The sequence below is a fragment of the Pempheris klunzingeri genome, chromosome 11 (assembly GCF_042242105.1).
Source record: "Pempheris klunzingeri isolate RE-2024b chromosome 11, fPemKlu1.hap1, whole genome shotgun sequence".
Classification (NCBI taxonomy): domain Eukaryota; kingdom Metazoa; phylum Chordata; class Actinopteri; order Acropomatiformes; family Pempheridae; genus Pempheris; species Pempheris klunzingeri.
In genome coordinates this window covers 1,776,722-1,847,893 of record NC_092022.1, presented here as the reverse complement: position 1 = coordinate 1,847,893, position 71,172 = coordinate 1,776,722, and the positions used below count along the sequence as shown (strand labels likewise).

The window sequence follows — 71,172 nt, the reverse complement described above, 5'->3', positions numbered from 1 at the left end:
TTCTGCAAATCGTTACTGACGCCACTCTCATATCTGTCAGTTAGCTTAGCTCAGTCTAGCTTAGCACAAAGACAAGAAATAGTTAGGCTGACTCTGCCCACCGCCTCTGGTCCGTGTTTTAAAGCCAATATGTGGAACATGAAGGAAAATATATATGAGCATCACCTTTTCCATTGTTGTCTATACTGTAGCTTTAATGAGGATGTTTGACCAGGCGTCGCCTTTTCAGTGACTTACATCCAAAACGTTCTGGTTTGTAAAACACAGTAGAAACAAGGCAGAACCTTGAAAGTTGTGTCTTGTGTTTCCTATAAATAAAAAAAAGCAGTTTTAAGTAATTTAAATAAAACATGAAAGGCATTGTCTCAGATTCAAGAGTTTAAGAAACCAACTCACACATCTGCAGTAACTAAGGGAGTTAAACACACATTATACAGATTGACTCTGCATCCACATTAGCTGAATTTAGACCTGAAGGTGCTCAGGACGGCAAATCCAGGATATTTTTCCATTTAATAAACAGCATTGATCTTTTACTCTACATCATTCACTGCCTTCATTTGCAGCCGGCCTGTCAGCCGTAAATCATCACGGGTTTAATTAAAACTTGTTCACTGCTGTGTTGGTGTGTGCCCCCCTGTGTTACAATGAGGGGTTGGTGGGTGTTTGACCCACTGACACTGGAGAAAATGCACAAATTAAAAAAGAGGAAATGTGAGGAGAAAGGGGAGACAAGGGAAGAGAGAAAGGTGTGAACATAAAGGAGGAGGAGAGGGGATAGAGAGGAAACAGGAGGCAGCACACTGGTTGTAGTAAATCTCTCTCTGGCAGTGGGGAGAGGAGCGGACCATGTCCCGATTTATGGCTGCCTGCTGGGGCAATAAGAGAATGGATTGGATCCCTTTCAATCGCCCCATTCAAAGCCTTGTAGTGCCTGCAGGCAATATCACAGCAACCTCTCTGCTGCTGCTATATGATGATCTATACACTGTATGATCTGCTACAATATGCAGACCATTTAATCCAATGTAATTTACAGTGGATATACCGTGTCTTGTCACATGTAGGTCAGGGGCTCCTGTCTGGTCCTGCCAACTGTATCAGGTGATTGTCTGCTGCCATGGAGATAGAAATAGAGCTGGCTCTGGTGTTGGTTGATTTTTTGGAGGGGCAGACAGACACACAGGCAGACAGACAGTTTTCAAGTGTGTGCACGTGCAGGGAAGCGCCTATTGACATGCAGGCAAAACCAATAGACTAGCTAAACAGTATAATGGCTGCAGAGATGATGAGCCCCTTCCTCTTTCCTTCTTCCTGTTGATACCAGGCTGTTTCTCTTCCTCACACTGTGCAGCCTCATGGGCTAAAGCAAAACACGAGAAAGACATGATAATGTCTGGGTATCCACCCTGCCCTGTGAAGCTCAAGGGAAAACTCACAGTGATGTTTGAAAATGGAGATATCATTTACCTACAGCAGCGTTGTTATTTCTCTGTAAGATTCTGTCAGTGGAAAATAATCAGTACATTTAATCAAAGTACTTTTGGCCACTCGGGGTCTACTTTTAAATGGATATGGAAACTTGTGAGCTAACAGCTACCAATTATAAATCTAGCAGGCACAGATCAGTGTTAAAACTTGTGTGAAGATGAATGTGAGTCCAATATTTGCTCTCCTTTTAGCTCTGTTTTTGTTCTCCACCAACTCCTGCAGGAAATATCTGGTCCTTTATCAGCTAAATGCTCAGCTATATGTTCATTAGCTTGTCGCTAACTTTATCTGTCTGTTTGGTTTATGCACAGTGGGGTTTTTGTGTTTCTCTGAAAACTGCTGCCTACTGCGTCTGGAAACAACGCTGATGAGAGCCATGAGAGTGAACTAAAACAGTAAAGTTGCAGCCTGAAAAAGACATTAACGTAAGAAATGAATGAACTGTAAAAGGGCAAAAGAAGAGGTCCATTATCTTCACAGAATATGATGCTTTTTTGCCTTTTTTGCTTGACAAACGAGACTGTGAAGAATCCAAAAATCCTGGTCTCTGCAGCCATGCTAAGCAGCACAGTCATGCTTTGAGCTAAATGCTAATGTTGGCATGTTAACATGCAGATAACGTTAGATGTTCATCATCTCAGTTTAGCATGTTAGCATGCTATTATTTGCTAATTATGGTTAGGGTTGATAAATGGCTCATAGACTACAACTACTCCAACAGTATTAAAACTAGACCACGTGAGTTAAATTGCTCCTTGCATGTTCATCAGTGATGAAAACATACTTTAAATACATTTAGCTGTTAATACTTTTGTACTGTTACTACCCTGAGGAGGTTTTGACCACTAAGAGGACTATGGAGCAACGCTTCATGAGACTAACAATGCAATTTACAGTATTAGAACAGTTGGCGTTAGAGGTGTTTCATGAGGAGGACACTGCTCTCAGTGCATTAGTTTGACCTCGAGGATACAGTCATGTAGGACTTAAATCGCAGGACTTTCACACTGCAGATAAAGGATCTGAGTACTTCTTCTATGTTGCTGTCATCTTATTTTGAGATAAAGCAAATAGCAACTGCTCCACTAGTCAGCTGTGTGCATCAGAAATTAATCATAGTTAATTAATCATCATGAGCTGCAGCTCTTTGGTTCTCTCATCCTGTTTCTAGTCTGTTTTCTAGTCTCAGTTTCATGGCAGTACTTTTGCTACTACAGACATGATTGGTTTCCTTCTATGGCCCCTTAGTCACTAATACTTAGTTACACTCCACATGTTTAACATGTTACAGGATGATATAAGGTACGTCCCAGTGGTATTATGTCCACCAGATCCCATGAAAAAGGCCTGACAGTTTGTAATTATGGTCAGGCTGTTGATGGGTGGGAACAAAGCCCCACGCTGACAGTGACCCCCGGGGTAGCCATTGTTGGAGTCGCCTTCACCTGGACTTCTATGATGGCGTCTGTCTGGTGATCTAAGAAGTTCTCCCAAAGGGAAAATACCAACGTAACGTTGTGAATGCACCAGAGGTTTCAACAGACTAAACCACCGTTGGTGATGACATCGATACAAGCAGAGCGAGTATCATAGCACAGGGGCCCGAAAATCCTCTGGCTCCTTGTGACAAAATATAACAAAGAGACCATAACAGCCTGCTGGCTACAAATTCTGTGGTGCGCCGACAGAGTGAATACGATGATCTACTTATGGAGAAAGCGCCACAATGCCGCGTGTTGGAAGGCAGCTCAAACTGCAGACTGCAGCTCAAGAGGCAGCACAGATAACCAAGCGGATAATGAGTTATTGGGACACATGTTTTTCTATCATACGTAGAGGCCAGCATCAGCCATGTCTGTTGCCCATACATCATGTGCAGTTTCGTCCTGGGAATCCTCCTCAAAGAGCCAATGGTTAGTGACACTTTGACCTTTAGCAGAGTAGTTAAGTTAACACAAGGCCTTGACCCCCCTCAGACAGCATTGCCACTATTAGCTACTGCCTGTCTGCAGGCGAGGGAGATATATTGTTCATGCTTGACACTCCTGCAGCAGGAGGACGGCGGACAGGAGGAGGAGGATGACACATTATACTAATGTAGTTAGATGTGTACGTCTAACGGCTAGATCCAAATGAGAAGTACATATGAAGGAACTACTTTTAGTGAGCACTCTTTCAAGTCAGCATCAATCAAGAGCTGTAGTGTTGCATGCTCACACCGGGACAAAAAGTCCACACGGTTCGTTTTATTAGCTAGAGATAAGATTGTTGTATTTTAATGAGGCTTCGCTTCCCCTTTGCTTTCAGTAAAGTCTTATTCTAAAGTGCCCTCGGTCAAAAGGTTAGGCGCTTTCCTGAGACTGACAAGCTGCGATCGGAGTGGGGTGAGACCCAGCTTTCACTAACTAACTGTCAGGAGTCATAAACGATGCTGCGGTTCTCTTTATGACATCGTGCCAACGCCTGAGGGAGGAGAGGAGGGCAAGGTAATTACACAACTTGTGTGTATGTGATGGCAGGGAGGTCGAAGGAGTCTCCAGGTTTATGGATGCTTGTCCTAATCAACCTCCTCCAACAGCTTCACTTTTCACAAGCCGTCATTTCACCTGACTTTCACGACGCTCTGCTGGCTGTTGACCTCCTGCAGGTTCCTCAAGGCTGAATTACAGCCCAGAGCGGAACGGTGGTTTTCTTCCAATGGCAAAGTGCAAGAGGTCAAGAGACCCGAACCATGTGCAGTCTTATGTTACATTACAAGTTGGCTTTTCAGATAAACTGTAGCCACAATAATGAGGTAACTGCACTGCAATGGAGATATTAAACAGACCTGCTGGCAGAAAATCTCTAATGTTTTCACATTCATCTGGAAATAATCAGAAAATTTGAGGATTCAGGAACATTTAAAAACACAACACACTATGATGTCTACACTATAATCCAAGTCAAACCCGTGGAATTGAACAGCTGAACTCTTTTGTACAAAAGGTCAGATTTCACTTCCACTGAAGCTGCATTCAGATGACAGTCAAGAGAATTTGATTGATTGATTTCATTTGATAGATTAAAATATAACAGACAAATGTTCATACAGTTCTGAAATTCATCAGGATAAATAAATAAATAAAAAATAAAAGTCACATGACTTATTTCTATTGCGATCGAGTCTAAAGGGAGCTACTCATATCCCACTGTTACACTAATACACCTAATAAAAACACCAGTATTAGACAGTAAAATAATAAGAACACAAGGGTTCAGAAACCAGTCCAAACCAGAAAAGATGTTTCCTATACAGACTTATTCAGCATCCGTTGTTTTCACTGTTTTTTCAGACTATTTGGAGAAATGTGTTTCCTCCCACTTTCCCTTTTAGATTAGGTTGTTTCACTGGCCCTCGTATTGAGGCCCTGAGCATCCTGAAGTTTCTGAAAATACTGTTGTCGGCGTCTGACCTCCTGTGACGCCCCCTGGTGGTAACATCACACAACAACGACGCCACGCAGCCTCAAGTCTCTTTGGAAGACAAAGCACACATGCACACAAACTTCAGAGTTTCCCGAGGCGACAGTGGCTGCTGTCAAGCCGTCACCCGTGTTATGATTTATCTGTTATTTTTCCAGTATGTCACTGTTGACTTTCGTGCGTTATTTGTCTTGTTTCTTTCTCAGTTTCTCTCACATACACACCTTCTCTTGCTCTTAATGCACCAGTCTGTAGGGTTTAAACATCTTCCCTCTCTTCTTGCCATTGTCGTCTTTGTGTCTGTCTCTCTCTTGCCCTGTATTTGGGTGCTCTTGCCTCATCACACAGGCCCCAAAGCTAAAAGCATCCAAAAAGGGGCAACAGTATCGTATCACCGCCGCTTAAACCTCCTCAGTGTAATGCACTTGTTTTTTTTTCTGTTTTTATCTGGTTCTTTGTGTGCGTCTGAGTGAGGAGAGGTGGGGGTTGTGCTTCACGAGGTGAGGTGACAACATGGTTTTCTCACTTTGCTACAGATTAATTAGCCTTGAAGATCAAACAACCAACAGCGAACGCACGAAAAACCTCATCAAGCCTTCCTCCCCCCAGAAACAATTAAGATGCTCCCAATCTGTCTGGGGCAATACTTTGTGCCATCTGACCAGCCCGCCATCAGACACCTACACAGGTGTTCCTCCCGTGGGAATATCCTATCCATCTGTTTGTCATCCTGGAAGAGGCGCATGTTTACCGAAATGCTTTTGTCAGAGGTGACGTGTCCCACACTGCAGTCAGCGTCTGTTCCACGGTTGTCTTGCACAAGACGACAAAGTAGAGATAAGAGAGGAAAAGTGTGAAAAGATGCAGATTAAGATCTGATCGCTGTTTTAGGAGCTCAGTGGTCCCACACTGTGGTGATGAGACGGGATGAGATCAGATTAATGAGACGAGATGAGATGGAAATCTTAATAATGTCTCGCAGCAGCATCAGACTTAAAGAAAAAGAGAGAGAAGACCCAGTCAGGAGAGAGCGAAATATATTTTTGATCAAGTGGATTAGCAGCATCCTTTTCTATCAAGAATATTAGCCAACATCAACTGTATCTAACCTAAATAAAGGTGTTTGATTGAAATTGGTTGTAATAAAAAGCTATAAACTGCTGTGGCTCCTCATTATCTCTTTTGTGAAACCTGCAGTGGCGTCCAAAAGTGTGAGACCGCACTGAAAATCTGTAATATTTTCATGTAAACCTGGAAATAATCATGAAGGTGAGAGTTCAGAAACACTTAAAAACAAAAGAGTTATAAGATGTAACTATCTATAGCAATCACATTTAATAAAATGTTTGGTTCAGATGACACAAGTGGATTTAATCTATTTCCTCTTCCTCAAAAGAGTTTAGCAAATAATTTAAAATATTTCTTCTCTATGTTACATAGCAGAACTTCTTGTCTTTCAAAATGTTTCAAACCCCTCTGAATCCTCAAACTCCTTGATTATTTCCAGGTTTATGTGAAAATATAAGAGATTTTAAGTGTCGCCTCTGACTTTTATGGCCCACAGCTTAGAACAGAATAGAGCAGAACAGAATAGAGCAGAATACATACATACATACATTGGAAATCTTTGTGCATTTCTCAGTTGGAGTCAGCTTTGTAACGAGATACAAAATAGGTAACAGCAGCAAAAAAAGTTAAATACAATTACACATGTGAGAATAAAACAAATCAAATACACACAATAGATAAGAAAAAAAGTAGTAAAAGCACTCTATATTATAGAAATGTGAAAATAGTAATGCATGCACAGGACATAGAGGAAAGTTTTATACAGGCGCACTTTTTCCTCTATGATCCCTGGTCAGTACCTTTAATCCAGACCTGTAGGTTCATTGCCACCTAGTGGTCAAAACAATGTCAGCAGTGCAGCAAACCGTGAACTATAGTATATATATATATATAAAATTATAGAGTACTAAAATTAAAGGAGGAGCATATTCTTTTTTTTAAAAAAAAACAAAAAAAAACAAGCGTATTTTAAGCCACAAATCAGTCAACTTTTTAATTTTAAATAAGCTTGTCTGAGTCTCTGCTATGGTTGAACTCAGGTAGGAACCATCGGCCGATGCTTGTTTCCTCAGGTGGAGGCGGACGAGTCGCTGAGGGAGCAAATCAAAATGGCGAGCCAAGAGGAGTCAGTGAGGGAGTTCGTCGCCGTTACCGATGTGGACGAGGAGAGGGCCCGCTTCTTCTTGGAGTCCGCCGGCTGGAACCTGCAGGTACGTCTTTTCCCTGATTTCCCGTGGCGGTTTCGGTGGGACGAACGGCGGGAAAATCACAAGGAAACGGCGGGGACGAGACATGTGTCGGACGGATAGCTCGCCGGCTAACGTTAGCCTGTGTTGCCGGTAATTTGTGCAAGTCACCGTTTGACAATGGCCCGGCCGCTTTCTGTCACCGGCAACAAACCCGGGTTATACGTTGTTAACGGACACAGCTACGGCCACAAGAAGCCACGTCGACTTTATTTCAGCACAAAGCGGGCTGTTGTCAAGTTTTCGCTAGCGGTGGTCCGCTGTGGCTCCATTGAGCCGTGCTAGCTAGCGTTAGCCTATACCGTTACCGTTTAAGCTAGGTGCGTGTTAACTCAGTTAGCAATCAACAATAGCTGGTAGCAGGGAATGCTACATGTCAACTGACAGGTATTAACGTTAAGGGCAATAGCAGCTGTTTAAATGTAAAGGTGATCATTTATTCCCACTATTTATTTATGTATAAAGTCTTATATTAGCACGTAGAGACATATAGAGCTGAATGACTTGTGTGATTAGTTTAATTAATGGGATAAAAATGATTAGCTTGGTTGTCAGGAACTCAACAGGTGTATAGATATCAATTGTCTTGCTCTTAGATGAACTACAGCATGAAAGGTCACCAGCCACATGACATTAAATCACTTGTGGTTGTTAAACTATCTGTGATTAATAGCCAGTTTATTTCTGCCCCCTCCAGCTCGCCCTGGCCAGTTTCTTTGAGGACGGAGCCGATGACGACATAGTGACACTTCCTCAGCCTGAAGGAGGCTCCTCGGTGTCCCGGTCTGCAGGGCCCAGGTAATGTTCACAACCTGTCTCTGCTTTTTTTTAATGAAAACCGTGCTTTTGTTTGTCATCACAGTTATAAGCTCCTTTTTTATTTGTCAGTGCAAAGTTCAACAGCCCAGTTTAGCAAACAGCCGTGGGCCATGAATCAGTGTAATCACCAATATAACTCTGCAAAACATACAGAGCAGTGCATAAATCTGTGTATCAATCAATCTTTATTTATATAGCGCCAATTCATAACAGTGTTATCTCAAGACGCTTTGCATAAAGAGCAGGTCCAGACCAAACTCTTTAATTAAGAGAGATTAAGGATTAAGGATTCAAGAATCCCCACTTGAGCAAACATCAGGTATTATATTGAGCAGCAGTGGCAGGAAGAACTCCCCTTTAACGGGAAGACACCTGGAACAGACCCAGGCTCAAATGTGGGCGGCTTTCTGTCAGGGTCCGTGTTGGGTGGAGGTTGGACAGAGACACAGAGAGAGAGCGACAACACAAACAGCAACCAACATACTAACAGCGACTATAGCACTAACAATAGGAGTGTGACTAAAAAATTAGTAATATATGTCTGTTGTTATCAGCGTTCAGCCCAGAGTGACCTCCTTCAGAGATCTGATGCATGAGGCAGAGGAGGAGAGTGATGAGGAGGAAGGCCAAAGGTAAGTTCCCTTTTCCTGCTTCGGCTACACTGATCACCAAACGAGAGATGTTTTTGTAACACTAGCCCTCAGAGGTCTTTCTCGTCCTCCTACATTGTTGTCACAATGCATCCTCACAGTGTTTGGATGGTGGAAAGTCACACCTACCGGGGTGAATCTAGAATGCACCAAACTATTTTTGGTCTCACCTCATTCACTGTGAAGCCTGTTCTGCTTTCCTGCAGCATCAGCAGGTTGTGCTGCTGGGACAGCGCAGTGGACTGGTTGTTAAGGGACTGTGGGGGGCTGCTAATGTCTCTTTTTCTTTCTTTTTTTTTTTTCTTATTGCCGTCAGCAAGCAAGTTGAACTATAGAACAGTAGTTTTGTTATGTACCATCATTTATAATGTCATACTTAATTTACACTCCTCCCAGTTTAGTTCTGCAGGCTATAACATTTGCACACAGGATTTAGGCATCATCTGTCTGTGTGTGTGTGTGTGTGTGTTTAGATCAGATCTCCTCCTGCCTGGGCAGTAACTGATATTTAAGTACTTCGCACAGGAACAACAAATCTTGGCAAATCCAGATGCCTGTTTCATATATATTTTGGTGCATTATGAGGCCGAGGCAGACTTTAGGTATGTTGATTGTTTTCCTGAAGCAACAAGGTTCTTGGTAGTACAGCGTACAGGGCTGCACTCGGAGTGGGACCCAAATCTTGGGGGAGCAGGCAGTTTGACCATTATGTGCGAGTCAGAGATCACGTTATCTTGAAATTCCCACTGGTTTGTTAAGAATGACCACTGCGTGAACTCATCGGACCTCCGACATGACTGAACGTGATGGACTGAACCCAAACGCGCTCACTGGCGTCGCCACAGATGCACATACATGGTACGGTGGCTCATTACGACCAGACAGGGCAACCATTAATCCAAATTAAAGTGTTGCGTTTAAACAGTTATCATATTATCTTTGGTTCAAATGCAGAGGAAGAGAACGTGCTGCAGGAGGGGCGGTTTAAACTTTGCTGTGGGCAGGAGCCGACTGTAATGGCCAGAAATCCAGCGGGAGTGGGATTAAAAACAAGTCCCACACAGAGCTGCAGTGCAGTGCACAAACCGGAGCTCATAAATCTTAATAGCTGTACTTGAAAAGTCCTACAAAGTGTTGACTCTCTATGTACTGTTTGAGTCAAAGAGTCAAAAGAGCGTGCTGTATGGATTGGTGAGTGCTGTTTTTATGGTTGGTATTGAACTGGTTAACAGGAGTCAGGTCGGCGGGGCCTCCGGCGTTTTGATTTATGCTTCACTGTCAGATTTCTCCTGCTGACATGACTGTTGCACCATAAGACGGATGTACTGTACGTGATCAGGCTGCATTGTGCTTCAATTACATTCCCCACAGTAACATTTTTAGTGTTATTAATTAATTATAGAATTACAATACACAGACTAATGTGTGCAGACTCTGTTTTACATTGTTCCATTCAGTGTGAATGAGTCAGTGTTGCAGTGAGCTGAGGGACTACAGAGAAGATGACTGTGCTAAATGTGTTTCTGAAAATGAGACAACTGAGACTTTTTTCATGTTAATGTTAGATTAATTATCAATAACGTCCACCAGCCTCAGAACCTGTTAGGAAGGAATACAAGCAGTCCAAGCCGACCAATCACAGATCCTGAAGTTCCCACATTGTATCTCCATCCTCAGTGTGTGGTTGGTGATTGACCCACCATCTGACACACTCCAGGGTTTATTAGAGCCTTCTTGCATCATGTGACTTTGATTGAAGTTGCTGTAATCTTGTGTTTAGATTGTTGTTATCCTTCCTTACCATCCTCATTCACACCCTGCCAGGTTTTTCGCGGGGGGATCCGAGCGCAGTGGGCAGCAGATCGTCGGGCCTCCTAAGAAGAAGAGCTCCAATGAAGTGGTGGAGGATTTGTTCAAGGGAGCCAGGGAACATGGAGCTGTACCTCTGGACCGGAGCGGGAGAGCGACAGGAGAGCCCAGCAGAGCCAGGGTAAAGCAGAGCTCACCAGAACAATGCTGTTGTCCTCTTTCGGTCTGCTCCGTCTTGTTGATTCTCATGTTGTTTTTATCGTCTCCTCTCAACACCTCAGGCCTTCCTCGGCGGGGGCTACAGGCTAGGTGCAGCTTCTGAGGAGGAGTCGGCCTACGTGGCTGGAGAGAGGCAATCCTCCAACAGCCAGCAGGATGTGAGTACAGACCCTGACCATTTTCCAGGAGGAGAAGTGTGTTTAGGAAAACCATTACCAGCTGAACGTGCATCTTCAGTAGCTTATGTACAGCTCTGGCTTGTATCAAATTCAGACGGAGAAAAAAAACCACCATTACAATATTGTCCTCGTATGACATAACCGCCTCCACATGTCACTGCTTGTACATGTTGCTCTTTGGCAGCACTCGGTGCTCCTGAAAATGGTGAAATGGAGTCGTCTTGGAGTTGCTTCCTCTCCTGTGTGGGTACCAGAGAGTGAGCGTTAGGCTTCACACCCACCCTAAGACATTTCTGCTCCCCCTGACTTCAATTACATACATTACATAGGCTGTGGAAGCAATACACGCCAGTACAGAACACAAAATATCAGATTCATCCAGTTTTTATCAGGGAGATAATATCCATATTGAAGATGGCCGTCTAAATACATGAATAATGTGTATAAATGTGTGTGTGTGTGTGTGTGTTAGGTACACGTGGTGCTGAAGCTGTGGAAGACGGGTTTCAGTCTGGATGACGGTGAACTCAGAAACTACAGTGATCCTGGAAATGCCAGCTTCCTTGAGGCAATCAGACGAGGGTGAGACTTTTCTGTTCACCCGCTCTAAGTTACATTCATGACGACACATTATGTTTATATGTAAATATGCACACAGGTGCTGAAAGCTAATTTAACTGAGACTTAAAGGATGCAGAGTAAGAGCACTGATGGCGTGTTCACCTGTTGATTGGCCCCCTGCAGGGAGATTCCCATGGAGCTGAGGCAGCGGTCTCGAGGGGGTCAGGTCAACCTAGACATGGAGGACCACAGGGACGAGGATTTCACCAAACCTAAGATGGCCTTCAGGGCCTTTGGAGGTGAAGGACAGAAGTTGGGAAGGTGAGATTGTTCTTTTTATTTAACACGGCTTTTATATTTATTCCTCACAGCAAAATATTACCCCAGGGGCACATTATCTACCTGAGTAACGTGTGTGCGTTGTGGAAGCTATTCTAACCGGTTAGAGCAGCCTCCATAAACAGCACGCCTCAGGTGCTACTGCTCATCCAGACAGTCTGAGTCTAAGTTAACTGCAAAAATACACAGAGAAAATGAGCTGCGATGGTCATATTGACATTATTTTGGCAACATTATACGTCTTTCACCACAGTTTCAATGTCTGTATCTGTAGAATATGATACTGACAGGGATAAATATGTCTTCCTTAAGCTCGGGTCCTCTACCAGAGGGAGTCTGAGTGTTCTGTGCTGTATTTTAGCTGTTCCTCCTCAGATCTTGTACCTGTAATCTGCTGCAGCTACTCTCCCAGTTAGTGGGTCACAGCCCCCAGTGCTCGCATGCTTTATTTCTACACCTTTTTTTCCCAGTGTGGGATAAATAAAGTCTCTCTTATCTCTTACGGCACCTTGGTATTTGTCGAGCTTCTTGTGCTCCTTCCTGATGTTGCTGTCACTCTGAATTAAAAGCCCTGTAGCGTTCCTGCAGACAGGATATCTTCATCTGGCAGCAGCCACCCTGTCTGTGTGGACGACAGACGTGTGTGAGCAGCAGCAGTTCAGGTAGATGTAGGCGGTGTGTTCCCGGTGGTACCGATTTAAAAGCAGCAGCTGAATTCAATGCAAGCTTTAATTAAACCAGTCTTACCTGCTCTGTGTGGGAATGACTCACCTGTAGTCTGCGGTGGTCATTCCAGATAAATGGCTGGTTTCTAATCAGTCATGTGACTCTGTTGGAGCACAGCTAAATGCCAACAATGCAGGGATTTTAACAGCATTTAAAACAACATAGACAAAAACATTCCCACAATCACAGTTCGATTATCACATTTTATTGGAATTCAATATTTAAAGTCTTGAATTAATACAAATTTTATTTGATTATCCAACAGGAAATGGTTGAAACAGGAAAAACAGGCCTGCTGCTGTAAAAGGAGATATCAGATAAATCAAGTTTAACCAATGCAGATGTATAGAACTGAAACAGAAACAGTGCCAGCTTTACTTTTGTTCCTTACATCCTCTAAATACGGTGGTGGTGTAACATCCTGTCAAGTGTTTAAGGCAGTTGCTGTTTGCACCCACGTGTCAGTAGCCAACAACACTATTTACACTCAGGCATAAGTTTTAAAGGGTGTATTTTGCGTCTAATGCGTGAGGCGTTCAGACAAAGCAAAACAGGATCCTCAAGGAGCAATAAAACATCAGAGAGACATTAGAACAGCGAAAAAGTGCAAATATGAATGCATACAAATAAAAGAATGAGAACAATAATAAAAACAATGGAAGAATTAAGAAGTAAGAGACATAAAAAGACATGAAATAGACAACATCATGGAAAAGAGAGTCTGTAAAAATGGGTTTTAAGAAGTCAGCCTGGTCTCGGCATGTCCTAAAGCCACCTTTAGATTTAAGCTCATATGGGGTCGACATTTCTTCAAAGTAGCTTGGGACCAGATCCATATGAGCTTTAAACATCATCGGTAAAATCTTAGAATCAATTCTACATGGAACAGGGAGCCAGTGGAGGGAAGCAGGGCTGGGCTGATGTGATGTCTGTTAAAACCAGTAAGAAGCCGAGCTGCTGCATTTGAGAGCTTTGGTGACTAATGGCGCTTTTCCATTACACAGTTTTAGCTCTACTCACCTCGACTCGCCTCAACTCGACTCTGTTTGGGCTGTTTTCCATTACGTACCACCTCAAAGTGGGCGCTGTTTCCAGGGTTTTAAAAACGGCGGGTTGGATTCTTGTGAACGACAGGCTGGGCAGGTACTAAAGTAGTACCTGATACCAGGTACTATCACCTAGTGGAAAACCCTACAGGTTGAGTAGAGTAGGTGCTGGTGGAAAAGCGCCCTAATGCTACCTGGTTAGGCTTAACTAAACTTTGACTGAAAACTGATACTAATAAAGGAAAACTGAAATACAGAAGTTGGCTAAAAATAGTCTAAACCAGCCTTCATATTAACATTTGGTGTTATAAATTCAAGTAAAACGAATTCCATCCTCCTCCCGTCTCCAGTGCCACCCCAGATTTGACTTCAGCTCCGGCCACCTCCCAGCAGGACCAGGCTGCCAACGAGGCCCAGGCCACCTTGTCCGTGAGCCTTGACCCCTCCCAGCCCGTCACCAACATTCAGATCCGACTGGCCGACGGCAGCAGGCTGGTCCAGAAGTTCAACCACACCCACAGGTGATCGCTTGGCTCCTCGTGCAGCCATACTTTTTCTACTGGCCCGTTTTTAAGATGGCAGACGTTCATATATTTAGACTGAAAACTTAAATGTCTGATGTTGTTTTGGACTCAAATGCATCACAGATCTGTCCCCAATGAGAACTTCAAATCTTAAAGCAGTTTGAGTTAAAGTTTGATTACAAATACAGAGAAATTGAACTAAATGCAAAGATTTTTCCTCTTTTTATTGTTAAAGGGTAAAAAATGGAGCAGAAAGTCATTCGACAACAACAGCGTTCAGTCGGGTCGATGGCGTGACCTGATGTGTCATTAGCTGCAGTTTTTACGCTTTAAGTTGTGTTTAGTTAGTGTCGTCTGGAGCAAAATCTTGTGGTCTCCTGAACGTCATTGTTGTGGTTTAAACTGTAGTTTAGTTTAAACTTTAGTTTAAACCCAAAAACCTTTTTTAATATTTGAAATGATCATATTTGTAGACATGAAATAAGGATAAAGTTCAGGTTGGTGTCTGTGGCTCAGATCTTGTTGATGCACTTGGGATGAAGAGCTTCTTAAATACACTTTAAGCTGCTGGAGGGACTCTCATCCTCCTCGCTTCCTTTCTCATCCTCTCTGTAGAGAGTTGAGTCAAGAGCTTAGATCAGGGCCTTGATAGTTTACTCTTAGATCTGCAGGTGAGAAGTGAGAAGTTAAAATATTCAACAGTAGTTTTTGCACTACTTCTAAAACCAGCTGACGAACACAGAGGACATCGAACTTGAAGAAACCTGTAAGAACTCAGTGGGACGGTTGTTGATGCTTTGGACCAGCTAATGGTAAAACGTTCACTTCCTGTCGTGGTGTCTCGTCCCTCAGGGTGTCTGACCTGCGCCAGTTCGTGGTGGCAGCCCGGCCCGCCATGGCTGCCAGAGAGTTTATCCTCATGACCACCTTCCCCAACAAGGAGCTGTCGGACGAGAGCCAGACGCTGCTGCAGGCCAACCTCCTCAACGCTGTCATCGTCCAGCGGCTACAGTGAGGGGGTAATAAGAGTAACCCCCCCTGGTGGTGTGGCTGACTAACTGCAGCCCTGTGATACCTGCTGCCCCTTCTGAGGGAGGAGAAAACACGGACTTAATGTATGGACTTCTAATTTCTGATTTTTGTTTTTCTAAAGTGAAACTTAACATTCTGCTCCCCCAGACCACTGCTCTCCCCCTCCCCCCCTCTGTGCTCTGTGATGGGCAGCGACGAGGGGGGAGACCAAAAAAATCCTCCAGAGTGGAACAGAGTTCATTTAAGAGCTGTTGGAAAGCTTACAGATGCTGTTGAGTCGTGGTTTTGGTGGAGATTGGTGTGTATGTGACAACAATAGATGGTTTAACCCAAAAGCGCAGCAGCAGTGCAGCTTTCTGAAGACCACTTTGGGTGTAGAGATGTTTGCTAAACCTGCCTCTTTTTTCCCCTTAACTTGCTCCCCTTTGGTCGTCCCCTTAAAAACCTTAAAGGATAACTTTTTTTATTTTTGATCCTGGGCCCTTTTTTTAAAAAATGTATTTTGGGTTTGAAATGAATGATGGGTACAAAAACCTTTTGGAATTGTCCAGTAGATTGCTTCAGCCGACAGCCTCAAATGGGCTGTAATGTAATCCTTTCAGGCTACCTTGCCAGACAGAGTATGCCCACTAAAAGCGCTTGTTTTTGCCACTGACAGGCTCGGCGTGTTGTGTCTGACAGCACTCTAGAAGGGATCTCAACAGAGATAGACCTGTGAGATCCTTTTTGTTTAACCAGAAATATCTGTTAGAGCGCTTGGTTCAAGTCACCAGCCTCCATTGACAAAAAAATGGCAATTTTACCTTGCAAAACAGTGGGATTGCCAGTCTAGTCGCTGTGACTCCTGTGTTTTAAACGTTAGTTCGAATCAGAACTAACATGGTAAGTTATCAGAGTCGCACAATAACAGAAACAAACTACCTGATCAAGGCAACAGGTGACCAACTGTCATGTTCTGCTTGGTAAAATCCCTGTTTTTGTTAATGGAGTCTGGTGGCTTTGAAGAGTGCGATACAACAGCTGTTTCTTGTTAAACAAAAAGGATCTCCCAGGTCTCTCTCTGCAGGGATCCTTTCTGTAATGTTGTCAGACACTTGGAACAACAATTTGAGCCTGTTGTGGCAAAAACAAGCACTTTTTAGGGATCACTTTATACATTTTAAATCGTAAATGTTGTACTTATGAGTCACTTCAAACCCCCAAAAATATGTAATGGTTTGGCCCAGTTTTAAAACACCGAAGTTGTCCCTTAACTCGACCCTTTAGTGATGTTTACTGTCAGGTGCTGTGGCCTCACCAGATTCACGCAGCGTCTGTTTCTGCCTCAGCAGCACAAACCAGAGCCACAGGAGGATATCACCAGTCTCACCAAGGTCAAAGCTGATAGCGTGGTCCACACATTCTCAGTGGAGAGAGACGTGTAATGATGAGATATAACAAAACACTGAAGGGTATATTTCTCCAAACCAATCTATACCAGTAGCCTTACTCTCCTTTATCCACCTCCACCAACACACCTGTCCCTTTGTTCAAATGAAGATGGAATTATTTTTTTAAGCTGCCTTTTTTTCTTCCTCCTCTTTCTCTCTTTTTATTATTATTATTTTTTTTCCTTTAGAGATTGTAGTATTGTCCCAGTTAGAAAGTGGCATTTTGATATCGTGTAACATGAAAACCAGTTGCACATGGCTTTATTATCAAACCAATGGTTGAGCAAAAGAACATATACATCTTCAACACTGGTTTGTAGTAGTGGACGCTGAGTTCCTCTGACACACTGACACCTTCTATGCATCCTGGGGCAACACAGATATATGTTTGGACCTCTGGTAAAATAAATCCATTTTATGGTTGATGTATAAAGAACTTAGCGTCTTGCGTTATTATTATTATTATTATTGTTGTTGGTGGTGTTCTGTTTGTTGAATGTGATATTGCGGTCAGTACTTCAGTCATTATACAGTGCATTTTAGACATGTTGATTTCCTAATGTGGAAACTGGGTCTCTTGGTCTTTTTATACCTTTTTATACCATTTTTTTCTGTGCGGAGTAGAGGGCTAACGTACAAAATTTCAGGATTTCATAGAAATCAGGGACTGGAAGCATAAAACCTGTGAAAAATGGGTGCAAACTGTGATTTCTGAGTTAAAAAAAAAAAGAAGCAAAGTAGTAACATTTAAAAAGAAGCTGGAACAAGTAATGATACATTTATGCTATTTGGCGATATTATTTTTCCAGAATGATGTATTGGCTATTTGAGGTGAGATATGAAGTGAATGCTTCCAACTTTCCCTGTTTTTTAGAATAAGATTAATCAGTAATTTCTGTTTTTTTCTTCATTTTAGCCTCAAACTCCTTTTTATAAACCAGCCAATACGATTCCAAATGAACATTTTGGGATTGTTGTACGTTAAATGTGAGCATAACGTTAATATTTATTTGTATACACACACATAAGTCTATAGGACAGTGGTACTTTTTATCAGCTTGTCTGACTTTTTCCAGAGATCTCTGTTGGAAAGTTTGTGTCCTCTGCCTCTGTGCTGCCATCTGATGGAGCCTGGCTGAGGAGCTGAGACCTGGTGGAATATAACATAACATGGTAAGTACATTTACTCAAATATAGTATAAAGTATACATTTTAGGTACTTGTACTTTGGTTGAGTGTTTACATTTAATGCTGTGTATTATACTTACAAACTAAGATGTCTGCATATGAAATGATGAAATAGGAATAACAGAAAGTGATTAAATGTTTACATTAGTCCCCAGCCTGTTTTCTATTAATCTGTCCAGCTTCACAGATGTGAGGGTTTTCTGCTTTTTTTTTTTTTTTAAATCTATTTTAATGGTCTGGAAGTATTTTTAAGAAGGTTGAGGTTTGGACTGTTTGTTGGACAAAACCAGCATTAGCTCCAGTTCACTGTGGTGGCACACCAAACAATCAATGGATTAATACAGAAAATAATCAAAGTGTCTGACAACATTATGGAGAGGATCCCTACAGAGATAGCCACAAACAGCTGCTCTATTCAAACCCACCAGACTCCATTGATAAAAACACTAATTTTAGTTGTTCTATTGCTGATCAGTTAGTTTGTTTGTGTTATTGTGAATCTGGTGTCCAAACATTGTGTTGAATCCAACACAATGTTTGTATTGCACACAAAAACACAAACCAACTAACCAATTGAGGCGGCAATAGATTTGTCACTCCTGCTTACTGCAAGCTAAAAATACTGTTTTTGTCAATGGAGTCTGGTGGGTTTGAATAATACGATACAACAGCTGTTTCTGGTTCAACAAAAATTATTTTACAGGTCTGTCTCTGTAGGGATCCTCTCTGCAATGTTGTCAGACACTTCAATTTACAATCTGAGCCTGTCAGTGACAAAAATATATTGTATATATATTTTTCCTTTTGCCTATTTTTATTTTTATATCTTTATTTATTGCCTTGTTTGTAAATTTCATATGGGAGAGGTCAGACGGAATTTCATTATACTTTGCCGTATAATGACAATAAACCTGATTCTGAACAAGCACTTTTAGTGGACCTACTTTGATGGTGGTGGTCAAAAATATGTAGAAATGGGACCCAGGTTTAAAACAAGATCATGTTAGGGACCTCAAAAGTGAACATAATGACTATATATAAACCGATGACACAGTACTCTTTGAAGGGCGACATAAATCACAAACTTTGGCTACAGCTGCAGCACAGATATGACTGTGAATGCTTCTTTATGTCTGCTGTAAACAAACACATCTGTGCCTTAACGTTGCATGTGATTGACACGTGTGTTTCCTGTCTCACACACACTGTGTAACCTCAGAGTCCAACACGTTGCCGTCAGCCCCTCCTTTTCTTTCTGGGTCTTCTTCTTAACTGCATCATGCTGAGTGACTCACTGAGCTGTGTGTGTTGCTAATGAGGCTGAGATGACTTCTCGGTGTGATTTCCACTCGGTAGTAAACATCCACTGACACTGTAAAACATCACTTCTGTTCAGTGTTGCTAGGACGATATGACGCCTTCAGACACACGAACACAAGATGGAAACCAAACATCATCTGTAGTCTGTGCATCAAATGATTTTCTTTTTTTTTTTATGTAACATTTGCACACCCACGTGGACTCTCCATGACATGCACTTGCAGCCAATTATCTGTTCTTGTGACCTCAGGAAAAACACCCTCCGAAAACTAACGAGCTGCCATTTAATGAGCCGTGGATAGTTTAGAAAAATTGAAAGCTGAAAAGTGATCATTACACCATCAATGATCCACTAGTCTTTCGTTTCTCGCTCCAGTGTAAGTGGTTCCTGTGGATATTGGAGGCTCTTGCTTTTATTGCCATTGGTCTCCACAGGATGGAGGATGCAGGTGTTGCTATGGATGCAGGTGTGCTGTGGAGATGCGAGTGTCAGCTGGGACGGCAGGATGCCTCCACTCGCCGAAATCAGCCTCATCTCTCACTGCGACTGTCCTCTCTGCCTCTTTCCTTTGCTAGTTTTTACACTGCAGTCGCCTCTAAAGCGAACTGCAGCCAGCGAGCAGCTCCTCTTTGAGTCCCTGTTCCTTTCTGGAGGCTGGCTTTTTGGCTTTTTGAATATTTTACAACTGTTAGATGTTCGCATTAGAGTGCGACGTTCAGTGGAACATAGTGGAGAAAAACACTCATCACAGGCACTCTCTGCACAGCATCACCCTGCACACACTGCCCACCACATGTCAAGTCGGTCACGCATACGAGAAAATGCCACACTTAACGTGCCTTCAAAATAAAAGCATTTTTCACGCCTAATTCTGAGTCGTGGGATACTGGAGACCGTGCCATGTCTAAAATGTTGTATGCTTTTGGAGGATGTTTAATGTCTCCATCTTTTTCTGCTTACGTTTGTTTATATTTTTTTGTTTTTGTGTACTTAAGGCTGTTCCTACAGTTGTAAATGAGTTACTGAAGTGTACATCCAGTGAATGGGAGAAGTAGCACAAATCAGGAATTTAAAATTATTATTATTAAAAGTAGTCTAGATTAAAATCTAGTCCAGCTTCTCAAATTTGAGGATTTCCTTCTTTTTCTTTTCTTTTAATAGTTTGAAAGTGTTTTTAATGTTAATGTTTAAGGTTTAGACTGTTGGTTGGACAAAACAAGCATTATGAAGGTGTCGCTTTGAGCTGAGGGTCATTGTGGTGGCATTTATGGCTATTTTCACCATTTTTACAAACCAAACAAACAATGGATTGATGGGGCTCAGATTGTTATTCAAAGTGTCTGAAAACATTATGGAAAGGAGACAGACCTCAATCACACCAAACTCCATTGACAAAAACAGGGATTTTACATGGGACTTGCTGGTCTACTGCTGATCACTTAGTTTGTTTGTGTTATTGTGAGAGTCATTGAGTTATCGCTGTTAGGTACATGAGAAAATCCAGAGAACAAGAGGAGTAACAATAAAATTAACAAGGTATTAGATATATACAGTATATTACATATCAGGAATTTATTGACAAACACTTATTAAAAATACAAAACAGTAATCTAATAAAACAAGAACTAACTGTTGGTGGGATGGAAAATAGAAATAATACTCAAAATACACAAGCAAGAATTTAAGGCGTCGTGATTGAATATCAGCCAACACTCAGACACCACAGACTGGTGTAAAACATGCTTAGATAGATAGAAATCTGTTTTAATATTGCAATAAAAAAGGGCAATATCAGGATTTCCTGATGTTCAATTCAATTCTGTACACTTGCCATCCACTGCCAAAGCCAAAGTGAATATATATTTAAAGGTTAAATATAATGAAAAATGCACTATTTAATGTCTTTTAAAGATAAATGTGCCTAGACCCTGCAAAAACCCAGACAACAGTCCTCCCTCCCTCCGTCCCTCCATCTGAGGAGGTGAAGACCAGAGGATTTACTTAATTTTGGAGGAATGTGTCCTCAGAACGACCAGAAAACTAGAATATGTGTAAGTGTATTTTAGTCAGGACTGCTTTCTTATTGAGGAACGTTAATGGTACAGAGTCCAGGATGGATGCCTGCTCATGTGAACCGACTTTAGTGTTGGAGGCTTTAAGTTTTGCCGTGTTTTATATTGCTTTACTGTTTTATTTCCATCTTGTGGGGGGGGCTTTGTTAAGGGCTGTCTGGTCCCTGTACGACTGGAGTAGGAGTCTGGTTCGTATTGCCGGCAGGAAGTCAGACCTGTTCCCGGTCCATGTTGGACTCCGGCAGGGCTGCCCTTTGTCACCGGTTCTGTTCATTATTTTTATGGACAGAATTTCTAGGCGCAGCCAGGGGCCGGAGGGGGTCCGGTTTGGGGACCTCATGATAGCATCTCTGCTTTTTGCGGATGATGTTGTCATGTTGGCTTCGTCAGGCCGGGACCTCCAGTGTGCACTGGGGCGGTTTGCAGCCTAGTGTGAAGCGGCTGGGATGAGAATCAGCACCTCCAAGTCCGAGGCCATGGTTCTCGACCAGAAAAAGGTGGTTTGCCATCTCCGGGTCGGTGGAGAGTCCTTGCCTCAAGTGGAGGAGTTCAAGTATCTTGGGGTCTTGTTCACGAGTGGGGGAAAGATGGAGCGTGAGATCGACAGGCGGATCGGTGCAGCGTCTGCAGTAATGCGGTCACTGTATCGGTCCGTCGTGGTGAAGAGGGAGCTGAGCCAAAAGGCAACGCTCTCGATTTACCGGTCGATCTACGTTCCTACCCTCACCTATGGTCATGAGCTTTGGGTCATGACCGAAAGAACGAGATCACGGATACAAGCGGCCGAAATGAGTTTCCTCCGCAGGGTGGCCGGGCACACCCTTAGAGATAGGGTGAGGAGTTCGACCATCCGGGAGGAGCTTGGAGTAGAGCCGCTGCTCCTCCACATCGAGAGAAGCCAGCTGAGGTAGCTCGGGCATCTGTTTCGGATGCCTCCTGGACGCCTCCCTGGGGAGGTTTTCCGGGCATGTCCCACCGGAAGGAGGCCCCGGGAAAACCCAGGACACGCTGGAGGGACTATGTCTCTTGGCTGGCCTGGGAACGCCTCGGGGTCCCACCGGACGAGCTGGAGGAGGTGTCTGGGGCCGGGGAAGTCTCTGCTAAAACTGCTGCCCCCACGACCGACTCCTGATAAGCGGCTGAAGATGGATGGATGTTTTATTTCCACGCCCCCCAGGAAGTGCATCAGGGCTTTGGATTAAATTTTACATAGTGGCCAAACTGTGTAGTCACAACAACAATTTAATCCTTTCAGTCATTTGGAAAGCTTAGAGGAGCTGCTCGATTAAATCACTTCATCCACATTCAAATTAGCAGAGGGCTAACAGGAAGTTAGCTCAAGGCCGTCGACCATGAATAAGAAGTGGATGTGGCCAACGTGACGCCACCCGTTTGTTTGTGGACTGCTCTTTTAGGAACCTCGATTTCATCATCGACATAATCTTGGTTTTTTTTGGGAACTAAAATTGACGATCGCTCCAAAAAGACTGCCTCTGATTGGTCGATTATTATCATAAATCATGCCCCGCTTTATCTATTTTCCTCTGAATGGGACCATAATTTACTAAACGAACATCCTGCTGTGCTGAAGAAGACTGTAAACTAGAGACTGAGACCAGAAACTCATCAGGAAAATGTTCACTGAGCTCATTTTCGCATTGACTTCCAGTCAATCAGACTTCTGTTTGGAGCCGGTGGAGTCGCCCCCTGCTGGACACTAGAGAGACGCTCCATGGGCCCGAGGATCCAGGTTCCTTTCTGGCTTCATTTGCCGCTGAGAATGAATTTGGCTTCCAGCATTTTATTCATCCATGTTTATTTCACGTTTGTCTGTGGGCAGTGCCTGCTCCTGCACGACCAATCAGAGCAGACTTGGGGGGGCCCTTAAAGAGACAGGCACTAAAACAGAGCCTGCAGAGTGTGGATTAAAAAAAAATAATAAACAGCAAAAGCATGCAAATATTTACAAGTGGGAGCCCAATAATAAGAATGCGCCTGATAAATTGAGCAGCATGTGGTTTTATTTTGGAGGTCGGAGGCGGAAGCGTTGTTGTGTAACATGAGTAATAGACGGTGGTCTCCCTGCAGAGAGAGAGAGAGAGAGAGAGAGAGAGAGAGAGAGGGGGGGGGGGGAGGGAGGGAGGAGGAGGAGGAGAGGAAGGAGCGCTGATCAGACAGACTGACTGCGGGAAGAGTGCTGCCGGCTGCGGGGACAGCTCCAGAACACGCCGCTGAAATGGGAGTGGAAATCGAGACTATAACCCCGGGCGACGGTAAAAAAGCCCCCGCGCGGGCAGGAAACGTGCTTGTGTTGAGTAATAAGTGCACATTTTTGCGCGTGTCTCCGTGCAGCCGAAGACGCGCCGCCTCAATTGTGTGCGGTGTGCCCGCTATAATAAGCGCCTCTCTGGTTTCTCCACAGGAAGGACTTTCCCCAAAAAAGGACAGACGTGCGTGGTGCATTATGTGGGTGAGTTTTTTTGAATCAGGAAACTTATTATTGCACGTTTAGCTGCTCCACTCGGTCGTTTGTGGAGGCCGGGCAAGTGGAGTGACGGCTGCGGGCAACTGTCTCCTGCAAACCGCATGAAAAATAGCCACGCGTGGTAATCCTGTAGGACAAACTGTAAATCCTCCCGGGGACGTTATTATAGCGACGCTGGTGCACTTTTTAAATGCCATAAAGTATGCACGGCAGACATGTCCAGCCCTCATCCACCCCCCCTCTCCACCACCAAGTCAGCCAGCCAGCCAGCCAGCCAGCCAGCCTGTGATATCTCAGTAGGGCAAAGAGGCATGACTGTCTGCATGCAAATTTAACCCCTTCAGCCTCATCCTCGCAGCCTGGAAGCGCATCCCCCCCCCCTCCCTTTGCGTACAGGATCCCCTCGGAGGTGCTGAAGGATGGTGGTGGTGGTGGTGGTGGCGGTGTGTCCCGGGGAGGGCGCACACAACCGGATTCACCGCTGCGTAAAATAATGCGCGCTCCAGATGTGCGAGGCCGTGCGGTGCGTTACTGTCTCACCAAGAGCGTGAGGCAGATGTGCCCGTCCGTCTTAGTGGAATTAATGCAAAACAAATCAGCTACAAAAAAAAAAACAAAGAAAGAAAGAAAGGGGTGGGAAAGGAGGCAAGCGGGTTCCGCCGGAGGGTTGAGTCACAGGCCCAGACAGACAGACAGGCAGACAGGCAGACAGACAGACAGACAGACAGACGGTTTAAATCCCGTCTGATTTCCAGCGCTTTTCTGTCTTTGTTGGAGTTTCTGGGGGGGGGGTTGGCGGCGTTTAGTTGAGCGGATTATATCCGTCTGGGCGACTGCAATAATGGCAGACTGACTGTGTTATTGCTGTAATATGTTCTCCAGACACACAGTGTTTGACTCCCAGTGACTCAAGTGTCCCCCCCCCCACCACCACCACCACCACCACCATCATCATCTCCAGTAGGACAACATTGTAGCACTCAATCATTCCTGTACAGCTCATGATATCAGTTTGGTTTTAATGGTGGCTGCAGGTAGTGATTGTTTTCATCACTGGTTAATGTACAGATAGTCTGGATTAGTCCGTTAATCCTATGGTCTGTCGGCTAATAGAGAACTTTAGCTTCCCAGAGCCCCAGTTGACTTATTAAAATGTCTTTTTTTTCTCAAAGTATCCAAAGATATTCATGTTTCTATCCATAAAGATGAGAAAAACAAAGAAATATTTACATTTGAGAGTATTTTCACCATTTGTGCTTACAAAATGATCACTAATTGATTAACAAAGTAGTCAGCAGTTCATTTCCTGTTCGCTGATGAATCATTTATTATTTCCTAACAGGCATAGACAGCTACGCCAGCATCACTGTGAGGCCGTCGGCTACACCCTCAGCTAAACGCTAGCACACCCGCAATGAAAACGCAGATATGTTTGGCGCTCAGCACGTTCACCTCCTTAGTTGAGCGTGTTAGCATGGTAACATTTGCTAGGTGGCACTAGATAAAGAAAAAAAGTTAAAACAGTCCATCAGCAGGACATGAACGTTTGCACCAAATTTCACGGCAATCCGTCCAATAGCGGTTGAGACTTTTAAATCAAAACCACCAATGTGAACCTCATGGTGGCGCTGGAGGGAAAGTTAAAGAATCACAGGTGTCAGCAAGATTCATCCTCTGTGGATCATGAACGTCCGTGTCGTGGCGACCAGTTCAGTAGCTTTAGAAATGTTCAAGATGGTTGTTGTTCCAGGGAGACTTTGGCCGGGAGCTCCGTTACAGAAAGATTTATATAAAGAAAACATATGAAAATAAAATAGATATATAGATATGAGGATCTATATATAGTGAAATAAAAATAGTATGAGGTAATAAGGTACAAGGACAGCAGTGAAGGGTATAGATACAATAAAGCTAAATATCTAGGGGACATGCAGGACGGGTTAGTTTTGTAATAATGACATTATCTCACTCATTACACGGCTTCTTACTAAAGAAATGAAGAACTGGACACAAAATACTGACTTAGAAATGATTTTATTGCTTCTGTTGTCAGAACGGCGTCCGCAACAACGGCCTGTTGTACAGAAATAACAGACCGTACACATATAAAAGTATGCATATATATCCTATAGATGTAAAAATAAAATCGACTGACACGTTACCATTCATGGAGCCACGCTGCTGCACGGCTGGAAATGTATTAAAGTGACTTCAGTTTAAACGCACAACAAAAAAACGTTTAACATCAGCAGCAAGTTGGGATTTCAGATGGATTTTGCCTCCCGGCGGTCTGGACCGTGTGTCCGTCTGCACCTGTTCTGAGTTTGGCAGAGCTGGTCTGAGTCCTCCTGCCTGGTGAGACAGACATAACTCAGCCTGTAACACAAGCCTCTTGGCTTCAGCATTATGTAACTCCAAGTAAGACCCCATTCGGGCCGTGCACAGTCAAGTGTTTTTTACTTTTTAGGCACAAGCCTGCACCTTTTTTTTTTGTTTTTTTTGTATCACACAAACTACAGGATTTCCTCTCTGGGCTGTCTCCCTTCCTGTCAGCCTTGAAGCGCCACATGAAACAGGATATTCCATTACACGAGCCTTTTCAAACATAGACGTCAAAGTGAAGCTCCAAACTCCGATGCCTTGCCGTGGGAGGGGAGTGCAGGGGGGGTTTGGAAATTCTCCGCCTGACGGAAACGGTCGGCGTGTGAGAATGTCGACACTGTGTTGTTCGGCGGTGAAGTTGGAGCTGCAGTGTGTTGGCAGGAGGTTGAGCTCTTACACATAATTCCATTAGGCTGCTTTCGAGATGTCCAGAGGAGGACAGGACACCCACTCCACTGCCGGGATTACAGGCGGCATCTTGCCATCCGCCCCCTGATGTGCTCAACAACATGCGCTATGTTGCACCTTCTCCCACACACACACACACACACACCACGCCGAACCATCACACACACACTTATTCTGGTGCTAATAACAGTAATAGCGCTGGCGTAAATAGTCTCGGAGGGGTGCTATTCTGCGCATTGATGATTGCGTTCTCCAGACTGTCACAGTGAAACCCACCCTGCAGACAGCTGCAGCAGCTATTTCTGAGATCCTTGGAATCCCTTCATTTGTGGTGTCAATACACACACAGCAGGGAAGATGGATGGCAGACGAGCCTGGAAGATGTATTTGTTTGCACCGTTTTTATGAAATGTTATAAATACAGTTTACGTTTTACCATCATCTGTACGTGTTTAAACGATTCCTGCAGCAGGACTCCTCTCAGTGATGAACCCTGTGTGTGTGTGTGTGTGTGGGCTGCATTATTCACACACATGATGCTCCTCTCTCCATCTCCTCGTTCGCAGGCTCCCTGACGGACGGACGCAAGTTTGACTCCTCTCGCGACAGGGACAAGCCTTTCAGGTTCAAGGTCGGCAAGCAGGAGGTGATCCGAGGCTGGGAGGAGGGCGTGGTGCAGGTGGGCCAGGAGGAGTGTCGGACACATACATTTAAGTCAGTCAGTTTTTGTGAGTGGAAATGTTAACTTTGTGGACAAATCCTGCAGCACAGGTATTTATTAATGCTGCTGGAACAGACAGATTTGGCGAAGCAGCGTCAGCAGTCACAATTCACAGGCAGAAATAATTCAGATTACAAGAAAGAAAGAAAATGCATTTTACTGCTACTGATGTCATCAGTCCTTCCACTAAAATACGTTAATTCATTGACATCATGGTGTTTCCATTAGCACGGTAAACATGGATGCGTCTCTGTGTGTCACACACTCGGCCCTGCAGCATGTAGATGAGGTTGCTGGTGAATGAATGGTGCTGCCAGTCCTTCAAAACTCAGGAAGACATCCGTTTAAAAAAAGCTTTTAATGATCTTCAGATGTAGAAATAATAAAGCATTAACGGCAAGAGAGAGATTTTCACTGTCCTGTGGTTTATTATCCAGCTCAGACTGCATTACCATCTAATTAACTGCACCTTACGTTGCATGTAACTGTTCCACTCTGTCCTCGCTCTCCCAGATGAGTGTTGGTCAAAGGGCCAAGCTGACCTGTTCACCTGACTACGCCTATGGAAACAAAGGCCACCCGGGCATCATTCCTCCGAACGCCACCCTCATCTTTGACGTGGAGCTGCTGGGTCTGGAATGAAACGAATACACAGCCAATTTTTTGTTTTGTGTAAGTCGTCTGCAGCACTTTGCAATCTGACAGCTACTGTTGGTTTTTACAACACCGCCAGTGTAACTCAGTGCTGTCAACCCTGAAGCATATAGTGTTTTTTTTTTAGTTTTATATATCCTACCTTTGAGCCATCCAATGGTGTCCCTGTGTTTCAATATTCAAAGAATATCAGAGAAAACTGTCCTTGGTAGTGCAATGAGTAAAAGCTCAAATGACCAAGATCTTGCGAGCGAGCTGCCTGAATACAACGTATTCATGAGCTGTATTGTTGGGAAATCAAAGCAGGAGACTTTGAAATTTTAGATGTCAGCCAGGCCCTGAAAACACCAAGTTTCCAACAGTCGCTCCACACCCCACACTGATCTCCATTAAGAAAAGCAGTTATTTTACCATAGCTCTATCACTGTAGGGAACAATCTGGGCCTGTCAGTGACATAAACAAGCAGTTTAGTGGACGTACTTTGATCAGGCACAAATGCCCTAAAGGACGACTTTAGTTTGTTAAGTAGCTTGTTTCGCTGCCTGTTCTCGGCTGCTGGCTGAGGTGATCTACTGGACCAGTTCCATAAGTGAGTAAACAGTATGTAATTACACAAATATATGAAAATAGGACTAGGAAAAGTTGTAATGTGGGCCATTCAAGCAACTCTCCACCTCTATACACACCAGACAACATTACGAAAAACAGTAATTTTATTGCTGTTATACACTAAATTGCCCATCTCATACAGATGCCCCACGGTGGCTTGTGCGTCTCGATCAGACACCAAAAAGTGTAATTAAAAAGCCTCATCCTGGGGATGAGAATGGGCCAGTCATTCACACCAATATTGAAGCCATAGTCCGGCCTGAGTGTTGACGGAGCAGGCTCATCATTTCTTGAAAGATGTGATGCAGCACTGACGTAGAACATTACGCCAGAGGCACGCTGTTATCTGTGCTTAACCCTGACTTTTCCCTCTGGTTGTCTTCACAGGTGACTTCCTACCTGGGCGCCCTGGAGAGAAGCTAGGAGAGTCTGCACTTGATTCTATAAGAGGCTTGAGTCTATAGTTCCACTACTTATTTCATCAAACTATGACAGTTTGTGTTATTTTGTCTCTGTGACTGAGTGAATTATATTTTTCCATCATATTCTTCCTCCTAAAAACTATGGGCCATAACCTTACAAACCTCCATGTTCTTAATCTTGAATTTTTTTTTTTTCCTTTCAACTGCGCTTTACTTTTCTTTGTGTTATTTGAAGTGTTGGTTGTGCATGGTTACGCTGAGAAGTACAAATACCAATGAACCGCTAGCAGCGACATTCATCTCTTATGAGTCAGTGCGTACTAGTATTATAATGTCGGAGAGCTGGTGTTTGTTATAATACAGAAACAAACAAAACAAAAAAAGTGTGGAAAAGAAAAACGAAAAGCACACATTTGTATCTCCATCCAGCTTCAAATGAGAACTAATGAACTGAGTTTCTGTTAGAGAGACGAGGCTTAGTGTTGAATTTAGCGACTACCTGTAGTGAAATGTTTAAAGGAGGCCTTAATGGTGCAACACAGGAACTGAGTTTGCCCATTTCTCTATGAAACCACTGTGTTTTCTTTTTCATTGAAAGTGTGAGCTAAAGAAGGGTAATTGGCATGAAAGGAGAACCAATCGCAGCTGTAGATAGTCCTAACGCGTGCCTAAATGTTCTCACCGGACACACGGTTACTACCTTGCCCTGTCTGCATGTTCTAGGCCCGATGGAAACCTTAGTACGTACATGTTGAAAGCTTTGCATCCGATTTGCGTTATTATTGCCTTCTCATCTCGCCAAGTCTTTAAACCCCATTTAAAGCCATACACACGTCGAACAGTGCAAAGACAGGATCTTCGTTGATGCACATCAATTGGATCATTATTTTTTTTTCTTATTATTATTTTTAAAAAAAAGAAGAAAAAAAAAGAAGGGAAATGCTTGAAATTTTCAAAATGGGGTTGAGGAATCAATCAGGTTGTGACCTCCCCCGACCTTATTTTGTGTAACAACTACAATCGTGTATTTTTCAGACGCCAACTTTCTATATCTTAGAATCAACGAAGCTAATGTATAACCTACGATGAGGACGAAGACGATGATGATGATGCTGTTTTGCCGGCGTCAGTCAAGTACCACACTGCCTGACTGAAGTCTGCGCTGTGGCAGAAGAAGAAGAAAGCTGACACACAGCTATCCGAGGGGTTTTTGTATCTCAAATAAATAGTTTTAAATGGAGTTTAAATGAAGGAAAATGCCGGCCTGGCTGCTAAAAATATTGACCGTGGCTGTCGATGTTACATATTGGCCAAGCTGCAACTGGTGTGGCAGCAGTCCACCTCTGTACTGTGTAGTTATTTGCTGATACGTTACTGTATGCAGGCTAAACCAATGATGACATATTTAAAATAAAAGAAGTGCTCTCCACTTGCTCATGGACGTGTGTTTTTTTTTTGTCGTATTTTCTCACTACTGCCTCACCACATTTGATTTATTTAAAAACGCGCATTTATGCTCGTAATCTCATGGGTTTCGGTCTGTACTGCATGCTGTTGAAACACTGCTCACTGTGGTAAAAATGAAGTTGTGCACCCTGGAGATAAAACATACTGTAGACAGAAGTCGAGCCACATGATGATTAACAGTCGTCAAGAGTAATAAAGCACATTTACTGCTGAACTTAAAGGATAACTGCTGTGTTTTTAAACCAGGGATGAACAAGAGTTTGGAAATAATTCAAATTCAGATTACATTCATTTATTCAGGATATTAGAGAAGTAGTGAGGACAAAAGGTCCTCGGATGCTCAGTTAAGAACTGATACCATTTGTAACTGAGGTACAGATATAAAGATACTCCTCACGAGCTGCACTTATGTGCTTTTGGTGATTTTGGTCTTGTTGGGGATGAACTTTATTCTGTGTTTCCTGATTTGTTTTGGTGTCTGAAGCTAATCTGGGTTCGGTCTATAATGGGGGTATTTTTGTTGTTCTTTTGAATCTGTACATTACAGTTTTCCATGTGATCATCCTGGTTGTTGTTGCTGTCAAGCGGTGAAAGAAGATCTTTTACGTAGGTAGAAAGTACATCAGAGTAAAAATACTCCATTACAAGTAAATGTCCTGCAGGAGAAATCCCTCTAAATTTACTTTAGTATTAGCATCAAAATGTACTTAAACTATTAAAGTAAAAGTACTCATTTCATCCCAGTGATGTGTAATTTTAACCAGATAAATGTAGGAGATCAGAATATGATTAATCAAGGAGTAAAGAATTAAATACAAAGTTCTGCTACACAGATTAGTGTTGATGTTTTGGACAGATTTATGAGTTAAGAGTGACGTAGACATCTGACAAGGCTGTGAGGTAATCAGGGTAATGAAACTAAACAAACAAAGGTACGGCAGTGATTGTGGAAAGTTGTGACAAACGGTATAAGTGGCTTCGGGGAAATTGTGCAAGATCAAACCACAAGTGTTTGTTTTGTCACTGACAAAATGTGTGACAGCATCATGGAAAGGATCCCTACAGAGAGAGACCTGGAAGATCCTTTTGGTTTAACCACAAACAGCTGTTCTATCACGCTATTCAGACCCACCAGACCCACACAAATATTGTGTCGGGACCCGAACTAACCCTTTAAAACACCAAAATCCCTTCAAATAACAATCTGGCAAAAACAGGCTCTTTAAGGGCCTCGAAGGCTTACACTGAAGCCATTGCAGCTCATTTTCCGCCTGTTCTTGGCTGCCAGTGGAGGCGATCTACTGGACCGACCTGTTATTTTTAACCAAAGATATATAAAAATATGGCCCCGGGTTTTAAAATGCCGGAGTTATCCTTTAAATCGATCACCCAATCAATCAGCAAAGAAATATAACCATTGAGAGTTGGTTAGGGGCCACACATTTAGTGGTAACAGACTGTGGCTGTCTTTAGGCCACTGTAAACATATGCTGAGCAGAGGACAATCTTGTGATTTCATGTTTATAGTTTATCTTTTGTATGTTTTTTCATTTAAACCATTATAGGTTTCTACTACACTCTCACATGTATTCTTTTATATGTTTCTTCAGACAGTCTTGTGACATTTGGCCTCTGAGCCAAAAAATTGATGCTTTGCTGAGGCAAAATATGTCCCCCAGAGTTTATATTTAGGTTTTGGAGGTCTGATGTGTACGACCCCACTCATCTTCATGCACCATTATTATGAAATTCAACTCTGTGTCAGGCTCTGGCATATTCTTATTTCACTAATTTCAAAGATCTCTATGTGAGTGTGTTTCTTAGTCAAGCCCTTACATTTTGAGTTATTTATTCTCTGGTTATTTTGCTTTATTATCTGATTTTTGTTGTTGTTTTATTGTCTCTACTTTTAAACTTCATCTTGTTTGAATTGTACATATTATTTTTATATCTCTGTGCCCTAGTTTATCATCTATTGTTTTATTGAAATATGTCTGCTATTTGCTTTTGCTGTGACTAAGGCCTATTTTTACTTTTATTTCTATAATTAAATTTTTCTTTTTCCTGTTTTATTGAGCCTGTTAATTATATATGATATATTATTATAATATATATATATATATATATACACACACACATATATATATATTATTAGTGTGTAATAATATAGTTATTATATTATTATATGTTATGGCTGCTTTTCTGTTTGTGAGTTCAAGACTGAAATAATCAAATAAACAAAAGGTCACGTGTTTACAAAGTGGTCATGTGAGTCAGGGGAGGGGGGGGACATGTGACCGACGCGGGGCGTGGCTCCCTGACGTCATCGCTGATAGACGTACACGGCAACGACCAGGAAGCCAGCACTGACGTCACTTTCCAGAAATCCCCCTTCAGTGCTGTTTCGGCGACGAGGAGCCAGTGCGACGGAGAGAGGAAAACAGGGAAAACACCGGAGTTTAACTGCTGCCTGCGACCCCAGGAGTGTTTCCACCGACTCCCACGATCAACACAGTAAAGGTGAGGCCGTCTCCGACCAAACATTAGCCGTTTCAAGCCCTCCTCCGCTGTAACTGATACATCCAGGTTCCGTTTACCTAACAAGCTAACGTTATGGCTAGCTCCGAGCTTCCCTGCTGTTTATGTCGGAACAAAGACGGTCTGCTCAGCCGAAAAAGAGCTGGCTTTGCCCCCACTCACACGCCTCTCAGTTGGTCCTAATTTCTAATTATTATTAACGTACACCTGCTTGGTCAGCTAGTTTATTATTGCTGCGCTCTGAGGTAACGTTAGCTAGCGTTAGCACTGATTAGCAACATTTCCTGCCGTTAACTTCACCCGTCAAATAACAGAGGCACAACAGCAGCTAATTCATCACTGAAATACTATTCAGACTTTAATGTTAGAATACAAAGGTTAACTGATTTATAATAAGGAAGCTAACATCAAATGCAGCTCATGTGCTGTTACAGCTCATGGTTAATAAAAGGTAACGGTGCCTGAAGTCATGGTATGTCCTGGCTAATTGAAGGGTACAGTAGAAAAAGAGTGTGTGTCAGCTCAGAGCTGTGCACATCACTGTTTCCTTTTACCATGGTCAGCCCCACCCCCGCACCCCCACTCCCTCTGTGTCCTTTCCAGCCGTGTCAATAGCCCGGACTGAGCTGCCAAGACCACATTTTTGTCTGTGCCCGATTCGTTCAGGATTGCTGAAGTTAGCCCTCTCTTTCCTTTTCTAGTTTCCTGCAAAGCTTTTGGTGCTTTAGTTACACACTTTTCAGGCCGAGTTGCAAGTGAGCACCAACAGGGATGCTAAGCCGCCCAGTGCCTTTCATCCATTAACCACAGGGTTGGGGGTTCAATCCCCCGGCATGCCCTTGGGCAAGACATTGAACCCTAAGTTGCTCTGCTTGGCGCTGGTGAGTGATAGGCAAATTGTAAAGCGCTTTGTCCATTAAGTTAGAAAAGCGCTACATAAATGCCGCCCTTTCACCATTTACCACGCCGCAAATTTCTCCTTTACATCTCAAAGAGCCTCACTTGTCCACTTCATCTGAACTGCGGCTGCAGAAGTGACTCAAGGATTAGGTTATGTCATTGCAAGAGCTGCACAAACACTCATTTTTTCCAGGCTTATTCTCTTGTACCTCCTGCCAGCTAGTCCGAATGAGGGAGGAATATAAAGCGAGCAAACAAACACGGCTGAAAAGTAAACACTAGAAGGTATTAAAATGCCCCTCTGTGTCCACCACACAATGATGCACTTGTCTGTGAGGACTGGGAATAACAGAATAGAGTAGTGGCTGAAGTAGCTGGGAGAGTGAGATGTTGCAGTGATGTGATTGTGGTCAGAATGATTTGTTTATTTCAGGGACTCGATGCCTTTTTCGCTTACCGGTGTCAGGATGAACGTCTGACCACGTTTCCTGCCACTGTACACATGACGCATCAGTGTGGACTCTCACATTTGTGATGTTTTGTGCTCCTTAAAACGTCTGAATAGACTTTTTTTTGTGATTATATGTTGTGTGGGTTGCTCTCAGTATGGTGTATTGCTGTTTTTGTCTGTGTTTCTTAATTGAGTTTGTTTATTCCTGTTGCTGTCTTTTGTGTTTATCAGTAGATTGCTCAAGAGATTGTCTGTTTTTTATATATTATATTGTATTGTCATCCTTGGATTTCCTGTTCCGTATTGAGTAAGAGATGTGTTCACACGTCTTGTGACTGTGACACCCAGTTGACACAGAGTGGTGAAGAAAATGTGTAAGAAATCAGTGATGCTTGCGTCCTGATCCATCACAAATCCGATATCTGTGACAACATGGATTCTTTCTCACCGTGGTGAAAAAGCAGTGGGTCCCCACAGTTTGGCAGTGTACCATTAGTGACCACCACAGGAAGAAAAACATAAATGATTATACACTTTTTATTTGTCTTTACAGTCCATTTATGCTATTTACAAACATGTACGAACAACATATGATAAATAGAGAACAAAGCTGTTAATAATCGGACACATACATGTTAAATGGTAGCCCCCTGTTTGGAGAAGTACCACCATGGAATAATCCACCAAAATAATCCATTTCAGTTTAAGTGTCTGCTATATATGGAATAATTTCACACTGCTTGAAATATGTACCAAGCGCAGAAAAGTGGTGATAAATACACAGTAATCATTTTGTTTATATTTCATACCTGTCGCTCAGCGTATGCTCTCCTGGAACTTTCACCGGTTAATAAAGGTCATGAGCTCGACCGTGCACTATCTGTCACGTCATCATGGTATTGTGGTAATGCAGTTATCGCCACTGCCCGCCCCGGCAAATACCGACCGTATCAAGAGAGAGTCGCAATCCAGTAATCCTTCATTTTTCCTGTCGCTACCGTAACATCGTTAATAGATGCACAACAAAATCTAGGTAGTAGCTGGCTTAACCTCAGCTCGAACAAAGCCTCTAACTAGAGAAAGTTTCAGCTAGCTGTGATGCTAGTTTTCAACAATGTTAAACTCCACTGACTTATGCTAAAAATGTTAGCGATAAAAGTTTGCTAACTGTAACGCTTTGGGCGCCATGTAAATCCAGTCAGCCCTGACCTGAAGCACAGGAATCTCTATCTGGAGTCGAGCTGCAGCTATTAGCTGATATTTAATCTGTCGTTTGAGTAATTTTTCAAGCAAATATGGTAAAAAAATAGGGGTTTCAGCTTTGCAAATGTGAATATTATCTAGTTTCTTTATCTCCTATGATAAACTGAATATTTTTGGGTGTTTGGACTGTTGGTCCGACAAAAGAGGACATTTGAAGACTTCAGCGTGGACTCGGAACAGCTGACTCACATTTTCACACTTTCCAGTAAATTTTTATAGAAAAATGTGGGCCGCAGACCTCTGTATTTTTAACGTTAGATGTACTCAGATGTAGTCAGTGTGTTAAGCACCAGGGCACGGGGAGAAATATGAACATTAGTGGGAATCAAGGCAAAGGACAGAATGGATTTGATTCACACAGACAGACGTCAGACTCAGACACGCTCTGTGTTGCAGACATACTGCGTGTCTCAGCCTGCTCTGCTGTGCTGTGTGCCTAACTGGTCAGATGACTGACTGCTATCAGTTCAGTTCCTCTTCCTCCTCCAGGCTGCTCTTTCGTTTATGTGGCGTGGTAACAAGTTTAATGCTTCATACCCCTGAGTCTACTTTGGTTCATGTAGACCATCAGGGTTATTATAATGGTTCACAACATCATGTGACCCTCATGTGTTTACCTTCCACCTTTATTTACTCATGTATTATGTTTTGTGTCCCCTGTATGCAGGGATCCATGTGTCTCTCAGTGTTTGAGCTTCAACAGAAAGGTTTAACATGAATGAAGTTAAAGTTGCAGAGATGTTAAAATGTTCCTTACTGCCTGCTTGCCGTCTGTCCTCCTCTCGCCCAATACTGAGGTCACCATGTTCGCCATTCAAACCCAGCACAAGTCAACACACACACACACGCACACATACACACACCTTAAGTTCACTCAGCGTCAGAACAAGATTAGATAAGAAAATACTGTGTCATGGTGAAGTGATCCGCTGTGAGTAAGAGTAAGAGGCTCTGTTAGTATTGTTCTCGTTCACCTGCTCACATGGTGACAGCGTCTCTGCATCCAGGAGCAGTTTGTGCTGCTTCGCTGCCGATGCTGAATTGCGTTTGCTAAGTGCTAAATGCTAAGTGCACTCTCAGATTATGTGGGCACTGGATCTCCTTATCTTTGGTAGATTTGTCACTCAACCAAATGCTATCGATGAATGCATCAGCTCAGTGTTTGGTAATCTGATAATATTTACAATGAGATGGAAGAAATCTGGGCCCACCTTACTTATACAGTAGTTACTACTATACCTTTTTAAATGAAATTCAACTAGAGCTGCTAACTAACAAGTATTTTCATTATAGATTGACCTACTGGTTATTTTGTCAATTGTTTTATCTGTAAAATGTCAGAAAATGGTGAAAAATTCTCAGTACGAGTTTTATAATTTCTACAAATTCCTATTTTTAGCTTCTGAAACACACGGCAGTCACATCCGATGTTGCTTTGCCTGCTGGAATTTAGCAGTAATGTTCTACGTTCTTATTTACCACTTTTTTGTCTGCTTACTCACGTAACTGCAAATGGCTATGAGCGTTTTTGGGTGTCTGGCTCTGGTTTCTGCTGCCAGCTTCTGAGCAGAGCGTTTTTTCATCAGCCGCTCATGTATTTCATGCAAAACAACAAACAGGATGTGGTTGAAAGCTGCATCCATCTGCAGCACTTGCTTCTCTTTCCGATCATAGAGGTCCAGTGTTAATAGAAAACTAGCTTAATGGAGGTTAAGAGTAATGGATGACATTAAGGTAATATGATCCTGTCGGTAGTCTGGGGAGGGTTTATCTGGCTGGTTTGTTTTCTCGTACGGCTCCTTCTTTTCTCAACACCCTCCACTAACAGCTGTTTGTGTTCCCTCCTCAGGATGTCCCTGTATCCATCCCTCGAGGACCTCAAGGTCGACAAGGTGATCAAGGTAAGAGATGTCTATCTGGAGGTGATTAGCAGAGTGGGTTATTGTAGAGTAGTCTAGATTACAAGAGGAGCTTATCACCCCTGATCACATGTGCATTCCAACCTGTAAAGCAAAATCACAAGGAGATTAAAAAACACAGATTAGACACACATTTCACCCACCAGGCTCCATTGACAAAAACAGTAATTTTGCACGGAAGGGTGTTGGTCTATCGCTGTCACAGTCACTTCGTTTGTTTGTGTTATTGTGTGACTTTGGTGTTGTAAAGGGTTAGTTCAAATCCAACACAATATTTGTGTAACACAAACTAACCAACAGAGGCAGCAGTGGAGCAACAACTCCTGTGTTTCTGCCTGGTAAAATTACTGTTTTTTGTCTATGGGATCTGGTGGGTTTGGTACAACGCTGTTCCTGGTTAAACAAAAAAGATCTTCCAGGTCTATCTCTGTAGGGATCCCTTCTGTAATGTTGTCAGACGTGTTGTGGAGGAAGAAATAATCTGATTACTAACAGTTACATACAGTCTATAATGTACTCATTCATTCAGGGCTTGAGTGATAATGATGTTTTTTAAAGGACAAGCATTTCTAATGAAGATTCACGTCTCCTCAGCCATCGTGTCTCCTCTCCTCTCACTTGTATTGTGCTGATGACAGTTGCCTTTCATCCAGTATTTACCGTTTCCCGTCCAAGTGCACGTCCAGCTGACTGACTGCCTCTGATTGCTTTCTAGGCCCAGGCCCAGTTTGGCCAGACTACCACCCCCATGCCAGCTCTCACTGAGGGAACCTACCAGCCTCAGCCTGCCACTGCTGGGATGCCAGGATCAAGTGAGTCTCCCATACACTAACCAACAAGTTTGTCCCTCTATCGTGTTGCCATCACTCATCGGCAAAAATCCGCCTTTCTCTAAATTGTAACAGAAACACCTTCACTGCTATCTGCTCTCCCTTTCTGCCTTGTCATTTTGTCTCATTTTAAAATTCTTATTCCTTGTTGCTGGATATTTGTTGGTGTGTCTACGTGGGGGGTCCGTGCCTCCGAGCCTGTGCTATTCTTTGGAATTGCATTAGAGGTGGATAAAGACGGGCGTGGGTGGACCGGGATGAGAGGAGGAGTTAGGGGCTCTTTGGACAATAACAGGAGTACATGGGGAGGGGGGCACCCACACTGGCTATGATTTGTCCTCTGTGTCTTTTTCTCTCTGTGTATTTCTGCTCAGGGGTTTGTGTTTTTCCGAGTTTGAACTCTGCAGTAAGCCAGAGAGAGAAAGGAGGCGCCCACAAAAGAGAAAAGTGGGGCGAGGAGCCTTTTTTAGAGATTACAGAACACAACTTCTCTGCCGACGTTCACCCATTTGCCCCCTTTTCCCCAATTCTCCCACACATTCAGCTTCTCTCCTCTCCGTTTGGATGCAAAGTCCTGTGGGCTTTGGGTCTTTTGTTTTTACCTCGGTGGAGCTAGCTGTGAGTCACCATGGAGACGGGCTCTGGCATGGGGCATGATGGGAGCAGGAGAGAGGAGGAGGAGGAGCTGGTTTGAAAAAGAGGGTGGGAGGGAGGGAGAGAAACAGTGGTGAGGAAGAGGAGGGATGGGAGGAGTTAGCTCTCCTGGGGGTTTAAAGGGGGGAGGACCAGAGCTCAGCCACATTTTGCTGTAAATTGCGGTCGGTGCCTTTTTTTTTTTAAATCGCCTCAACAACATGACCTTTCTTCTTCTTCCTGTCAAAGTATTGTCTAATCTTCCTTGTAGGAAAAACACCAAGAAATATGAGGGATGAATAAAACTCATGCACAGCCTGGGTCTGCGTTTTCAAAGCTGTAACATAAGCCAGTGAGATTTCTCCGATTTTCCGACTAATTTGGAAATGGGACTTTTTAGTTCAAGGATTGTTTCTCAACTACTGTGGCTTAAGGAGGAGAGAAGAAGAGGGGTCAGGCGACGGGTAAATCACAGTTAAATAGTATTGAAAATTCACTTCCCAAGCCAAACTGGGGTTATTTTTGATCTGCCTGCTGTATGAGGGTAGATGTTGTGCGGGCGTGTGTGGGAGAGCTGAATGAAAGAGGCGACGATAAAACAGGCGAGTACAGAAACATAAATGAGGCAAAAACAGAGGGATTCTGAAATAATGAAACACATTTATTATTAGGGCCTCGTGTAGGCAGGTGTGGATTAAAGGATGAATCATTATGTGCATGTTTATATACTTTTTATATGTTTATATGCTGTTTATGTTTGGCTAATATCATGTGGGAGTTTCTCTCTCTGTTGCCTTGATCAGAGCTGTCATCTATTACTGTGCAGTGGGTGACTCCTGTGGGCTTGGGTGGAGTGTGCATGTGGTTGGGGTGACTTACTCGAGCCATGTTTAGACCCGACTCCACCTGGTAAAGTCATTGCGCAACAGGAGTTTTCCCACTGAATGTCAAAGCCATCTCAGCCCCGTGAGCCTGAAGGCAGCACAGGGAGAGCAGCTCACCGAGCCTGGCGATGCCTCGTCGGTGTCACTTTTCACGAACTGACCAATCACAGCCCGGATGGGGCGGGACATTAGCATTAAGGTTGACGTGCTACATGAACGCTTATGATTACTGATATTTAAATTTTAGGAGTTACAGACTTCAATGAAGGAGCAAAACTACAAAAACTACTTTAATTTATTTGCAAACCTAGTTAACTTATATATTTAATTTTTCAGTTGTGTTTTGGTATAAAACTGCTTGGTTAGGTTTAGGAAGAGATCATGTTTTAAGCTAAAATAATCAATAATCAAAGTCAAATACAAATATAAAAGGCAGTGTACATTGAACACAAAATATTGTTATACTATTTGGGTTTGCAAATAGTGTTAGAACCACTGACACCCAGGTGCAAATAGCATCTGACTAATATTATACGAAAATTATACCTTTATTTGATAATAATAATCCTACTCATAATCTGGTTAATCATTGTATTTAGTAATAGTATACTGATTACTCATGCAGGTTGAGGACAGTGTGTCTGCAGTGGACAGATCCAGGCCAGAGCCAAATTTGTAAGAGGCTGAAGTCAGGGGACCTAGATATGTTTTTTTTTTGTTTTTTTTTTAGCTTCCACCTCTAACAAATGTGTGAAAACTCTGCGGTACAGAAGTTGCTAAAGTGCTAATTTAATTAGGAAGGAAATATGTTAACTTTTATCTCCCTCTATGACGACTACGTACTCGCCAGGCTTTTCTCCAACTAATGACTCTCTGTGTGATTTCTTTTATGGGTCAGATGTTTCCAGAGATTCCTACCACCTTGCCAATACTGAATAGTACATTGATAAGTATCACAATTATGAGAGGACACATAAATATCAATGGGATATAAAAGCTAAATACCTGGTTAGCATGCATACTCATGTCTGTAGCCACTGGCTGATCTGGCTTATATTCCTGCCTCTCACTGCTCTTCTTTCTTTTATGTGTTTTCTTTTTTTTCCAGGATAAATACAGTCTCTGCTGCAAAGGCAGTGTCATGCCAGAAAAGTGATGCAGTCGTGCAGGCAGGCTAGAGGAGGGACAGACAGATGCACGCTGTCCGGACAGGGAGGTAGAAAAAGAAAAGGAAAAGACAGAGGAGAGAGATGATGATACAACAGGAGGACCAAGCTCAAGTTTGGTTAACATCCAGACGCTCAAGTGTTTCTTCCTTAGATTGATCTGAGTCTAAGAGGCCGTTGCCTGACCGGCCGCTGGGCCTCGTGACTCAGGCATCACAAGACGATTGCATGAAGACTGTGTGTGTGTGTGTGTGTGTGTGTATATGAATCTGTGTAACAGGAAGACACACAGCACCACAGCTAACATCAGAGATTATAGTGACCTTTAGCGAGGAACTGAATACCGATGCCAGGAAAGTTTTACTGCACTGCAACACAGAGTGCTCATTATCAGCGCTCTTCCAGCGGAGGGCTCACAGGAGCTCAGGCATGACGGGGCTGTGATGGACGGCATGAATAAAATATAAAGCATAGGAAAGGATGACAGCAGCTAAAAAGTCCACGTAGGTGCAGCTAATAGAACAATGTTAAAACATTACAAAATATGCTGCCAGATGGCGACTCAGTGACCTGTCTTCAGTGCTGCTTTTTAGGGGGAGTGCTAATGTAAACCCCAGGGCAGGAAGTAGAGGTGGAGGTCTAACATGCATACGTATTCATTATGTAACATTCAGTAAGCTCCTTTTCCTCTTTCTTTCTCTCTACCAACCACCTGTCTGTCACCCTCTTCCTCTCCCACCTGCTGGGCCTTCCTTCGGCTTCCCCTTTCCCACTATTCTCCCCCCCCCGTTCCCACAGGCTTGTACCCGAACCTGGAGGAGCTGGGAGACTACATGGGTCTGGCCCTCAACAGCGACGAAGTCCAGAGGAACCTGGCCTTGGTGCCTGTGAGCGACAATGTGAGTGTTAGTGTGTGTGTGTGTCAATGCACGAGAACCCATACGTGTATATTAAAGTCTCTCATTTCAAAGCATCAGCCCTCTGTGATTAAAAACCTGTTTTTAGTAGGAGCACAACAGTGTTCTGTTCCTGGAGATCCACATTACTGAGTGACTCACTGCAGGCCTGGAGCACTGTGTGGGAGGGTGTGAGCTTCTCACTCCCCTCCTATTGCTCCTGCGTGCATGTGAACATGAGCATCCTGCAGATGTCGAGGCTCTCGCAGCACCCGATCCTGTCAGCTGGCATTTAACCATCTGTGCTCTCTGCCGTTAGCTGATCTTCACCCCTAACTTTATTATTATTATGTGCTTTTTTTTATTTTTAAATGTCCTTGTTGTTAGTGCAGAGCATATCAATGATGAAGTTTTCAAAAGCGGTACCTAAAGGATTCCTGATCTCCTTCACTGGTGGAGGAGGAGATGAAATTGAATCCTCCCACATAACTCTATTTGATGCCGCGTTTCTTTTTTATCTCAGGCTGAATTTTAATGCAGCGTGCCGCTTTAATCCTTCCTTCCTTCCTCTCACCTCTCCCCCACTCAATTTTACCCCTTTTATTCTGTCACACCAGCAAGTGGCAGTGCCCTCCAGCTCAGGTGTTGGGGGGATGGTGCGGCCGGTGACGGGGGCGGACATCGGCATCAGGAGGGCAGAGATCCGCCAGGGTCTGCGGGAGATTATCCTCTGTAAGGACCAGGACGGGAAGGTGGGACTCCGACTCAGGGCCATCGACAACGTGAGTCAGCATCGCAAACCCTTTGACGGGCACCCGCTCTCGCATGAATTATTCAGCCTGGGCCGACTGTCGTTAACACATCCCTCTTCTACCCTTTCACACAAGATCAGTGTTGAGATCTGGGTCAAACTCTGCTTAAACAGTCAGTGTTCGGCCTGTTTTAGTCTGTATCTGGAGCATCTTGTGATCTGACATGTTGATGAAGTAGGGGCCTCGTTTAGCTGTTTCATACTGTGTCACCAACAAGAAATTGCATTTCAATGCAATACTCCATAAGTACACTGAAATATAAAGAGTCTTCTTTGTGTGGAAAAGTTGAATCAAAGCATATATATGAGCTTAGGTTCAAATCAATCAGGGATCTTCCCATCTTAGGTTTTTTCCCCACTGTGACTGTGTGCAGCCGAGCAGGGAAACCGCCAGTATTTGTCATTTTAAGATACTTTTAACCAAAAGCTAAAACAAACATTTGTTAGTTTACATCGCCAACATAAGCTTCTCTGGGATTGTATCACATCCTTCATATTAAGAGGCATTTATTAGGTATTATATGCAGGAAGTGCTGTGTCAGTATGAATCGTAGCTTAAGTTGTAAATTACCACAGCAAATTAAAGGTCAACTGTGGTATTTTTAAACCGGTGCCCTATTTTTACATATTTTACACAGATCGCCTCCACCACCAGCCGAGCAACAAGCTACAATGGCTGTCATGTTGCCCATACGCAGACAGACCTGCAAGCTTTTTGTTCAACCAGAGACAGCTGTTGTATTCCACTATTCAACCCCACCAGACTCCATTGGAAAAAACCCCCTGTAATTTTACCTTGCAGAATATGGGAGTGGCTTGTCTACCGCTACCTCCATTGTTTAGTTTGCTGGTGTTATTGTGTATTACACAGCTAACACTAACTTTTTAAAACACCAAACTCTCACAATAGCAGAAATAAACCAACTGATTGAGGCACCAGTCGACCAGGAACTCTCGTGTAAAATTACTGTTTTTGTCAATGGAGTCTGGTGGCTTTGAACTTAGTGATAAAACAACTGTTTCTTTCTCTGTAGGGATCCTTTCCATAATGTTGTCAGACACTTGAAATAACAATCTGAGCCTGTCAGCACAACTACCTTGACAGATTTCATTACAGTCACTGACCCTTGTTCGCTGCCAGCTGACGTGATCCACTGGACCAGTTCCAAAGATTTTATACTCACCAGTCATTTCAAATCAAAATATGTAAAAAAAAAAAAAAAAAAATTGGGCCCTGGAGTGTCAGAGACTATGTAACACTGCCTGTAGTGTCTTACACATTAACGACTGTAAATCTGACGATTGACAGAAATCATGTGATGCATGAGTAGCTGACTAGTCAAGCCCCGACTGGACACACCTGATTCTTATGATGCAGCAATCTGAAAATGATCTCAGACCTGTTTTAATTATCATGTCAGCCTACCTGAGAGGCTTATTTAACTACGGCTAACTTGCTAACGTTAGCAACTAAAAGAGGAACTGCGTAGGGTTAATTATCAGTGCAAAGAAGCGTTTATGTGCTTTTAAAAAAGTTTCTTTGATCTCTCTTGATATTTGGCCGGCTTGTGAGTGTTAACAGGCCCTTGAATGTAGTTAATTATTCAGTTTGTATTGAGTTGCACTAAAACAGTGGGCAGCCTTTCAGGCGACTGATATGAGTAGGCAGATGCAGAAGACTAAATGTAATGTGGATCGATGGACTGCTGAAATGACACAACACATTAATGGTCTCTGGATTCTTAAAGATACCGATCAAATAACTTCAGTGTTTTTGCTTCGACATCAAGTAAAAACAGCGTGAATGTTTCTTTAGAGCCTTGTGTCGGCTCTATTCCCTTCACTGTTTCAAATAAACAAACTGCTGCTGACATCTTTCCTGTCATTATGATCATTTAATCTCTTGTTTCCTCTGTGTGTCTTTGCCTTGAGTGTTTAATCTGTTTCCTCTTTGGTGTCTCAGGGAGTGTTTGTCCAGCTGGTGCAGGCTAACTCCCCTGCGGCCCTGGCTGGGCTGCGTTTTGGGGACCAGGTCCTTCAGATCAATGGGCAGAACTGTGCCGGCTGGAACGTAGACAAGGCCCACAAGGCCCTGAAGGCTGCGGCCGAGACCCGCATCGAGCTCGTGGTCAGGGACAGGTGAGGAGCGTGCGAGCACACAAGGCTGTAAATGGCGTCTCCTAAACCTGCTGTCAGAATTTACTGCATTTCTGTTGCTCCTTGTTTGATTCGACGTGCTGGCCTGCATGTTTCATGGTGTGTCTCAGCTGCTTGGTTGCCGTTTCTCGTTGCTATTGTAAAATTCAGTTAATCTATAAGGCGTTAATTGCCGGACTTCTCTTCTTCTTGGGTAAACTTAAAAGCTGGGAGAGTTAAGAGGCTACTAGCTGACGAGCTGGGGGCCTCATGACTCATATACACGATCACAGACATCGCCAATTTGCATAAAACAGTGTAAATTTGCATTATTTAAAATGCCTGAAATGGGTGAGATTTTCTGTCTGTCATCTGTTCTCTGAACAGTTTCATAATTTCTCATGAGAAGCTGAAATATTTGGCTCCCCCTGCTGGCTCTTCCATCACTTGCACATCACCAACATTGTCTTGTGTGTGTTTTCCCATCTCTGTCGGACTTTCTCCATGTTTTCTTGGGCATAAATGTTTACGCCCCGTGGATTCCTAATGTTTGTGTGTGTGTGTGTGTCTCTAGACCATTTCAGCGCACCATCACCATGCACAAAGACAGCTCAGGCCACGTGGGCTTTATCTACAAGTCTGGTAAAATCACCTCGCTGGTCAAGGACGGCTCTGCTGCTCGCAACGGCCTGCTGACTGAACATTACATCTGTGAAATCAATGGACAAAACATCATTGGACTCAAGGTCAGACACCACTAAGTCTTTTCATCAAATAGCTTATTCACAGAGGAACATGGTCAGTGTAATGGGTTTGCTGTGAGACAAGATGAGCTTCTTTGTGGAAGAACATGGACTAGAAGTTGCTCTAAATACAAAACATCTATGATGCTTGTGAAATGTTTGGTGGCTAACTTGAATTTTGCATCGGGATGGCTGCTGACATGCTGGCAGAGTGAGTGCAGCATTTCTCAGTAAGTTCATACTAGTGATGTAGCCTTAGTTTGCCGTTGGTCCAGTGTTTTCTGTGGTGGACGTGTAGCCTCCTCCTCCCCTGTGATGGAGACTGTTGAGCATACATGTTTAAGTGTTGCTTTACTAGCTCGTAAAACCCCAAAATGTGATGGCAATTCATTAACCACATGTCAACGCCCCTCCAGGATTCTCAGATCAAGGACATCCTGACCACCTCCCCGACTGCAATGACAATCACCATGATGCCCAAGTTCATCTATGAACACATGATTAAGAGGTACGACTCCAGTGTTTTGTGTCATTTCCTTGTCGTGCACGATGAGGCGACACACTTTCGGTGCGTTCAAGTGCCACATGACCTGCTGTCAGTCACCAGCGTTGGTACAATAAACAAAAGATGCCACAGATTACAGCACACACACACACACACACACACACACACACACACACACACACAGAAGCAACCAGAAAGAGGCGTTCAAAGATCCTCGCAGAAACGGAGCACACACTCGCACACGGCAGCTGTGGCTCAGAGAACAGGTCGTCTGCCAATCAGAGGCTGCACCTCGGCATGTGACTGAGTGTCGTGTTGAAAGTCCTTTAAAGCAGCTTTGATTAAACCTGGTGTATTAACCAAGATCCTCTAGAAAGCAGCAGCCAATCAGCTGTATTATTTTCTAAATACCAGTGGTCTATTTGAGGATTTTCAGTCAGGTTTTAGAGCGCACCATGGTCACAAACAACCTCCTTATGGCATCAGACAGATCTGAGTGCTGCGTTTGATACCAACTGACCATCACATCCTATTACAGAGTCTGGAACACTTAAACCAGCTTAATGCGGCTCCTTTTTATGCTAATTAAGTCATATTTGTCAACACGGACCCTGACAGAAAGCCGCCCCCCCTCTGAGCTGGTTCTGTCCGAGGTTTCTTACCGTTAAAGGGGAGTTTTTCCTCACTGATGTAGCCTGGTTCATGCTCATGTTTTTAAGGATTATTGAATCCTTCATTTTGAATTCTTGAATCGTTGGGTCTCTCTTAATTGAAGAGAAAAGAACATGTCTGGAGATAATGTGTGTTATAAATTTGCACAATGTAAATAAACTAAAGTTCTACGCAAGCAAAGTTAAATTATTAATGATAATGGGAACATCAGATTTCCCCCCACCACTGAGACCACACTCCTCAATCAATCTTTATTTATATAGCACCAATTCATAACAGCGTTATCTCCAGACTCTTTCCATAAAGAGCAGGTCCAGACCAAACTCTTTAATGAAGAGAGAGACCCAACGATTCAGGAATCACATGAGCAAGCATCAGATATTATATCCTCCTTATTTCACTGCCTCATAACACACACACACACACACGTTAGCCACAAATATCCTAATTTAATCTAATCTCTCTCATCACATCTATACGGTAACTGCACTATTAACAGGAAGTGAGCCAGAACTAAAGAAAGCATCGTTTCCCTTTTATTTCACGCTCCAGAGCAGCTAAACCTTAGAATGAGCTCCGTGTGAAGGTGGATTTTGCATCTGTGACGAACGTCTGGTTGTGATTTGGTTGCAGGATGTCCACCGGCCTGCTGCGGTCAGCCATGGATCACTCTGTCCCCGAGGTGTGAGGACCAGGAGGAGGCCTGTACGCTGTCAGGATGTCTTCAGTACACATATCTCTCTCTCTCTCTGTCTCTCTTTACCAAACCACCTCCTGCATCACAATCATTCATCTTCGCCATTCCTCATCTTTAACAAAATCTTGAAATGCCTTTTTTTTCTTCTTTCTGTTCTTCAGTTATTCAGTACATTCTTTACCTTTTTCTACATTCTCCTCATCTCTGCTGACACGTCTAGTACTTTTTATATGTTAACCTTGTAGTCTAAGTATTACGTGTTTTTATTTTCTTGTTTTCTATTCGACATCAAGGGCACTATAAAACGTTCTTTGTCTTTATTTCAAAGCCATGCACACTTTCCTGAGTCCAGAGCTTCCTCCTCATCATGGAGACGAATCATTTGCACGAGGCGTTTTCAGTTAGTCAGAATGCTGTAAAAGAGTCATCAGATTACGGCTGTGCCCCCCCCCCCCCCCCCCCCCCCCCTCCCGTCCCTGCGCTACGCCCCTAAAGTGTGCGCGTCAATAATCTGAACTCAAGTAACACCTGGGGCCTCGTATGTGGAAAAGTTTGCTCTCTGCAGTGTACAGTCGTTTTTACTTGGCCAGTAAAACTAATAGATTTTAGCACAGCAGTTGTTTTTAGTTTAAACCACATATTGGTGAAAATTAGTGTTGGTTTTTGACAGCAATCCTTTTTATTTCCATGGCTGCCCAACTTTAATGGTCCCTGGATGGATTCTGACTTAAATGGGAGTTGCGACTTCTCCAGTAGATGAACCATTGAACCACAAATGTCCCGCTGAGACGCCGACCTGTTGGATTTGTAGGTACTGGGAACGCTGCGTGCACATTCCAGGGGGACAGTGTAGGGAAAGAGGCAGCAGTAGGCGGCGCTTGTTGCCCGTCCACGGACACTGTAAAGAACTACGGCACAAGTAAGCAAAGATCACAGTGCAGCGTGTGATCGGCTCCGTGGAGGTTAGTTGAAAAGCGTTTGCTGGATGTCGTGTTGCGCTTCAAATTGTGATTTTTCTTCGAGCGAATTGTGGGTATTTGTTTGGACAGGGTCTGTGCTGGGCAGACCCACTAAGTGCACTTTCCACTACCTTTTTAAGAGGTCGTCTTTCCTGTATCCATTTCAACAGTGTGCTTTTTGTTTTTTTTTATTACTGTGTTTGTGGTGCCTCATGTTATTGAGATGGCTCATGAAAACATACTGTTGTTTATAGGAAACTATAACTGCTACAACTTAAAATTTGATGCTGAAAATCATCCGCTCAAATCAAAAGGCATTTAAATTCCATATCGTGGGTTCAGGCCGATGAACTTCTCCGCTACTTGTCGTTAGCGGACGTCCCTCTTGTAAAAATCCATCCCTGACTGACGAGCGCGGCGAGAGCTCTCAGTTGAATTTCTACTTGTTATATAAAATTTACTCCTTTTAATGCTGTTCATGTTTGGATGCATGTATTCCTTTAATTTTCTAGGTATGCAAATCTGATAAGCATCACTGTCATTCTGTAAGAAAATGTTAGAAAAATCTAAAAGTTTATATACGAATGTAACCAAGATAATATTGTAAAACAAATAAACAGTCTTTCTGTTCACATCAGCCTTTTGTCTCCATACTAATGTGCTGCATAGTGACTAAAAATAACTCATGATGGCAAACATCCAGAGATACGAGAGTCAGACAAACACACACACAGAGACGACAGGAAGGTTTCCTCCATGCTGTTTAATATTTAGGGGCTTTTGGTCTTTCTTTATACAGTGTGGTGGGAGTGTGAATGGAGAAGTAGCCTACTCATGTATTGTACTGTACACACTACTATTGCCATTAAAATATTAAATTTACATGAAGTTATCTGTAGATACCAATGATGGCGGCTGAATTCCTACACAAGGCGTTGAACATCCCCAGTGGGAGGATGGCGAGGACTCGTTATAACCTCTGTATACATTAATTATCATTACATAGGCTATGGGACACACAGGCAGACAATCAGACGGGGAGTAAAGCATATCATGACAACACACATTCAAATATTGAGCAAAACAAAAAGCCAAAACACCCCCCACCTCCTCCTGTCTTCCCCAGGGAATATTCAGCATCATGTGTGTCTAAGGATATACGTAGTATATAATCACTCTGTCACACACATACTGTACACTGGCACGAAGTTCAGGTGCATTATGGGACAAAACTAGTACAATGACGTTCTTGCAGAGGCAGCGTGGGACACACTTGGGGTAACTGCCTCCCTGGCGGCGCCATAACGTTGGAAATGGTTTTGCTAAAGTGCTGTATGTTGAAGAGCGATCAGAAGAAAGTCAGGTTCAGCTTTTAACGAGCAAGTCGATCACACGTCTGAAGCTTCTGCTGGACCTGAAGCATTTAAACAAAATGGCTCCAAGGATGTGAGATGTGACCGTTTCCCTTTATGTCATCACTTCCTCGTCCTTATAGAGTAACACCAGCGTACATGAGACACATTAAAACAAAAGACAAAACCCCCCCCCAAAATCCTGGAAGAAATTAGTCTTTGTCAAAATAATCTCATTTGCACAAGAGAAGAAGAAGAAGTGTTGCTGTCTTTATTCCTCACTTGTGCCCGCAAATTATTATTTTGACAACTTGTGTGAACAAAACTGATGTTACAGTTGTGAACGATCCGATTCTCTTCAGCAGCTCTTTGGTATGAACGAACAAGCACTCACACTTGGTGAGAGACGTTTGTGTTTTGTTTTTAATGGACTTAATGGACTAATTTCGCAGCCTCCTCTAGATCCCCTCCCCTTTTACCTGACCAACGAGAAGCAGCCAGAAGACTTGGTGCATCCAAATTGCTGCCGCGTTTTCCTGAACACATCTGTTTATCGATCTGATTTGCACTAAAAGAGCTCATTATACTTGGTTTTTTTTATTGCCCCCATGAAAAGTTTTCTAACATTAACTGCAGCAAAGTTGCATTCAAGGAAACTCTTTCATAAACTCTTTCATACAGACAGTTTAGCATCAGTAAATGACTTGTACTGCCCGGCCTACTGTCACAGATGTGCAGTGTAAACAGCACACGGGGGGACACCTTTGTGTTTTTGCTTCGTTACTGAATTTACTACCTCTGAGTTTGAGTCCAACAATAGATTTCTGTTTAAGTTGGAGTCTGATCCAAACACAACACAACTAGCGGAGCCATAAGATCTGGCTCCTGTAATTTCCATCACGAGCGAACATGTCTCTTTCAGGACTTTGGGGGTCTCTGTGATACAACAATAACAATGCACGACCACATGATGCAGCTAAAGACTGTAGCCTGTTGTGCATAGAGGTAAATTAAGTGGGGGCTGAGATAATCGCTGCTACCTACAACAAGCCTTCCCCCTCCTCCATCACCCTGTTGCTCACAGCAGCCTGTGTTTCACCACAGCAGGAGAGTTCCATTGACCGAAATCAAAAATCACTGTTGATCTACAGTAGAAATCACTCACATGACTTTCAGCATTATTATTGAGAGGAGGAGGACGCCCCCCCCACATTCTCACACCAGTTCCCCTCACAGGATTATATGGCTTTTTCGTAAAAAGGTGAACTTGTTTTCGCCTCCTGATTCCACCTCAGCCAGGCGGTTTGCAACTGGCTCGCAAGCTCGAGATGACGAGGGAAGGTTACACGTGAGCAAAAGTGGAGAAGAGACAGTCCTGCGCGTCTCTAAGGCATTCATTCATTCATTCATTCATTCATTCATTCATTCATTCATTCAGTCTCTTCGTGGCCGCAGCTTTCGGAGAGTCCTTCACGTGGATGAAGTGAAAACCAAACACAGGGTCGTGATTGTCACTGATGTCTGACAGTTATGTAATTTGACCACGTGGCAGAAGCACCGCTCACACTTGCGCCTCTTTTTACAGCATTTTCACTCAAACGTCCATTATTTTGTTTGGCCTGTAGATGCGTAATGTGGTCAAACGGGAAGAGCTGCGATCGGTAGCTCTTAACATGGATGAAAGGCAGCTGCTTTACAGTATTCACAAAAATAATGGGATGGATTGTTATAGTAATTTTAAGGATCTACCTGAAATGTCTGCATAACCTCAGTTTACACGCTTTAACCTGCTTCATCTGACCGGACCAACAGAACAATCAGTCAGAACCCAGTGGACACACGTACAATCTTAACTTCAAGTAATTGCTTAAAATTCATAAAGTGAACCATAGTGCAAAATATGTCAAACAAAAAACAACAAAAAAAAAAAAAGATTCACGCTGCTTATTTCTTCACCAAAGAACCAAAACGTTTTTGCTGGTTGTGTCGGGGGTGTTTCTCGATCCACGTTTGGCTCGCGAGTCTCTGACAGTTGGGCCACTTTGTGACTTTTACAGTCGCAGGCTGCTTATTTGCCCTCAGTACGCATAAAAGCTGCACATCTGCACAACATCTGGGGACGGATTAAATTGCCGTCAGGTGCCACGTTCATCAAAGTCCTCTCGGGAAAAAAAACACATTCAAACAGAGGAAACACCCTCAACATGAAACTGCCCAGACGTCCTGTTGATTTACATTTTGAGTGTAGGACTCCATGTCTGGAAATGTGTTGCAGAACAACCTGCCAGACATAAAGTAAATATTTTTTTGTGTGTGTTTTTGTTTTTTTGTTGCAGTGACTGACTAAATCTGGTACAGTGGGCTTCAAATACAGACTACCAGAGTGACAGTTAGACTACACCACAAGAGCATTAAGATAGCAGAAATGTACAGCACAGAGCACAGACTGAGCACAACCCACCTGATTCAGGTCTACATCCAAGTGTCAAACTGAGCCAGTGAGTATCTACAAACAAGTGTCTGATCATTCTATGACTTTCCTATTCGAGTGGGTGATTTGTGGAGGTTTTGCTGTTATGTGAAATGAAAGTAACCCAAATTGACTTAAATTATTTTCAGAAACTCAGCTGAGGACCAACAACCATTTGACCGAGCAGAGGAAAAATCCACCCTAAAAATCACAACGTACATATTCTTCTCTCTCTCTCTAACAAACTGATAACAACGGCTCCCTGTAGGCGTCCACCAAATTGCACCCATAGTTTTAAAATTTTATTTTTCTAATCAATTAAGAATGATCCAAATGCCTAGTTGTCACTAGTCTGTGGTAGGGGTCCTTCTCCAGTTCAGGTAATGCATTAATTTGAGGGGGCAGTTTAAATGTAGAGCGATGTCAATCTTCTTCTCCAACTGTTGGCGAGACAGCAAATAAGCATATTTCCCAAAATGTGGAACTATTCCTTTAATGACTGAGCAAAACACTGCAAGAGTAAAATAATATGTGGGCCGGGGATGAAACTGCACAGTCATAAGATATGTGGCATTTTTTGTTCAGTTTAAATGTGTGGATTTTCTGAATGACTAACTGCGGAACATCTTTTCCCCTCAGAGTCCACAAAGCTGATTCAGTGAAGTCACAAGAAGTGACCTTATTAATGAGATTTTGTGCCCAGAACGGGAGAAATGGGCGGTGAAGTCGGGTCTTTCCGTGCTCCTGGTCACGCTCGGGTTGAGGGAAATGAAAAGTAAAGTAAAGCCCCGACTCTGCAGTTAGGGGAACGTGTGAAGGGTGGATTTTCCCTCAGTCGCTGGTCAGTGTAGCTCTCCCACTGCGGACTATTTGTTTAGACGTGCACTCACTCTCATTAATACACACACAGTATTTCATGTACGCACTCACCAGCTCAAGGTAATCTGTCAGAACTGAGTCAGACTGGTAGGTTAACAGATCAGTTAACCTTAACTAATCAACCTTAATTGTAATTTCCCTGCATTTAAAGACAAAACAATCGGCGTTAAACATCCAAGCATAGATCATTCGCTTCAATCAGCTCATTCGGTTACGCACAAGTCAGCAGTAGTGTTAGCAGACAGTTAGTAGCAACAGCAAGAGACAGAAGAGAGGACCGAACAGAACAGAGTTCACCAGTCAGAAATGCACATTTCCTGTTCCTGACGCTCCCCTCAGATATTAACCTTGATGAGAAATGCAGGAAAAGCAAGTTTTTCCTCTTCCTCTCCTCACACTACGGGCATCTTCCAACAAGCTGGAGACCCAGACCCACTCAGGAGAGCTCATAGGATCACCAGAGGTGCTGGACAGATTCTCCTCCTATATTAGGGATCCACCCATGTCTCCCCCGCCTGCGGGGTAATGCCTCAGCCCACCTCCCCTGCGCAGCGAGTGCAGCGCCACAGTGCAGCAGCCTCTCAGCAGTGACCCTATGTGATACATGGGCTGCCCGCCACGGCCTGGGCCGCGGCAGAGCCACGCCACCGTTGGCACCACAGGGATGGCCACTGCGAGCAGATCGACCAGGAAGTGACGACTCCAGTAACTTTTCTGAACTGTCCCAGAGTCGGAGGGATCTTTATTCTCCGCTGTGGTGCCTTGTTCTTTAGTTCCATCTTCATCATCATCATCATCATCATCATCGTCATCATGGACTTCTACTACAGTGACACCAGCTATCTCCTCGTGGGAGGTGGACCTCCTCGGCTGGGAGGTGCGAGGCTGTTCCACACCTGGTGATAATCCTGGCCGACTTGGACTCGGCTCTGCTGTGTTGACCTGGGGTGATCCTGCTGATCGATGATCTTCTTGCTGACCGTCTTTTGCACTGAGGTTTTCCAACATTGTTCCACTCTGTCTGCCTTCTCTGCAGCATCCTCCAAATGTGAGCTCACCCTGCGTCCCTGCAGATGTCTCTAAATCACACAGTTGTCCTGCTGCCGCCTCCTCAACTGAACCCTGAACTTCCCCCTCATTTCCTCCCCCTGAGCCCGTCTGTGTCTGCTGCCCTTCCTCTGCCAGTCTGATCACGACTGTTTCCTCCTGCAGATCTGTCACAGCAGCCTCCTCCTCTCTTTTCTCATTTATCTGCCTTTCCTCTTCCTCCACCCCCTCCGTCCCCCCACTCAGAGGGCTTTCCATGGAACATGACACAGTAGCAGACCGTGGTAAGGAAGGGACCAGTGGCGTTTTGGAGACTGGGATCGGCTCTGTGGCCGTACTCATGACCGTGGCTGTGGTTACTGAAGTTGTGGTGGTGATGGAGTCCAGCTCCTCCTCACCCTCATCAGACATCCAGGTGGAGGTGGGGCTGCAGGCCTGGGAGCGGAAAGTCCGTTGCTCCGCAATGGTATCCAGATCGGAGGGGTAGCCTGCTGTTGCAGGGATGGGGCAGCTTTCGGTCTGAATGCCTGTCTCCCGCAAGGGGTGCAGGTAAAGGTGGTGATGAGACAGGCATGGATGGCTCATGCAGCCCATTCCACCCAAGCCACAACGAAAGGGCACCAGTCGCTCGCCTGTGCACAGCTTCTCGTAGGTGGAGGAGTGCGGCATAGTGTTGGGCACAGAGTGGGACAGGTTGTGAGGGAAAGAACGGGGTAAGGTATGAGAGGAGAATGTGTGAGGCAGGGAGTTGGGCATCGAGTTGGGCAGAGAGTTGGGCATCGAGTTGGGCAGGGAGTTGGGCATCGAGTTGGGCAGGGAGTTGGGCAGGGAGTGGGAAAAGGTCTGCGTGTAGGAGTTGAGTAAAGATGCCGTTTCCTCAGAGAGGAAGGCAGCCTCCAGCAACAGGTCGGCCCGGCTGGGGACACTGCTCTCCCCACAGCACACAAAACCACTGTCCTGGGTGCCGTCACCCGACAGGCAAGGGAAGTCCGGGCCATTGCCGTTCCGGTCTGCCAACGCCTGATCACTCAGCTTGGTGTAGGTGGAGCTGCGGGTCAGAGAGCGGGCTGGGGAGCCGTCGCAGGAGCACGACCCCCTCCCTCCTACTGTCAGTTTGGGTATTCCCCCTGGACTTTCCCCTGATACTGATGCTGGTGCCGAACCCCCGACACGGGTCCGACAGCCTGGTATGGCTTCCCCCTCCTTGGCTAATCCTGTCTGGGCTAGCTCCATGTTGAGCAAAAGGTTCTCAAGCTTGTGGTTCTGAATGTTGATGTCTTGGAAGTACTTCTGGACCCCTATGTCCCCACTGAGCCCCCCAGCATCACTGAGCCTGGCACGAACAGTGTCCACAGCCTGTTTGAGCTGCTGGATCTCCTGACGCGCCTCCTTCAGGGCCAGCTGAGCCTCCACACGGTGGCATTCCTCCTCAACCCAGTCCTCCTGCATCCTATAAAGCTGACCTCTCAGCTCATCTATCTCTGTGTCCCTAAGATGGTCAAAATGGAGAGGAGAAAGGGGAGAAAGAAAGCACAGAAGAAAAGGGGAGAGAACAAGAGAGTTAAGAGGATAGGGGGATCACGCTTAGCTTAAGGGTAAAGGTTGGAACCTGGAAGAAGTAACTGTGGAGAAGACAGAAAAAGGATCATTAATATTGGCCAGAAAGTTGTTATACTTTCAGCCTCAGTATCTCACCTGTCCTGCAGAGTATTGATGGTTTCCTTTAGCCTGGCCCGCAGGTGTCGGATACACACCTCCTTCTGCTGCAGGGGTGTGAGGTACTGCTCTGGTGGGGGCGGCCGGATACCATGGTTGTCTGTACATGACGTGTACTTCTGATGACGTCTGACGGCACAAACACATGAAAGGGCTTTTTCTAAAGTTCTTTAGAAATGATTTCACTTGTGTTGTTGGGTATCAAACCTCAACACTTTTTTTGGTAAATTGCTCACTGGCAATGTTTTGGGTTTCATCAACTCTTGCTGGGCAGGTAGTGTACAGTGAATTTTTATAACTTTCTTCCTGAAAACTGCAGCTTACTAACACTGGAAACCACACTGATGAGATGAAGCCTGAACTGTGGGGAATGGCAGAGGCAGGTGAGGATTCTCTGTGGGTTTGTCACTACGAGCAACAGCTTCTACGTAACACACAGTAGTTTGAGACACTGTTATTACAAAAATATTGACAGAAGCAGGTTTAAATGCTTGAACATGGACTTAGAACACCTTTAGGGAATCAGGTGGGGTAAATAATTTTGCTTGTGTTACAAAGCAACAGGAAGAAGCTATGAAAGTGATTCCAGACCTCTGAATTACTGATGAAGTGAAAATGAAATGGGAGTTCAGTCTGATGTAAGGAATAGAGATATATGATATATGTATATAAGTTTGGGTTGTCACGCAAAGTTTCAGTTTCAATTTGTAACTTTCATGTTTGGTTTTGAATTAGTGCAATCAGTTTTTTTTTAAATCAGAGAAGCTTTTCATCCCCATTTCTGAGCAGGTGATGCAGTTTCCAATGCCTTACCCTTTGGTGGGGCTGCAGTCGCTGCCTTTACAAGAGCCTGAGTTGCTGCTGCTGCTGAGGGAGGTGTTGCCATAGGGATCTCTATTACTGGGCGCGGCCGGCGTTCGCCTGGTCCAAAAGCAAGAGGAGAGGTGAGGAGTCTGTTCCTGCTAACACCATTAAACCACACTCCAGATAAAGAGGTGACAGTAAGTTCTGTGAGCTGTTGAGCAAAACCATCACGACACTGTTCAAAACCACAAAACAAAAGAGACACGAATGGTGCAAACGTCACTCCAGGTCCACTAACATGCCAATACAACAAGGAAATGCACAAACAGACAGGTTACAAATACAGAGGCCAAAGTCACTGCTAACAGAAAGCAGTTCTGCCTTAGAAACAAGGACAAACACTCCTTTGGGCACTGACAGTGATGTTGCAGTTTTTTCAAAAACAGAATGTGCTCTGCAAAGATAAAAACCCTCCAAAAAAAACAATCAAATCATATAACTGGAAGAAACATTCCTCAAAAGAAATAAAGTGAGAATGTCTTTCACTTTTAAGTATGCAAAAAGGGAAAAAAAAAAAAGAACAAACAAGAAGGGAGTAACAGGTCATGATGCTGAACATGGAAACCGTTCTCACGTTTTCCACATCATGAAACATTCACAGCATTCGCAAAAGGGTCTCATCATTCCCATGCTTTAGAGAGTCAACACTGACGGGGAGGAGAGAGGAGGGACTCAGAACAGACCGAGAACGAGGGGTGGAGGGAGAGTTTGTTGAGCGGCTGTGGCGATCTGGAGACTTGGTGGAAGCATATCCTTTGGTCGGCGACTTGGTCGATGCATAGCCTTTAGTCGGGCGCATTGAGACCATATAGCCTGTCTCCATGGGGACGTAGTCTAGCTCAATGAACCTGCAGTAGTCAAACCTGACCAGGCAGAGACAGCAGGGTGTTAAATCACAGAGGACAGCAGAGGACCACACCAGAATGCTACAAGTGTACGCACACTGTACTGTACATGCGTTAGGGTTCGCCTACTTCACACAGAGCCTGAGCTGCAGGCAGGCAGATGCTAAATATCAACAAGCACTTTAACACTGAAGGGGCCCGAGAGACGTGGCTCGCTAAAAGCTTTCCAAAAGGAAATACAAGTGCTTTAATAGTTTTGGCTGCTGTCCTTGGCTTCACACAGGAAACATCTATAGAACACAAGCTCACACAACGAATGGTCTGCATCCCAAAACACAATTCACAAGAGATCATCGGCGGCTCTAATGATCAGAGAAGCAGCATTAGCATTTATTCATAAGAGCCTCATCGTCTAGAGCGTCTCAGTCCAAACAAGTTTAAAATGGACGTCAAAGACATAAATTCAACCTCTGACTCTGACCTCATCAGATTACAACATCTCCCCTATCAAGACAAGTTATATTGGCTTTGCTAAAATTTGAATGGACTATTAAAAAAGGGCACAGAAGTCTGTTTAACTGTTAAAATGACGTCAGATTTAGGCAGCAGTGAAGTGGTAAAGACCAATCCGACCCCAGGAGCTATCAAACATCCCTGCTAGTCTGTCTGTCCACATCCTGCTACAGAAGATGTCCTTCTTTCCTCTTCTGTAAAACAACCAGTGCTGAGAATAACTGTGATGAAGTTGCTTACTGCTCCCTGCTCAGCCACTCACAACGTCATAACTTTAAACACTTTAGGAAATATACTAAAACCTGAGTCCTAAAACTCTACTGCTCTGTCTCTCCGTTGGATGTTACGCGAGACGCAGGAGGAGATTAGCTTAGCTTAACTTAGCTTAGCATGAGGAGTGGAAGCAGGGGGACGTGGCTAACCTGGCTCATTCCCAGAGTGAGGGCGCAACAGGGTGTGTCCACAAAGTAATCATTCTTTAACTTTGTCTTGTTTGATTAGTTTTACATTATAGGACACACATGAAACACTTGTATGGCTTTACAGGCCTCTGTCTATATCTATAGTTCCAAAACAATGCTCTGCTATTTCTGTTGTTGTACGGACTAACCACATGAGAAAGCACGTGTTGTGGTAGTGAGCTTTAGAGGTGCTGGTCCCCTTTAAGTGATGCAGGCTAGCTGTTTCCCCCTGCTTCCAGTCTTTATGCTAAGCTATGCTAAACGCCTCCTGACTCTACCTTCATAGCGTATGAGCACATATCCCAAAATCCCTTTACTGTTCCTTTAAACTAACCCATGTCGGACCATAAAAAAAAATCACCTTGGAGACAATGAAACAGCACATATACAGAATATAGATAATATTTTTTCTTATAATCCTGTAGTTAAGTATCACAGTACAGTTTTATCTGGTAGCCACTGGAGGAGGAAGGGTGATCTGTGATGGGCAACTTCTGTCAAGACTTTGCTTGCCGATGATAAATATTGTAATGTTTTATGATCAGTGATATTGATGACACATAGTTAATGCTACAAACAGTGGTTACGTTAAAAAGGACGTGACTGTTGCCCAATCACTGGCCTCTACAGAGGGAGGAGGGGTCAAGCAGGACCAATCAGAGCAGCCATGAGGGATTTTTCACGCAGGACACGATGACTCTAACTTTTGAAAGAAAAAAATAACTGAATTGTACAAATGAAACGTTGAATTCATGAGAAATTCACGTGTTCCTGGGTTTGCTGGTCTGGTTTGACCAGCAGAGTACGGTGGATAATGCTGGCAAACTAGCTAGCACTATTGGGAAAATACAGTTTTTTGACTTCCTGACTTTTTTGCACCACTTTTTCAATTTGTTTCAAAAGTCACATGAAGTCACACAGTCAGAGGTTGTATATGGATGCTAAAAAACTCCTTTGAGGATAACTCCAATCAAAAAGGTCCCAGCAATCCAACTGTCCCCGAGTTGTGCTGAGTAATCATGTCCTGTGTGATAGAATAAGGGAGGAGGCCAGATATTGACTACTCAGTACTTCACGAAGATCAATATATGGCAAAAGCCAAGACAGAACAGAAAGAGGTGAGGGGAAGCAGCTGAAGCAGTGAGCCTGCGGAGGACAGAATAAAAGAGCATCAGTGTTTCAGGTGTGGCGTCCATCTGCTGGGATGGAGGCTGTGAACTCTGGGTGGGGGGGAAACAGACTTGTGGAGCTACTCGTAGATAAGATGTAGAGCTGAGTGCTGCCAAGGGGCCTGTTTTGGTTAGTCTGAGTGGGTGCAGTACAGAAATATTCCTTTTATGCGGTGGTTTGTTTCTGGTAGAGACAGAGACTTTGCTCAAGAAGCTGAAATCATTTTTGATAAACCATATCTCGTTTTTCAGTAAACCAAAAAAAGCACATTCAGGCAATGCCGGTGTCTCACCAACTCTGTGCTGTTGAATTGTTAGCCACACGGTGGTGACCGAGCGGCTGTGGTGAACCAGTGATCACTTGTGATCACAGTATGCTTCCACAGCACAACAACGGCGTTATATCAACGGTGCATGTAGCCGCTAAACACAACTTCATGCTCCGAACACTGACAGACCAAACCGTGTTGTAAATCCTCCATTTTTAATGTGCAAATTTCTCCAGTGACTCCACTAATGCAGGTGGAAGTACACACCGACACGGCAGGGTTTCCCTTGTTTCCTCCTGGACCTGAATAAACTTGGAGGTGACGCGACAAAACAACACACACAAATCTGGTGTTTGTCGTTGCTGCTGCCAACTTCTAAAAGGTCATTATGAACACCAAGAGCTCCAGGCAGGATCTCAGTGTTGCTCTCATGTGTTCTAGTGGGACTGCGACTTAACTGCAAACTCTGTCATGTAACAAATATCCTTCAAACTCAATAAAACAGGTCAGTCCTGCAGCTATTGACCGTAACTCGGCATAGCAGCCCTGAGAGAAGTGTTACGTTCGTCCTCTTTCTAACAGCGTTTTCTCTTGTTACATTAAAAGCAAAACAAACTGTGTGTGTAATCTAAGCATCCAAACAGGTTTATGTTACTATGAAATCAGTCTGATCTTTTTTCCTTAGTGCACTGTGGCTAACTGGCTAAATGTTTATTTCAGCGTCTCATCACCTTGTGATGGTCATTAATTACTTGTTAGCTGGACAAGCAGCTTTAGTCTTAGCCAGCTACCGCTGATAACATTTTCCAGTGACAGATGTCAACTGTTGTGGCTAGAAAGAATTTTGATGGTAAATCTGCCACATCATCATCACCATCATCATCATGGCAACACTAACTAAAGGTCGGTGGAGCCTAGCAAAAGGACAATTGGAGAATGGAGGGAAAACCATGTCAAAGTAACACAGGCGGCATAAATGTCGCCTGCGTGCGGTTGTCGGTCTTGTTTTAGTGGCTACAGTGCATGCCGGAGCTAAAGCTACAGCTACAGAGCATGCTCTCTGAGACTGGAACTGAGGTGAGTCTCACGCAGGGGGCGCGGGCACAGGAATGGCCACTGGCGCCGTGGCCCCTGGCGCAGCCGTCCCCGTCCCCGACCCAGAGCCCGACCCCGACGCCGGCTTAGGCACCGGGACGGTCGAGGACGCCAGTATTTGCTGCAAGCGGCGTTTGGGCTGCAGCGCCTTCAGGGGGTTGAATCTGGGGAAAAGAGATGAGAGAGAGGAGGACACCACAGCTACAGATTGAACCGTCTGTAGCTACATGTTACCACACCAGTAGAACCAGCACAACCACTAACCAGGAGCACATTTATCTGTCTGGGACCCACACATGACCCTATGACTTGCAACATCTGGATGAGACTACTGATTAAAACCCTTAAGATCACTTGACACAGTTAATATAAGTGGCCAACAGTCATGTTGCGTTATAAAACACACTCTGGACACGTTATTGCAGCTTTTGGTCCATTAAGCCGTGTCCAAAGGATGTCCAGTGGCTGCAGGAAAAAACACATCAATACACTCTATAAACTGTGTTCAGGTTCCAGTAAACTTGCTGTTCACTAGTGTCTGACTGAGTCTACTTCACTTTAAGTCCATTTTCTTGCCAATAATACCACGGCTCCTCGGTCTGGATCACTGACACAACCGTGACTGCAGCAGAGAGGAGGAGAGCCAAGATGGTTCCTTTTACAGAGGGAACATTTTATTTTCTCATCTTATATGCGACTTATAGGCCAGTAATCAGAAGAACTTTTAGGTTGCCAAGTTGTCTCTCAGTTCCAGTAAAACCTTGAAGAATTTATTGGTGAACGAAGATTATCTCACTTTCTAATTAACCAACAAGTCTTCAGTTATTGATAGAAACGGTCACAGGTCTGTGGTAAGTTGTCTGATATTTGTAATGTTAATAACCTTGATCCAGACGTCAGACTGTCCACTGACTCTGACGACCTGATGAACTAAAAAAGTTAAAAGACAAAGCAGGTATCCTGCAGGAGGAGGATAAACACCAGCCGGAGATTTTTCACCAAATCTGTTCTTATAAATGGTTTTTATAACTGATCTATAAAGCTTTAGTAAATGATGTGTTAACCATTAATAAAGCTGGTAGTTTGAACTCATTAACCCTTTATGGCAGGCCCCTAATTAGAAAGACTTTGGGGAAGAAACAGGGTTTAATTTGTTAACCTGACAAGGAGCAACATAAGCTGAGCTACAGAAAAAAAAAAAACGGACAATCAACAAAGGCTGACGAAAGAAAGAGAGAATGTAGAAAACGTGAGAATAAGTGGGATGTTTTAATATGTTAATACACCTGCAGCAGGAGTGCAGCTCCACCTGGGCCTGTGCTGCTGGAGGAAACATGGAGGACCCATCTGTAGTTATCAAGTGTCTCTCCCAGGAGTCACTCTGTTACTGCGATGTTACTGAAGAGGGAGCGACGTGTCACTGTTTCACCACTAAGCTGCAAATTAGAAATCAGGAATTCTAGTTTTCTGACTGTGGTATCTCTCAAAATGCGAAAACATTTCATGCCTAGGCTGTAGGTGCATAGGCAAATATGGGTGAGAGAGTTATCTGAGTGAAATATACAAAGAAATCTCATTAAAAAAAGGCTTCTTTTCAACATGTAAACATCAATGTTCTTGCTTTGTGTTGCACCTCTTGTCGTTTTGATTAGCACAGCCGGGTTGGTGAGGAAGAGCACGGCTGACACTGATCCAGTTCAGTCCGTCCAGAAATGCAAACGCAGCATCGGCAGGAGTCCAGCATGTGAAGGGCAAACCGAACAGCCTGCTAATCTGACGCCGCCGTCACATGTGGTGGGACACAATAAAACTGTACTAACTATAACGTTGTGCCGCTGACTGTCTGATTATATTTACTGCTAACTCACAAACATTTATTCATAGCAAGAATGGCGTTTCTTCTTCTTCTGTTGGTAAATGTTTTAATTGCGTGGCTAATATCTGTCAGACGTGTGCGTTAAATGCTAGTTACACCGTCTTTAATCTGCAGGCTGTGGCCCATTTGCATTGCTGTTTGGCAGTGATATTACAAACTAGAATTTTACCACTGGGTTTTTTAATATCTATAACTTTCGGGGGCACAACCCCCCCCATAGATAGCTCCAGTGCCAACAAGCCATCTGCACCGTGGCCTGTAAGTTAACACTGGCAAGACAGACGCGTAACTGAAATCCCCCGACATGTTACATGATGCCCGGTGAGCTCTGCCGTGTTCTGCATGTGCACCGGTGATGTGGCAGAGCTGGCTGTGATGCATCTCCTCTCCTCCACTGTCCAATCCAATCCAACATGATTTCTGTAACGTAACCTAATCTTGGATAACACCGTAAGGCAGCTTGTTGAAATGAATGAATGTGCGCTTCTGTACACGTCTGATTTATTTCTGCGGTAACTGTTACAGGCCCACATCATCCCTGCTGCTGTAAGTTTGGGGGAAGCCTCTTTCTTTGCAGACAGCACGTGTTCTCTTTTGCATCCTGCAGAAGAAGATTAGCATTTTTTGTTTTGGCAGCACTGCAATCTGTAATGATCATAAACTTGTTAATGTTTCTGCTGCTGTGTTCTGTTAAATAACAGCTGAGTCACTTCCAAAGTTTCGGAAAGTTGACAAAATGGTTTTAGTGCTATAAACCATCTTCCCTCACATGGCACAATAGAGCTACGTGTCCCCTACATTCATTTCAGCCACGGCTTCCTCAAACTGACCTGAATACTCTGGCACCAAAGAACAAGTAACAGGTCCTCATTGGCTACCTACCGGCGAGAGCCCAACCCAGACCTCCGATTGGCTGGAGCAGGGGCAGTCATGGAGCCAGACGACCTCTTGCGCAACCTTAAGCTTCTTCGGTCCTCACTTTGTCTCTTCGTTCTTCAGCTCAACACTGAGAGAGCCTGGAGGAACACACAGACACGAGCAGTGAGTGACCACATGCACTTAGAGACTTTATAGAGGTCGTGCACACACACAGACAGTTTTGCTGACTGCCTCCGCGCTCGTCTGTGGATGCCTCGGCTCCAGCTGGCGAAGACGGAGCCATCAGGGTTCAGCAGCCAATCGCCTTCCAGCCATGGAGGGAGAACAGACCAATCATCACCCATCTCAAGCAAGATACCGCTGAGAGAGGCAGAAGTGAGTGAAGGGGACTGACTTTGGCATCTTTGGGCAGCGTGAGGACACAATCAGTGTGTTTGTGACACACACACACCACACACACACAACACACACACACACCACACACACAACATACACCACACACACACACACCACACACAACATACACCACACACACAACACACAACACACACAACACACACACACACACACAACATACAACACACACACAACACACAACACACACACACACACCACACACAACATACAACACACAACACACACACACGTGACCCCGGTGTCACGGCGCCGAGAGCGAGAGGAAGAGATGGAAGGAAAAAGCTCACAGAGTGGAAAAGAGGAGGATTAACAGCATCAATAATACATCACACACAACTCAGTGCCGTGTGTGTGTGTGTGTGTGTGTGTGTGTGTGAGAGCACCTGCTGTAAGTCACCTTCCTGCTGTGCTGCCTCTCAGAAAGAGTCAGTGAATGAGGACATAAATAAAGCCTGATCTTCTCCTCTGCTCCATCACTTGAACATTCACTCAGATCCCGTCATTGCCAATAAAAAGGTGCATCCCGTATAACTTTATTCACACGTGACTCTGCAGTCTTTCATTTCATGTTTTACAGCATCGCCGCTTTCATTAGATTCTAAAAACATTTAAGTTGAGTCTGTGAAAACAGCCTAAAAAAACTCTCCGAGCTCACTCACACGGCACAATTCAACAAAATGTCTGATGCCTGTGGGGAAATTTGAGGTGCATTATGGGAAATGTAGGATGATTGAGGGTCCTGTGCCGCCTGTGATACGTAAAAACACAATGAAGCAGCCTATATGGTGTATTGATTACACTATATTCATAGTATTATTACTATTATACAACTAAAACACTGTCCCGTAGGGATCCACACACACACACACACACACACACCTGTGGTCTCATTTCTCTTGACTTCCTCCCATATTTCGATCTGTCTGATTGCGGTTCTGAGCACTGCTTTATACAACTGCTATCTGCTGCCCTTGAAGGCCACATCAGACTCGTACTGTTCTGTCAGACTGAACTAGTTTCACCAGCAACTTAGAAAATCGTTTTCAGGATTTCCTGAGTAACTTTGAGCAAACAGAGTTTCAGCAGCGCATGTTGAAACTCATTTGGCAAAAAATGACTCATATGCAAATGTCCCCTCTGTGTTACCGGCCTCATTAAATGCTGGATAAAAAGAACTCTTGTTAACACAAATGTGTTGGTGGTCAAATTCAAATGAAGTGGATTATATTATCTGTGTTATTCAGCTGAGTTTATTAGACTGCGTGTCTCTCCACATGGTCACAGATCATGTTTCTTCAGATTTAAATGTGTCTTGTATTCTTTGTTATTTACAGTAGAAGCAGATAAACTTGTGTAAACCTTTTTTCATACAGGATTATGTGGAAATGCTACATTTTTGGAGCAGTGGAGTAAAGATGCAGATCGATTTAGATATTAAAATGCTTTTTTCCAGATATTTGCAAAAATATGTAAACTTTACAGCCCCACCTTGAGGTCAACGGCTGTCATGTTATGTGCCTGAGTATTGGATGCAAATTGCTGCGTACTTGACTGTGACGGTGCAGCAGCTTGGCAGATGTCAGGCAGCTTTGAGTGCTGCACATTTCGTCCAGTTTACTCTTCTTGGATTCAGCTTGGTAGCAAACAGGCCGAATGGCTCTAAATCCTGTTTAATTAAGCAGTTATCAGTCTGCAATATGGTGATGTAATAAACAGTCGAAATAAAAACCTGAGAGAACCAAAGAGATGAGGAGGAGACACAGGGTGAGGGGGGGGGCAAGCCTGCAGCCTGCATCTGATTGGCTGCTGGGCTTGTTTAGATTAAAGCTACAGAGAAAATGACTTTGTATAAATTCATCTTCCTCTTAATTAGTCTATTATGTAACGTGGGGATCATAACTGCACTCTGGGACGTGGGGCCGAGGAAGGCAGCGTGTTGTTTGGCCGCTGTCACGACAGATCAAACCACATCACAGCACATCATACAGGATTTATTACGTTAGGCCTGTTACGTAACCCCCCCCCCCCACACACACACACCGCAGGGGAGGCCGACACGCAAGCTGACAGGACAGAAACACAGAGCAGGTAGAGGACAGGAGACGGGGGGGGTGAGAGAGGGGAGGCAGAGGGCGGGACGGAGGAAGTAACGGGGGGAAAAGAGAGAGAGGAGCCAATGAGGTGAGAGGAGGAGGCGGCACGTGTGAGGGACCCTGTGAAGGTGAGGAAGTGGAGACAGGAAGGAGGAAGGGATGTTCGATGGAGGGAGGATGGACAGCACCATTTTGTCAAGTGTGATAATCTGGACACATGGAAATATGTGATTACACACACACACACACACACACACACACGCAGAGTCATTGCTGCCTCTGATAAGAAGAGAAACTGCAGTGTCTCCTCTGCTGCAGGCTCAAAGACAGTGTGACCTTGGCTAATCTCTGCACAACATTTGTTTCAGACGTGCAGAGTCGGTGTTCCTGACGGAGCGCTGGCCTGAGAGCACAAAAGCTGCTCGTCACGAACACAACGCAGGAGAAGAGTGTGAAAGGCGGAGATGCAGAGCGGTGCTGAAGCTCCCCCTCCTCGCCGGGACGGAGCAGACTGCAGCGGTAACGCAACTCACGACTTGAACCCCCATAGGTGGTGACGGGGTGGGGAAGGGAGGGCTGTGTGTGTGTGTGTGTGTGTGTGTGTGTGAGAGAGAGTGTGACTCACTGTGGAGTCTCCACGAACACGCTGTGTGTTCCCCGTCGACAAACAGAGGTTTACAGGCTGTCGGATGGCCTCGGGGTCGACAACACTGAGTCACTGCTGTTAGTCCAGGACACACTGTGTATGGGGGGGGGGGCTCTCTAACCTCTCTGGTGTTCGGACACTGATCAGTGAGAAGCAGTGAATCATGAATAAATACTCTAAAATCATACTGTTGCATTTGAGGCTGAGAGGTAACATGGTGCATAATGTTTCTTCTGTAGTCCGACAGATTACAACCTCAAGTATTCCAGATAAACAGGAAGTAGTTCTGATATTTAATGAACACATTCAGCCACAGGTTTCTAACTATGATGGAGGCTAAACTCTCAGTAGTGACATCGTCCTCGGTGCTGCAAACAAGCAAGAAGCATTTCTACCCCTGTGTACAAACTGCACAAATCCAGGATTCATTAATATTTTCTTACGTGTTTAGAGGTGCCTCAGACCACTACATGCATATTAAAAAGGCATGTGTGTTAAAACAAAAACAGAAAACTGAAGTTGCTGCTCTCATCAATTATTGTAGTTTAGTTTTAGTAATTATTATAGTTCAAATTTTAACTCTAAAAAGTGTGTCCCAGTCGCAGCTTACAGCGGCGGGTGTGAGATATGATTCACTGAATTATAGCAGGTTTAGTTTTCATTAGTTTTAATGACGTTAATGATCTTCTGTTCCGACCAAACCTGTTTGCTTATATACAGAAAAGGGGACGTGATAGTATTGCTGATAGTAAATAGTGAACGTGAACCACTCGATTTAGAATCATTCTTACTGGCTTATAGACGCACGGCGGTAAGAACAATGTGTGCAAACTGTGAATGAGGCCCGGTGTCTTAATAATAAGTTGAAGAGCTTCAATCTGATTTAAATATACATCTGCAGCTCCCTGTCTGACTTGATGATGATGATGATGATGACTCATTCTCTTATCTGGACCAGCTGCACAGTCAGCAGCGTCCATTAGCCTGCTGCCTGGGAAAGTGTGACCCACCATTTGTTATTCTTGGTGCTATAAATACTTACAGTTGTGAGCAAGAACCAAACTTATCTTGTTTGTAATATAATATTTGGTGTATGTGGTCACTTAAGGTGAGACGAGATCATTGAAACAAATGAAAAAGCTCTGCAGCAGGTTGTAATAATACTCAGAACTTGTTTGTTTGTTAGCTGTAAGAGGTTTGGTCCCTGCAGCATTTCTACAGGAAGTCACATCCTGAATCACGTGTTTAGTAAAGGTGTCATCTTCCTCTCTTGTGGTAAAAGATAATAATGCAGAATTTGGAACAATGTACCATTTATGCTGTTGATTTCAAGATGGAACAAACATATTATAAGTCTTTCCCCTGCAGACAAACTCAGATATGAATATGAGAGACAACCTCAGGCTAACATAACAAAACGATCCGTCTATAATTCACATTGTCACGTCATGCTGAGCCCAAAGGTGCTCAATATGAGATCAGTCATATCAGGTTTAGAAGAACTGCAGTCTTACGTGCACCATACTAATGAGCAGAGGTGGACAAGCTGCAAGGTGAGATTTGGTTTGGTTTTATAAGGCTACATGGATACTACATGTTCTTCTGGTTCAGAGCTGCCTCCAGCTTCTCCCACGCGGTGGGTAAGACGGTCCCAAACAGGGCTGGTGTCTAGTCTGCCTGGCACGGCGTCTTCGTAGTACCGTCTCCTGCCAGATGACAAAAGCAGAGCTGCCGACTGCTACTAGTGGTGGTCTCTGGGATAAATGTTTCACTGTGGGCAATAACTATGCTGATGTGTTCGACGAGTGAAGACTTGAAGCTTAGTTAACAGTATTATTCAGCTTGTATTGCACGTCGTCTTTGGTCATTTGCACAGTAAGCGTGAATGTAGTCAATAGGAGCAATAAATACTTCAGCGCGTTCTATATTAACAAAGAAAACCGACTTGTGCTCGCGCTGGCTGTGCCTATATGTACCAGGATGCATTCTGACGTCCACCTCCCTCTCTGAGTCCAACGAAAGCTAAATTCACAAATTCATTGCAGCAGGATGATTCAGTCTCTGGTGGTGTTTTGCTCTAATTGCCCTCCGATGCCAACAGTCACTGTCTGCTGTTGGCAATGCTGCTGAATATGTGAGTCAGCCGAAACACTGTGAAATGTATCCACGTCCGTTACTTTCTCTGCACTCATATTTTGGGTTGCTGTTATCGCTTTTATAGCTAGTTTTTCTTGGAGGGGGGGCATCTAGAGCCACGCCCCTGGCTACCCAGACTAGAAATCCAAGCTGAAATAACCCTCAGCTACGTCACCGTACGCGTCAAACGACGGCGCTGGTGCTGGAAGAACAAGAGATTTTGCAGCTTCGCCCCAGAGATGCAGAGAGTGAAAATCAGCTGAGATGTTCAGAAACAATCTGAACACAGCAAAACAGTGAGAGAACAAGCCCCATCCCCAAAACTGCCCCTTCAAGCATCAAAATAATGAGCTAGGAATATAATCTAGAGACCCTGGTCTTCATGGGGGAAACAGATCGAGTTCCCCCAAAGGTTCCTGCGCTCTGCAGTGGAAACACGGCTCATATCTCTCAGATAGATGACAGAGATGAAGGCTGAAAATCAGAAACTGGTCCTTTAAAGCCACCAAAGAGGCAACGCTTCATAGTGGAAAACATAAACCATAAGAGCAGCCTGGGCAGCAGCACAATTAGCGGCTGCATTTCCTTCTAGGCTCTGTCATGTTACTCTGTGCACATGCATGCAGTCCCAGAATGCATTGGTGTGAAGCAGTGATGTCTCAAGCATCGGAGAAGACTCAAGCATTTACTCACACATTCATCTGATCTCTGCTCAGGAAACGCGGGCTGTAAAAATGGCGTTCAGTAAAGAGCAACAACAGAGACTTTGGGTTGGTTTCCACGGATCGGGCCAATCCTGCAGAGTCACCCCACTGCTGCAGAGGATGCAGAGTAGCTTAGCTGAGATCCAGCAGAGCACAGCAATAAAGCTACAGCACAGCTCTTACTGGAGCACCAATCAACACAAGACTTGACCCAGAGATGGGAGAGAATCTGATATAACTAGTGTTCCTAAACCCTGAACAAATATCTTTCATAATTAAGCAGATTTTCCTGTTTTTGGCTTGAAATAAAACCCAGCAAACGTTTTTGGTTTTTTTTGTACATAATAGTCTCAGTGGATTTTAACAAGATTTCGCTCTCGTTTGGCTGCAAGTTCTGGGTAAAATGCAAATGGCACTTTGCACAACTCTCTCATCTGAGATGACTGGGAACCTCATAATCTTAATCAGGTCAAAACCTCAAAATATCCGTCGCACTGGGCTTGTCATTAGTGAGCCAAGCAGCAGCAGCAGCAGCAGCGTTTAAAAGCATGCCAGAGCGCTAAGTGATCACGCTAATAGTCTGTGTGAACCATTTTTCTCAGAGGCAAGACAAGCAAAGAGCATTGATAAAAACAGGAAATCAATATTTACAATCATATAAATACCATGTGGGAGGAGACTGAAGACCTCACACATTCATCTCTGTCCACATGCGGCTCCATTCGGGATGAAGACAGCCATACTTCTTTTTTTATCCTTGTCATGAGGCCAACATTTGAGGAAACAGTTGCCTATTTAAACATCCAGCAGAAACAGAGCAACGTTAGCATTTCAAGTTGTGGCTATTAGACAAAAAGAGGTTTAATATTCACTCTTTTAGCTCCGTTTCGGTCTCCACCAACCTCTGAGAAAGATCTGGTGCTTTTGCCGCTGCATGCTCCACTGTGTTCAGCGGCTCATCGCTAACTTAGACTGTCAGTCTGTTGATTAGCTGCTAGTTAAGGGTTTATCAGAGCTTTTTCACAAACGGGGTTAATGGAAGTGTTGAGAAAACTCAACAGTAAAGTTGTAAAAAGAAAAAACAATGAGCTCAAAGATGCTAAAACGCTCTGCAGGGCTAAAGGGAACTACAGAGTCTGATTATAATGGGTTAATAAAACAGCTTTACGAGTCAAACTTTAAAGCAAGATTTGGGTTTTAAATGTGAGAAATGCTTGAAATAGCTCTAACCAATATTTCAATGCTAAAATTAATTTAACCTTTATAGCAACTTTCAGCTCATTGTTTTGGTTTTTGCCCCAAAATGTTCATGTTCTGATTACAGCTCGTGTCCAAGAGGACGGAAATCTGTTTTAAAACACCGGATGGAAAAACAAAAACTGCTCTCTGTCACCTGATAAATGTAA

General features: G+C 44.0%; 4 protein-coding genes across 4 annotated transcripts; 3 read left to right on the top strand and 1 right to left on the bottom strand.

Annotated features, from left to right (window-relative positions):
• The first annotated feature begins 7,109 nt into the window (after positions 1–7,109).
• On the top strand, positions 7,110–17,038 carry nsfl1c (NSFL1 (p97) cofactor (p47)). The gene is made up of 9 exons (XM_070840228.1): positions 7,110–7,232; positions 7,966–8,066; positions 8,642–8,719; positions 10,562–10,727; positions 10,828–10,923; positions 11,417–11,526; positions 11,689–11,826; positions 13,967–14,137; positions 14,993–17,038. The coding sequence occupies exons 1-9, from the start codon at positions 7,131–7,133 to the stop codon at positions 15,153–15,155; spliced, it is 1,125 nt and encodes a 374-aa protein (XP_070696329.1). The 5' UTR covers positions 7,110–7,130; the 3' UTR covers positions 15,156–17,038.
• A 6,294-nt stretch (positions 17,039–23,332) lies between these two features.
• On the top strand, positions 23,333–30,294 carry fkbp1ab (FKBP prolyl isomerase 1Ab). Its single transcript, XM_070840199.1, has 5 exons — positions 23,333–23,456; positions 23,606–23,653; positions 27,025–27,137; positions 27,693–27,851; positions 28,831–30,294. Exons 1-4 carry the CDS (start codon positions 23,420–23,422, stop codon positions 27,819–27,821), a joined length of 327 nt encoding a protein of 108 aa, XP_070696300.1. The 5' UTR covers positions 23,333–23,419; the 3' UTR covers positions 27,822–27,851; positions 28,831–30,294.
• A 2,398-nt stretch (positions 30,295–32,692) lies between these two features.
• sdcbp2 (syndecan binding protein (syntenin) 2) lies at positions 32,693–48,967 on the top strand. The gene is made up of 9 exons (XM_070839679.1): positions 32,693–32,852; positions 37,334–37,385; positions 38,119–38,215; positions 41,715–41,815; positions 42,430–42,594; positions 44,587–44,762; positions 45,334–45,505; positions 45,919–46,010; positions 47,313–48,967. The coding sequence occupies exons 2-9, from the start codon at positions 37,335–37,337 to the stop codon at positions 47,365–47,367; spliced, it is 909 nt and encodes a 302-aa protein (XP_070695780.1). The 5' UTR covers positions 32,693–32,852; position 37,334; the 3' UTR covers positions 47,368–48,967.
• Positions 48,968–53,519: 4,552 nt separating this feature from the next.
• Positions 53,520–57,994, bottom strand: snphb (syntaphilin b). Its single transcript, XM_070838861.1, has 6 exons — positions 57,990–57,994; positions 57,401–57,526; positions 56,613–56,720; positions 55,779–55,928; positions 54,927–55,572; positions 53,520–54,752 (listed from the first exon to the last, which is right to left on the bottom strand). Exons 1-6 carry the CDS (start codon positions 57,992–57,994, stop codon positions 53,520–53,522), a joined length of 2,268 nt encoding a protein of 755 aa, XP_070694962.1.
• Between the last annotated feature and the right edge of the window lie 13,178 nt (positions 57,995–71,172).

Bases quoted from the DNA above. Each gene is read 5' to 3' on its own strand.
- nsfl1c (XM_070840228.1), top strand. From the start codon at position 7,131: ATGGCGAGCCAAGAGGAGTCAGTGAGGGAGTTCGTCGCCGTTACCGAT. The intron at 10,728-10,827 runs GTAAAGCAGAGC...TCAACACCTCAG, and splicing joins GAGAGCCCAGCAGAGCCAGG to GCCTTCCTCGGCGGGGGCTA. The intron at 14,138-14,992 runs GTGATCGCTTGG...CTCGTCCCTCAG, and splicing joins AAGTTCAACCACACCCACAG to GGTGTCTGACCTGCGCCAGT.
- fkbp1ab (XM_070840199.1), top strand. From the start codon at position 23,420: ATGGGAGTGGAAATCGAGACTATAACCCCGGGCGACG. The intron at 23,654-27,024 runs GTGAGTTTTTTT...CCTCGTTCGCAG, and splicing joins GTGCGTGGTGCATTATGTGG to GCTCCCTGACGGACGGACGC. The intron at 27,138-27,692 runs GTGGGCCAGGAG...TCGCTCTCCCAG, and splicing joins GGGAGGAGGGCGTGGTGCAG to ATGAGTGTTGGTCAAAGGGC.
- sdcbp2 (XM_070839679.1), top strand. From the start codon at position 37,335: ATGTCCCTGTATCCATCCCTCGAGGACCTCAAGGTCGACAAGGTGATC. The intron at 37,386-38,118 runs GTAAGAGATGTC...ATTGCTTTCTAG, and splicing joins AGGTCGACAAGGTGATCAAG to GCCCAGGCCCAGTTTGGCCA. The intron at 46,011-47,312 runs GTACGACTCCAG...ATTTGGTTGCAG, and splicing joins TATGAACACATGATTAAGAG to GATGTCCACCGGCCTGCTGC.
- snphb (XM_070838861.1), bottom strand. The intron at 56,721-57,400 runs GTCTCCAGATCG...CTTTTGGACCAG, and splicing joins AAAGGATATGCTTCCACCAA to GCGAACGCCGGCCGCGCCCA. The intron at 55,929-56,612 runs GTAAGGCATTGG...TTGTGCCGTCAG, and splicing joins GACTGCAGCCCCACCAAAGG to ACGTCATCAGAAGTACACGT.